Consider the following 72,089-nt stretch of genomic DNA (forward strand, 5'->3'; position numbering starts at 1 on the left):
ATGTCGAAGAGATCATCTTCATCGGCAAAGCCGCCGGTTGATCTCTTCGCAGGTGAAGCTCTGGCCCCTTCCGCAGCTGCATCAACAAAAGTATCACGATCAGTGTCGTCATTACGCACTGATCCATTTGCGACACAAGTGTTATCGGCTGAGGAGGGAAGGTCAGTGTGGGCAACTTCGAGATCCATCGGACCATTATATTCATCCTCTAGACCTGTTTGCTCGGTGGTGTGAAAATCTACGGGGATTGAGGAGCCTCTCCCCTCAGAAGTATCATCCGGTGAATCACGTGTATTTTCAGAAGCCATGGGGATCTGGCGAAGAAAAATGACAAGTAAGAACAAAGGTAATTATGTCGGCTAAGAAAAAAGGCATAGTAGAGATGTGAAGAAAGAAAAATACCCCTGATGCTGGATGATCGACGTCAAGGGGAGCATAAGAAGAGATCAACGGAATCGAATCTTCCTGGTTAAAGGAAGTAAGGCGACGGACTTCATCAAGCAACTCCTTTTCTGATAGATCGGCAGCATTAATCCTGGTTTCATCCTTTGGACCTGAGTACAACCACATCGGGTGAACTCTGGCCATGACTGGCTGGACTCGGCGCTTCAGGAATACTGCTGCCACCTCTGTACCAATCATAGTTTGGCCGTCGGCCTCTTTGATTCGAAGGAATTTGGCGAATAATTCTTCGGCTGAAGCCCTCTCGTCGGCTGAGAGAATATTCTTCCAAGAGTTCTTGGGCTTGGCTTCAGAAACATCGGCATAGCAAGGGAGTCGACACTCGGGTGACGAGGAGTCCTTGACGTAAAACCATTTCAGCCTCCATCCTTGCACGGACTCTCTCATTGGGAAGTTAAAGTAATTGACCTCTGAGCGAGCGACAAAACCTACTCCTCCGGTAACAAAGTACCCATTACTACTGCTGTATCTCTTCACATAGAAGATCTTCTTCCACAGCCCGAAATGAGGTTCAATACCCAGAAACGCCTCGCAAAGGGTGATGAACACAGCAACATGGAGGATTGAGTTGGGGGTAAGTTGCCATAATTGGATTTCGTACGTCCGCGAGAGATGGAGGAGGAATCCGTGAGTGGGGAGCGAAAGGCCTCGGTGAAGGAAAGATAAGAACATCACAGTAAATCCAGCAGGAGGATCAGGCCGAGAAATCGCACCTGGAAGGATCACATCTCCCGCATCGAAGGATATCAATCCCAGGCTTCGGGATCTCTTCTCGTCACGCTTGGTGACGGTTGATGCTACCCAGTCCCCAGGTTTGACCATTGAGCTTGGCGGCGCTGGCGGCGCCGGAGCTGGGGGAGGGGCGCCCGGAGCGCTCCCCTTCGGAAGAGAAGAGGAGGACTTGGCGGCGGCACCTCCGCTAGTGGAGCTAGCGGCGGCGGCATTCGAAGGAAACATGAAAAATCATCGGATAAAGGACTTGAGTCTACGCACGGATTACAAGCATCCGAACCTAGACTCGGGGGCTACTCCCATCGGGAGCACTGACGTGCACCCGATAAAAGAAGACTCGACAGAATAAGCAGTCGAAGGAAGAAGGTTTGAGTCTGTACCCAGACTCGATAAATACTCCCATCGGGAGGACGTGGTGCACACCCGTTAAAAGTTTTTTGCACTCCAGGATCATGCCCGGGGACTTGATTCTGTGTAGGGTAACGTTGTTTTGCCATTGGCAGTTAACCAACAAAGGTTGGGCACGTTACTCATTATCCTTTGCGTAAAGAAAGTATATCGGATGATCTATGAAGATCTGCGAAAAAATCGGGAGAGGAAAGTATTCGAGTAGAACAACTTGAGTCTACGCACGGATTGCAAGCATCCGTACCTAGACTCGGGGGCTACTCCCATCGGGAGCGCTGACGCGCACCCGATAAAAGAAGGTGAAGCAGACTCAAGATGAACAAGGACAATGAAGGAGAAGAATATCAGGAGAAGACATGCATTAAGTCTCTACCCGAACAATCTTCGGCTAGACACTCGGGGGCTACTGACGTGGGCATTACCCTTCGAGTAACCAGTGTTGCCCTATCCGGTATTGACTAATTGGAGGCCCATGAAGATACCTGAAGGCGTGATGGGCCGTTAGGTCGGCGTACCAGAAGATTCCTTGACGAGCAAGACAAGGAAGTGAACAAACAAGGAAAGATTGGATCTAAACTACTGTAAATCTAGTCGTATTCGGTTAGACCTCTTGAGACCCGGCCTCCTATATAAAGGCCAGGAGAGGGGCTACCGAGGGACACAATCAATCTTAGCAATCTTAGCCAGAAAAAGCTTAGAGCTAGGTAACCCTAGCACTAGCAATCTCGACTAGATCTCAGCCGAACTATTCGGCACCCCATTGTAACCCATTGTCTTCATAATCAAAGAACAGACAGGCAGGACGTAAGGGTTTTACCTCATCGAGGGCCCCGAACCTGGGTAAATCGCTCTCCCCGCTTGCCTGTGAACCGATGTCTCGTGTCAGCCTACAGGATTCCATCAACCCTAAGCCCATATCGGAGGGCATTGGCGAGGAGTACCCTCGACATCTGTGCCCTACAGGTTTCTTTCCTTCTACAGGCTCCCATTGTTGCCCAATGCTATCCTCCCTCACCCGAGAGTGGCATGGTATTGGAGGATGACGATGATGATTCTGAGGGAACCGAGGACGTTCAGCACGTTCTTGAGGACAGCGATGTCCAGGAGGAGGAAGCTGCCGCAGATGACACCTTCCTCAGGAGCAGGCGTCGTAAGCAGGTACACGACGACCTTATCACTTCGGCTGAATCAAGTCCTAGAGGAGGAGATAATGATGCCGACGAAGCTTCTTCGCCTCCTCCTGCTAAGAAGAGTTCAACAAGTTTCTTCGTGGATGAAGATGACCTGGATCTGTGAGCATATATACTCTTTTTGTTTTAATCTATTTCCCGTCATCCTGCATGCTAACTGTGCACACTTAAGTAGCTCCGATGACGATGTTCCTCTCGCGAAGAGGGCCAAGCTTGCCCCTGTGAAAGCAGCATCGGCTAAGGAGTCAAACCCTTCTCCCGCCAAGTCGACACCTCCTTCACGAACGGGTGTGGAGAAGGTCCCAGTATCGAGAGTTATCCCTCCTGATGATGCTCCCACCCCGTCAGCTGGTCGTGATCATGTAAGTACTTAATCTACCTGGTTTTGCCAAGTTTCTATCGTATGGCTCCTCTTGATTTTTCCTGGCTGCAGCCGATTTACGCTACAGTCGACGCCGTGGCGGACTTTGCTGAGCAATTTACTCGCCTTGAGGCCGAAAACTCCCAACTTCGAAAGGCCGTCAAATCTTCGGCTGATCAGGTGGTTGAAGCCAACAGGCTTGCTACTGATGCCAAGAATGAGAACGCCTTGTTGAAGGAAGAAGTGAAGAGGCTGAAGCGTCAGATGAAGGATGATCAAGATGCCAGGCGTGCAGCGGCGGCTGCAATCGATGAGAAGGAAGGTGTCCTCCATGAATCCGTCAAGAATTTATTAGGTAAAAACCCTCATGGTATTCCGCTTCTTTCTTGATGTTTCTTTATTGACTGCTGATATGTCTCTCTTTCAGAGGCCACCAACATAACTGTCAGCCGACGCCATCAACTCCGGGAGGATTCCACAACCGACGCGTTGTCACTTGCCGCCGAGTCCAATGCCCAAATCCTTAAACTGCTGCAAAAGTCTAAGGGAGCACTGTCGAAGCTATACTCGATGATCTTCCCGAAGATGACGTTGGACAAGACTCTCGACGAGATGGCGGAAGCTTTCCTTGTCGATCCTTCCGAGCCTGTGGAGGTACTGAAACGCCGCAGCCGCTTGATTGGGGCGGTTCTTCCTTTTCAGTTGCTTATGGGTCATGGGATGGGGTCGGAATTGGAGGAGTTTTCTAAGGCACTGCCTGTTGATGATGAAAACCATCTGGTCGATCTTGAGCCTTTCAAGAGATCGGCAATAACTTGCGCCAACCGACTTCTGAAGCTGGTGGATGAAGCACAAGCCGGACCTGTTCCTGAATCTGCCCCTGGTTCATCGTCGGCAATTCCTTAAACTGTTTATTTGACTTGTTGTACATAAGATCATCCATAACTCCAAAAATTCGGCTCTGTTGCCAATTTAAACATCCTTTTGTCTGTATGATGTGTGCTCAATGCTCCCGATGGGAGTTTTTATATTAATGCTTAGTCTGAACTGAAGACCGTACTGCAGATTCCTTCATCTTCTTCCCGTGCCGAGCTCTTTCCGAACCCTTCGAGTAACGACAAATCAGACCTTGTTCGTCGTTTACGTGATCAGGTGTCCTGTCTGAATAAAGACATCACCTCTCTTCGTGCGATGGCTGCCTTGGTGAAGAAAAAGGGAGAGATAGCGACTGCTATCGAACAATACGCTCTCGATGGTCTTCATGTTGCTACCGAAAGTTTGAGCTGTAAGTATTAGCCTGTCTTCTGGCATAGCTTGAATGTTCTTTTACTTGACATTCGTTCCTTTTCTAGTTGTAGCTTCGGATGCGGCTGAGGAGGACAAAAAGATCCATGAAGAAGTTGAGGCGATGACAGATGTCGCACATCCAACGCATGGTCTGTGGCTGCATCGTCCGAAGGCTGTCGTTATGGCGAAGTTTAAGTACCGGGTGATGAAGGCGCATTATTACTTTGATAAGTACTATGCCCATCTCACGATAGTTTGGAACACCTTGTTTCCTCTGGACCAAGCACCCGAAACCTTGTCTGGCTTGTTCACCCGATTCAAGTCTCCTGAGAGAATTCGACAGCTGGTACGGAAAGAGCTTCTAGCTGGTGCTGAGCTTGCCTTTGCTTCAATATTGGCGTGCCATCCATCTTTAGACTTGACAGCCGTAGCGAATACTGAGACGGATTTAGGCCAGTATTATGATGTTGCTAGAGGTCCTGCTTACACCGTCGTTTCTCGGATGGAATCGTGCCTTGAAAAGGAACTGAAGGCCCACTGGGACCGGGGAACCCGATTATGAATGTAATAACCTTGTATCTGCATAAGATTGTTTACTGCGTACGCTGCACGCTATGTTAGTTTGATTGATATTTTATTGTCGAGTGCGGCTGAGTGATCAGTTCAACCTGCTTTCTCGACGACTTCGTTGAATTTTATGCAATGTTATTGCGAAGTCGATATGCAATTTATTCGAGAGCTTGGCTTCGTCACGCGGTGCACCGGTTTGAGCCTTATCTTGTGATAATGTAACCATCGACTGCAGCTCTCGCATATTTTTCGAGGCTTGGATTGGTTGTTTTCGCGTGTCATTAATCTTAGCTCTCGCTGAGAGTATTTAATTAAGGACACTATATAAGCACATTTCTTTTGGGCCAACGCTCCCGATGGGAGTTAGAGCCGATGGTAAGGACTCCAAACGTTATGTTCTGGTGCCAAAGCCTGAAGCAAGAAAAAGGTAGAAAATCTGATTAGATCTTTATTCATAATGTAAAGCGACTTTATAGGACGTTAATTAAAAACAATCGTGTCCTATGTATAGAACCATCGCAACTGCGCGATGTTCCACGGATTCTCGACGTCTTTTCCTGAGGCTGGATTTTTGAGCCGATAGGCTCCTCCTGGTATCACTTCAGTGATGATGTATGGTCCTTCCCATGGAGATTCTAGCTTCAGGGGTCTTTTTTGCTTCAGCCGAAGTACCATATCCCCAACAGTGAAGCTTCGACTGCGTATTCGTCGGCTGTGGTAGTTTCTCAGCGCCTGCTGGTATGCCGTTGTTCTTGCCAAGGCGATGTCCCGTGCTTCGTCGAGGAGGTCGACAGCATCTTACAGCGCGATATTGGAGGAAGACTCTGTGTATGCTGTCACTCGAGGAGCTTCAAATCGGACGTCGGCTGGTAGGACTGCTTCGGCTCCGTACACCAAGAAGAATGGAGTGTATTGAGTCGACCTGTTGGGCGTGGTACGCAAACTCCAGAGTACGGATGGTAACTCTTCGACCCAGGCTCCGGCTGCGCCTTTAAGGCGTTTCTTGAGGCCATCTCCTATTAGACCATTGATCCTTTCCACCTGGCCGTTGGTCTGGGGTTGAGAAACTGATGCGAATTTCAATTTGATTCCTCCGTCATCACAAAATTTCCTGAACTCCTCGGAATCAAAGTTGGAGCCGTTGTCTGTGACGATGCTGTGGGGCATACCAAATCGACAAGTTATTCCCTTGAAGAATTGAACCGCTGTTTCAGCTTTTTGGTTTCGCACAGGTACTGCCTCGATCCACTTAGTGAATTTGTCGACTGCGACCAATAAGTACGTATGTCCTCCGGGTGACGATCTTGGCAGCGGTCCAACTTGATCGAGTCCCCATTGAGCGAAAGGCCATGCCAATGGTATTGTCATTAAGTCCGTTGCAGGAGCGTGTGGTTTTGATGAAAAACGTTGGCAGGGATCGCACTTCATGACTAGGTCCCTAGCATCCGACGCTGCCGTTGGCCAGTAAAATCCTGCCCTAAAGGCTTTGGCCACAAGGGCCCTGCTCCCTGCATGGTGCCCGCAGGTTCCTTCGTGTATCTCACGCAACAGTGCTTTTCCATCGTCAATGGCGATGCACCTTTGGAAGATTCCCGAGATGCTACGTTTGTAAAGCTCACCATTTATCACGGTGAAAGCTTTTGAACGTCTGACGATTCGCCTAGCTTCTACAGAGTCCTCTGGCAGCTCTTGTTTTGTCAGATATGCTAGGAATGGTTTGGTCCATAATGGCTCGAGGAGGAGGACTTGTTCGGCAGGAGGGGCTGGAGATTCTTCAGCCGAAGGAGTTTGCTGTGAGCTTGCCTTTAATTCATCAGCCGATGATTTTGGAGGTGCCGACGTCTTTTCTTTTATTGATCGTTGAGCGATCACTTCGTAAAACACTCCGTCTGGGATGGGGGAGCATGTAGACCCGATGTTTGCCAAAGTGTCGGCTTCCTCATTACTGGCTCTGCCAATATGTTTGAGCTCGCATCCTTCGAATTTAGCCTACATATTCTGATACAGCTGCCGATAAGCGATCATGTTGTCACTAACTGCGTCGCACAAGTTCATCGACTGCTGCACCACCAAGTTCGAGTCTCCATAAATTTCTAGGCGAGTAGCACCACACGCTTTTGCCATTTTCATTCCGTGCAACAGCGCTTCGTATTCTGCTTCGTTGTTTGTCGGCAGAGAGAAATTCATGCGTAGTATATACTTCATCTTATCTCCCTGCGGTGATATCAGCACCACTCCTGCCCCTGCACCTGTACTCCGTTTTGACCCATCGAAGTACATTGTCCATGACCCTGACATGTCGGGTGTTGCCGGTGTCTGTGATTGGATCCAATCTGCCACAAAATCTGGAAGGATTTGGGATTTTATCGCCGTTCGATTAACGTAAGTTATGTCGTGTGGCGCTAGTTTGATAGCCCATTGGGACACCCGACCTGTGGCTTCCGGATTGGTCATTATGCTCTTCAGGGGCGCTTCACTTACAACTTTAATCGGGTGCTCCGTGAAGTAGTGCCGCAACTTGCGAGCTGACCTCCATACTGCATATGCCAGTTTCTGGTGATGGGGATACCTCTGCCTTGCGGGCGTGAGTACTTCACTGAGATAATAAACGGGCCTCTGCACACCATGGACTCTTCCTGCTTCCTCTCGTTCGACGACTAGAACGCTGCTGAAGACTTGTGCCGTTGCAGCTATGTACATGAGCAACGTCTCCTTCTCGCGTGTAGTCACAAGTACTGGGGAGGTTGATAAGATTTTCTTCAAGTTGTCGAAGGATTCCTGTGCCTCCTTTGTCCACTCGAACTTTTCCGATTTTTTCATCAAGTTGTAGAAGGGCAAGGCTTTCTCCCCCAGCTTTGCGATAAACCTACTGAGCGCTGCTAGTCGTCCTGCCAGCTGCTGCACTTGGTGCAGATTCTTTGGCGGCTCCATATCGAGAATGGCTTTGATCTTTAAGGGATTGGCTTCGATTCCCCTGGCTGATATGAAGTACCCGAGTACTTGTCCTCCTGGCACTCCGAAGAAGCACTTTTTGGGATTCAACTTGATTTTGTATCTGTCCAGATTGTCGAAGGTTTCCCGTAAGTCATCGATGAGTGTGGCTGCGTGCTTTGTTTTCACCACAATGTTGTCGATGTAAACTTCGATGTTTCTTCCAATCTGCTCCGCAAGGCACGCTTGCATGCAGCGTTGGTAAGTAGCTCCTGCATTTTTCAACCCGAAGGTCATGACGTTGTAACAGAAAACGCCGTGTGGGGTGATGAACGCGGTTAGCTCCTGGTCTTCTTTCTTCAGTTTAATCTGATTGTACCCGGAGTATGCATCGAGAAAAGAGAGACGGTCGCATCTGGCTGTGGAATCGACTATTTGGTCTATTCGAGGCAGCGGGAAATGATCCTTCGGGCAATGCTTGTTAAGGCTGGTGTAGTCGATGCACATGCGGAGGGCGGTTGTGTCCTTCTTCGGCACCATGACGGGATTGGCCACCCACTCAGATTCTTTAAGTTCTCGAATAAATCCTGCCTTGCGGAGCAGATTAACTTCTTCGCCAATTGCTCTTCTCTTTGGTTCAGAAAATCGTCGCATTGATTGATGTACTGGTTTGGCCGTTGGGTCAACATTCAGGGCGTGCTCAGCGAGTTCCCTGGGGATACCTGGCATGTCGGATGGTTCCCATGCAAATATCTCCCAGCGCTCACGGAGGAACTCGATGAGCGTGCCTTCCTATGCGACAGTGAGATCAGCCGAGGTATTGACCGTCTTCTTCGGGTCAGTAGGGTGCACCTGCAGCTTCTTAGTTTCCTTCGTAGTGTCGAACTCATCGGATCTTACGTTTCGATTGTTGGCTGGTGGTTGTGTATGGTCTGTAACGGTATCGATCGTGTTGAGTTCTTCCTTGGCTCCAAACTTCGAGGCGATCTTCTGGAACTCCCTGTCGCAGTTGTCTGATCGAGCGAAGCTGCCGTGAATGGTTATTGGGGTCCCGTTGTTGCCTGGCATCTTCAGTTTCAGGTATGCGTAATGAGGCACGGCCATGAATTTAGCGAACGTAGGCCTGCCGAGGATGGCGTGGTACTGAGATTCCCAGTCGACTACCTCGAACTCGATCTTTTCTTTCCTGAAATTACTGGGTGTGCCGAAGACCACGTCCAATGACGTTTTGCCTAGCGAGTAAGCGGGTCGAGTCGGTATAATGCCGTGGAACCCTGTGTCAGATTCTCTTAGCATGTCGACTGTAAAACCCATTGCTCTCATTGTGCTGGCGAATAGCAAGTTCAATCCACTTCCTCCATCCATGAATACTTTCCCCATGTTGTACCCTCCAATCTGCGCTTCAAGGACAAGGGCCGCGTGACCGGGCCTTGGGACAGCTTTCTGGTGATCCGCCCTGCTGAAGGTGATGCTTTGCTCTGACCAGTTGATGAAATCCGGCGTATCAACCATGGCGACTTCCGCATATTTTACTTCTCGAGAGAACTTCTTGATTTCTCTCTTCGAAAAGCTGGTTTTATGGATCATGTTGATTTGTCCACGTAGCGCTGGGAATACTTCGGCTGGTACATATTCACCTTTTTCCATTGGCTCATAAGGTACCGGTACATATGGTTCTGGCGGATGGTCGTAGGACCTTGCTTTCTCCTCCATCATACGTACTCTTGATACAGCTTCGGATCTAAGATCATCGCAGAACTGTCGAATCTCTAGGAAGTGTCGGCAGTTCCTCAACGGATGGCTGGACTTCTCCCGACCATCTTTTGGATCATAGTAGGAGTGGAGGTAACATGGCGCCTCAAGTTGCTCCGTGGCCGAGAGGTATGGAGAACGGGTGCGACCCCTGATTGTCGATGTGTCGTGGCATCCTTGCTCAAACTGCCGAGGATGAACTACTGTTCTGCCTTCCTCCGCACGATGTGAACTTCTTCGCCTCTTTCTTTGCCCAGCCGCGGTGTCGAGATTGCCTCGGTCGCTCTCCTGCGTGCTTCTGGGCGAAATTTTTAGGGTTGTCACTGAAGGGACACCCTCCAGGGGTACGGCCTTTGAGTCGGATGTGCCGACCCTAGGGAGGCGAAGGAAACCTCCGGAATCGATGACGAAGTGGACGCCACCGAAAACAGCCTCCGTGTCATGAGATGACGCCATAGAGTTTGGATGAAGTGTTTCGCGGCGCGGCAAGAACTCGAAGGACCCGCAGCGGACCGGATCTCTTGACTCCGCTGGCGTCGGTGATTCGAGTAAAATTGCCACGGACGTAACTGGTGCTGCCGATGCCTTGCCCTGTGCCGACAGGCTTCCCACAGACGGCGCCAATTGTCGAGGGTACTCCTCACCAATGCCCTCCGATAGGGTCTTAGGGTTGATGGAATCCTGCAAGCTGACATGAGACATCGGTTCACAGACAAGCGGGGAGAGCGATTTACCCAGGTTCGGGGCCCTCGATGAGGTAAAACCCTTACGTCCTGCCTGTCTGTTCTTGATTATGATGATAATGGGTTACAATGGGGTGCCGAATAGTTCGGCTGAGATCTCGGCGAGATTGCTATCGCTAGGGTTACCTAGCTCTAAGCTTTTGCTGGCTATGATCGCTAAGATTGTTCGTGTTCCTCGGCAGCCCCTCTCCTGACCTTTATATAGGAGGCCAGGTCTCAAGGGTCCTAACCGAGTACGACTAGGTTTACAGTACTTTTAGATCTAATATTTCCTTGTTGGCTGCTTCCTTGTCTTGCCTGCCAAGGTTTCCTCCGGTGCGCTATCCAGATGGCCCATCCAGCCTTCGGGTGTCTTCATGGGCCTCCAATTAGTCAATACAGGATAGGGCAACGTTGATTACTCGAAGGGTAGTGCCCACGTCAACATGCGGGTCCCATTTAGCAGCAGCGGTATCACCGTTTGAGAGGCAGCAGGGGATCGAAAGTAAAAGGTAAGTGACCAAATATGAGGTGCCAAAAAAATCCAAGAAAAAAAAAGTTGTGTAGTACATAGAGAATGACATGTGGGTCCCATTTAGCAGCAGCGGTATCACCGTTTGAGAGGCGGCAGGGGATCGAAAGAAAAAGGCAAGTGACCAAAATTGAGGTGCCAAAAATAACTCCTAGAAAAGAAAGTTGATTTCTCATAGAGGATGACACGCGGGTCCCATTTAGCAGCAGCGGTCTCAACGTTTCCAAGGCGGCAAGGGATCAAAAGAAAAAGGAAGTAGCCAAAAATAGGGGGTCAAAAAATCCAAGAATAGAAAGAATTTTGGTTCATAGAGGATGACATGCGGGACCCATGATCCTGCATCGTAAACGGCTCGATCGGAGACCGTTGAACGAGATGGCGCGATCGAGAAAAAAAAAACAATACCAGAGAGGCTTCCATCTGGGCCCTACATCCCTGGGCGGTGCGGATTTGCGTTGACTCGGACGGCGAACCCGAGAATTCGAGATGCACCACGTCCCGGGCCACCATACGCGACGTTTTGGCCGTTTTCGTCGGGCTAGGTGGCCTCAAAAACGAGAAAAAAAAATTTGACATGCACCACGGAGAGACCAAAAATCGTCGGCCATGGTGCACCAGCAACCACGGCGCGACTTCAACTTCGTCGGCCATGGCAACTTTTCGTGTAGTGCAACATAGCTGAAGATGATGAACCTCTCAGAGAACTGCGCCATAATGACCTTGTCGCCCTCGCGACACAAAGTCGATGTCCTCAACACTGTCAAGATGACCAACATTCGGAGTCGCCGCTCTGACATACCGCTGCTCCGTCGCGTCCTGCACGTTCACCAATACCACCACCTTCCGGGGCCGCCGCCCGACGTACCACCGCTCGCTCTCGAGCTGCAACGCCACACGAACCGTCCACCCGCGACCCAAGGTACACAGGGCAAACGGCCGCAGACCACGAGCATCACACCAACTCATCTGGGGCCGCCACCCCGACATAACGTCCCACCGTCCCCACCAGAATGCATCCGGCCGAGCCGACTGCCCTGCCGCCCACACGGCTAGGATCGCCACCCAAGCCATGGAAAGCCACATCCCCGCACCATAGAGATGTTGCCGCACAGCCTTCCGGGGCCGCCGCCCCGGCTCACAGCCACCTACCTGAGGCCGCCGCCTCGGCATCCGCCAACGCAGACGACAAGGCAATGCAACCTGGCAAACAAGCCACCCTCGCCGAGTGATGGTCATGCGCTCCAAAGACGACGCCTCCAAGAAGGGAAGCGATGAGATCGTCGCCATCGCCCGCTCCGGCCGAGGCAAGAGCTTGGGTTTTCACCCGGAGAGCACGAAGCCTTGAAGCTAGGAGAGGTAGGAGCTCCACAACGATGCCTTCAAGAAGGGGAACGGCATCCCGGGGCATCGCCATCGCCAGCACCGACCTAGTCGGGCTGAGCTTTCACCCGGAGCAAGCCCCCTCCCGTCGAGGCCTCCTACACCGGCAGGACAGCCATATGCCAGCCCGCAAACCAATGCCATCGACCACCTCGCCCACCAACGCTCCGCCGCTGCCCGGGGCAGCCGCCCCGGCACCACCAGAACCCATCCGCAGCAGCCAGCAACACCTCGCCCGTGACGACATGCCGCAGAAGCGCCACGACGCCTGGACCACGCACTCCCCAGCACCACCGCGCCACACAGGGCCGCACAGTGCCCGCCCAGACCACCAGAGCAGCAGCGCGCCTCCAGCCGGCAATAGCAACTGCCACCACGCCCACCCTCCGCCGCACCACGTCCTAGCTCCCCGCTAGCCGGACAACCCACCACGGCCCAGATCGGGCCCGGGTCGGCCCGTCCGCCGCCACCTGCTGCCGCGCCACGGCCACGCCGCCGCGGCCCACAGCGCCCAGCCGCACCACCCGCCGCCGCAGCAGACGGGCCCTAGGGTCGCCGCCCTAGCTTCCTTCCTCCCAGTCGGCGGTGCCCCACACGGGTCGGCCACCCCGACGGAGAAGATCTCGGACCCCCCTTACCCCCTTTGAAGATGAGGCCCACCGCCACCGCGTCAAGGGCCGGCGGCAGCAGCGGCAGGGGGCGGCGTAGGCCGGCTGCTGGCGGTGCGGCGAGGGTGGGCTACCCGGCGGCGCGTGGGGTGCGATGCGAGGAGCAGGGGTCTACTTGTGCACATTCAGTCTGAATACCATATGATGATTGTTTGAAAGATCTGATATTTGATTTTTAAATAATGTGTTGTTGTGTTAATTCTAGTTCCATTTGAGCTATCTCATAGATCAAATCACCTTTACCCAAAATAAGGTTTTAGCAAAGGTCACATCAAAATTTATAGCACTTAATTTGATGATCTACTTCAATTCCAACAACTTAATTGAAACTCCAATCAGTTTGACATGTTTTATTTTAAAATTGCAAAAATTTCTCATATTTTCTATGCATGAATGCAATGCACATATCCATTTCTCTCTTTTTGTAACCTCTAATCCTAGGCTGATACACCCCTACCCCATGTCTTCGATCAAGCGGGAGCTGAAGGAGGAGTTTGCGACGCCAGCGTCGAGGCCTAACTCCTTGCGCGCCGTCGTCATTCGCGATGTGTGTCGGTTGGCACCTCTGCACTGCCTGCAGCAGCTGGAGCCGAAGGCGAAGGAGGATGCCAATGGTGGCGTGGCCATGTACCTCTGCAGGCAAAGGCTCGTCGCTAGGAGAGACGACCACGAGGACACGCCGTGATACAACATGGCGTGGATGGAGTCGTTGAACGACCACAAGGCGTGGGAGGGGAACATCGATGATGTCATTGCAGCGTCGATCCGCGATTCCAACTCACCCCTGGTCGACCTCAAGAGCGTCAGGCGACTATGATGACATTGGACCTAGCGGCGTCGTGAAGGACAAGCTCGTCGTCGACACCTTCGACCTGCGTGGAAAGAACGAGCTCTCCGACACCGACTACCGTTACTTTGACCAATACTACCACGGCGGTGGCTGTAGCTAGATGTTATTTTGTTTTAGATAAATTCTGCTCAAAACATTGTAAAATATATCAAATTTTAAGTTTTTATTCAAATTCTATTTTTTGATAAGTTTGTTTGCGGGACGCATCCCTCAATCGCGGCACCACAGTGGCATCCCCCAAACGACCTATCCAGTTTGCCGGATATTGCTTGGGAGACGGCGGTTGAAGGTGTTGTCATGTCCATTAAATTGGGTGTCACATCTAATGAATTTCAAAACAGAAGTACTCCGCCGAATGTCATCACCCATGTATATTGGTCCAACTTTTATATCATCCGAAGCTCCTTTATATTTGGCGCTCTAGCTGTCTTAGGGTATCTCGAACGGGGCGACCCATCCCGCGCCCGCGCGTCCGGATGGGTCCAGTCGGACAAAAACGCGGCCCAACGCGGCGACGCATCACAAATGCGGATGGCCGCGGCGTCCAGAACGACGCAAACCCGGCCCAAATCTGGGCTTGGTTTGCGTGGCCACGGATGGCACGCGGCGTCCGGTCGCGTCCTGCTGCTTGGCTGCTCGTCTCCCTTGGGTCCACCTGTTGGTGACCGGGGAGGCTTATTAAATGTGGACTGGAGGGATCTGTCCCTCCAGTCCACTCCCCTTTCCACTGTCCACTCCCCGAGCGCAACAGCCGCCATGGCCCCGAAACGACGGTTCACTCCGGGAGCCAACGACGAGGAGGCGAGCAGCAGCCGCCGTCCTCCGCCGGTGCTGCGGGCCGGAGGAAACCGCGGCGGCCTCCACATCGGAGAGGCCGCCTGCGGCGGCGCGGCATTGGCGCAACCGTTGCCGCTGCTGCTCGAGCCGAAGCCGGAGTCCTCAGAGGAGGACCCCGAGCTCCGCGCCGCTCTGCTCATCTCGGCGACATAGGAGGAAGCGAAATGGCCGCACCTCCAAGCGGCCATTCGCACCTCCGTGATGGAGGAAGAGGCCCGGCAGGCGGTGTAGGAAGCCGAGGCCTGGGAGTTGTACGCCCAGGCCCGCCAGGCGCGACGGGAGGAGGAGGAAGCGGCGCGGCGGGAGGAGGCCAGGCGCCGCGCGGAGGAGGAGCGGCGCGAGGAGCAGCGGCGGCAGGAGAGGGAGCAGCGCCTCAGGGAGGAGGCGCAGCTCCGTGCTGCCGCGCCGCCGCTTCCTCGGGTGGCTCCGGACCCCCATTCCGCATGGGAGGAGGCCCTATGGTCTCCGTGGCCGGAGTCCCCGGCGCGGTCGAGCCACAACAGTGCCTCGCCGCACGAGGACGTCGTCGAGGCCGACGCTGAAGACGCCCACATGAACTAGGCGGCGCACCGGCGGCCACCGCGCCGTCGACCAAACCCTAGCTTAGGGTTTTTTATTTTGTTTTAAATTTTAAAGCCCATATAGACGGCTTCTTTTGTTAGTTTATTTGACCAAAATAGGGCTATGTACAAATGTGCCCAAAATAGGGCATATGCTTAACGAAATTTAGTTCGAATTAACGTTTTAAATTTTGTTTTTGTTTTTTTTCGAATTTGCACTGCGTCCGCGCGTTGGGCGCAGCGTGCGACCCAAACGGACACGCGGACGCGGAACGCTGTCAAAGTGTCCGTGCGGCCACCCAAACGGCCCAAACCAGCGCGTCCGTTTGGGTCGCATGATTGGAGATGCCCTTGGAGCATCTCATTAGAGCATCTCCAGTCGCATTCCCAAACCGTCCTTCAAACAGCGTCGGATTGAGTGTTTAGGGGACGTGTTTTGTTCGTGCCGCGTTTGGGGGATGTCACTCCCCAATCGCGTTCCCAAATAAAATTCCGGAAATTTAAAACTTGAGAGAGATTCGATTAAATTCATCCAAACTTGGCATATATTCGTAGATTCGAACCAGATTCGACTAAATTTATATTAAACCTAATCTAGAAGTACTTGCACCGGCCGAAGGCGTCGTAGTACTGGTGGAAGTTGTACATGTCGTCGGTGACGACCTCCTGCTTGACACGCTTGCCGGGCTCGTCGACGGGCTCATCCTTCACCAGGCCGCTTGGTCCTGCCACGCCGTACTCGGTGAGGTCCACGAGCGGCTTGCCGGTGTCGTAGATGGACATGGCGATCGCCGTGTCGAGGTCGCCCCTCTAGGCATCCTTGTCGTTCAGCGACGCCAAGTACGCCGCTCGCAGCCCTAGGCAGTCCTCGGGGTCATCGTTGCTGGCGATGAGCCGCTGCTACCGCTCGTACTCCGCCAGCAGCACCGCCTTCGACGCTTCCTCCGGCTCCTCCTTCACCTCCAGCTTCGGGATGAGGAGGGCACAACCGCGCCTCGGATTGATGGGCGTCGCCGGCTCCTCCTTCACCACGCGATTGGGGACGATGTAGGGCACGGAGCGGTACGACGAGGACGGCGTCGATCGGGCCGGTCCTGATGACGAAGAGTTGGAGGAGGACGATTACGTCCTCCTCGGCTGCCATTGCGCTACGGGAGACGGTGGCGGTGAGGACGGCACCTCCAACCTTGGAGCGCCGTTGTGGATGCCGTGGATGACGCTCTGCAGGGTGCGCCCCGGAACGCCCCAGAACAGGGCGCGCCCGTCCCTGTTCCATCTGTTCGGCCCGCCGACGAGGTCGGTGGTGTTGTGCATCTCCATGTCGTACTTCGCCTGGAAGTAGGTGCCCCACCAGGCGTTGTTGTTTTTGGCCGCCCAGGTCGGATCGGCCCGCTCCTCGGCGTCGAGTTCAGCCTGTCGGGCCCTGATGGTGTCCTTCCAGCGCTCGGTGCCCGGCGTCTGGAAGTAGGTGCCCCACCAGGCGTCGTTGTTTTTGGCCGCCCAGGTCGGATCGACCCGCTCCTCGGCGTCGAGTTCAGCCCGCTGGGCCCTGATGGAATCCTTCCAGCGCTCGGTGCCCGACGTCGGCGGCGGGACGCCTATGCCGTTCACGACCATCTTCCAGTCGCCGCTGCTTGGCAGGCGCATGTCCGGCGGGATGGGATATCCCACATGGTACAACGCCCACGCCTCCTTCACGGTGAGGCTGCCGCGGCCGAAGCCGTTCGCCACGGTGATCTTGCGGGAGGACGATGGCATTGCTTGGAACGGCGAGGAGAAGATCTGGGGATGGCGAGGAGAAGATTTGGGAGCGGCGAGAGATTGGGATGAACCACAGAGCCTCTTAATGTACAGCGGCTGCAGCGGGTGGTTGTACGCAATAGCGTGGCGCGGACGGCCACGAGGCCATGCACGACGAGACGCGTCCCTGCATCGCCTCGAAAAACTGGAACTAAAGGTAGGCGACGGGGTTTTAGCCTTCCGAGCCACTGATGCGTCTGGCCCACATCTCTTCGCCTCGCTTTTCGTTGTGTCTGGCGTGCCCCAAAACGTCCCCTGTGGGCGGGGACGGGCTCGGGGCGCCGGATACCGTATCGGGCCACGCATGACAAAAAACGGCTTTGGAGGACGTGGTTGGGAACGTTTTTTTGTCCGACGCACCTCAAATCGCTTTGGGGATGGTTTAGGGACGCGACTGGAGATGGAGATGCTCTTACTTTCTATGACAGTGGGCGGCAGCAGCGGTTACTAACACTAGATGACCCGTTGCGCTATCGCGCAAATGGCAGAATCAAATCCGAATTTAATTCATAAGTTTTTAGCTTATTTTAATATTAAGATTTAGCAAGACTAGTACAAATGCCCATGCGTTGCACCGGGAGAAAAAATAAATTTTTATATGAAAATTGTTTATATACGACCAATTTTTGCCACAAAATCAACCCACACAACTCTAGCCTCAGTTTGAACTTTTATCTTAATCATTAATTTTTTATCTTTTTATTTGATCTATTTCTTCCAGTTTAAAATAATTGCTCAAAAATAGATGTGTATCTACACAGGAAAATATGTCTATACACGTCTACTTACGGACAATTATTTTGAATTGAGGTAGTACCTTTTTTGGACTGGTCTTTGGCTAAAGTTGATTAAGGCGAAGTACCTGCGTGGCCGGCCACTCCTCGCTTGTGACCGTCGTGAGGGATCTCAGTTTTGGAGATCCCTCCAGTATATTAAGCACGAGATTAGAGCAAGACTATCCCTCTCCATAGGCGATGGTAGAGGGACCATGTTCTGGCTCGACCCATGGCTTGGCGGCCTAGACTTCCCGGATCTCTTTGCCATTTGCGCAGAACCCTCTATTTTTGTTGCGGATGCTACCCAGGGGCTGGGATATCCTGTTCCATCGCGGCCTGACCCAGGGAGACGCCCTGAGTCTGGCTTCGTTGCGGGACCTCCTCCCGGACGATATGCGAGGGGTAGACTCTCCCTCATGGCGCTTAACGCCATCTGGCTCGTTCTCCGTGAGATTAGCCTATAGGGCCCTGTTTAGGGGGCCTCTTCTTCCCTGGACGTCCCCTCTTTTTAAAGCGCCTATCTCGCTTAAGACGAAGATTTTCTTGTGGCAGTTGCTTAGGGTTCACCTTCCCTCTTGGGTGGAGGTTGCGAAGAGGCACGGGTCGGGCAATGGTCTTTGCCCATTATGTGCGGTACCGGAGACGACGACACACATCATGTTCTCTTGCCCCGCGGCTCAATTTCTGTGGAGCTTCCTTCATGAGGCGCTGGGCCTGAGTGGCGTACCGGAGACGACGACACACATCATGTTCTCTTGCCCCGCGGCTCAATTTCTGTGGAGCTTCCTTCATGAGGCGCTGGGCCTGAGTGGCAGGCCTCAGCCCTCGGTGAGTTCATCGAAGTCCATGCAAACAACACCGGTAAGAGGAGGCGCCTCTTCTGGTTATTGTTCACGGCCTTGACCTGGACCCTTTGGATTGTGCGCAATAAGATGGTGATAGAGCGTATCTTGCCTCGACGCGACTTCTGACTCTATCTATACTTTTTTGGCTTTGTTGCAGCAGTGGTACCCGCTCTGTAGACAGCGTGATAGGGAGCGCCTGGACGACATGTTGGAGGATCTTCTTGCGGCAGCCCGTCGTATTTCTACGTCGTCCAGCATCATCTGAGTGGCCCTTTTCTTTGGGGTTTATCGCTTATTTTTCTTTCCTTTGGGCATGTTGTGCTGTGGTCCCAGCAGGCCGTTGGTGCTCGGTACTTTCTGGTTGTGTTTTATTTGAACTATGTACGGATGTGGTTGCTTTATTTATAAAGCTGGGTGAAAGCCTATTTCGAGGAGGGTAAACAAATACCCAAACGCTCCAGCAAACCATGTGTGTATTGATGGTGGGTGCCATCGTTAAATTTTATTGAGATATGAAACAAAATTATAGTTAGTGGGCAAATAATATTCTGCTAACTGTTCCAAAATTTAGCACTAAAAATGGCTAGTTCACTAAAAAACACAACTTTTACTAAAATGTTGAGGGCAAAAATATTGAGATTAGAGCTAAATTAACACAATACAATGGCCTTACTCATGCTACATTCCAGAAAGCGCTGATAATAATTGATGAACTCTAGTATTTCTGTATTTTAGTCATGGTAAACTGCAGTTCAAAATTCCCTTGAAAGATCTTTCTGAATCCACCGACTAATAGTAAATCAGGAACCCAACCACACTTTGTATATATACACCTCTCTTCTTAAGACTTCCACAATGACAATGAGCCAGATTATTCAAAAGAGGTGCCACATGACCATCGATACCAAACGAACCAAGTATTATCCAAAAGAGGCCTCCGCTGATAAATAAATTTAGCCAAACCGCCTCGGCGCCTCCCTTCACAAGAGACTAAAAAATGCGTGATTGCCTTCAGCAAGTTTGTGAAAATTCATTCCCTACTATACCTCAGAATAGTACCACAAAGCGTAAATTCCCCATAAACTCACACATGTCAAGTAGTGAGCCCAAGTTTTCCAAAGGAGTCAAAATCCACTTGCACATCCAGCTCGCTCTTTTCCTATCGAGAGGATGCAACCGCTCAAGGATGTTGTCCCTCTTCGTTGGGCATCTCACTTGACCAGCCATTAGCCGAGCATCGTCGAGGCCAAGCTGCGGAGGTAACGACACATGTTCATCAGGGTCGAGAGCACCGCCAAGCCGGCCGGGGAGAGGCGGATCACCTGCCGCGCTCTGATATCCTAGCTTAGGGAGATCAACAGCGCGTACCGTAGGCGGTACCTTCTAAACCTCCTCAACATGATATCGAGCAGGAAGACCTCGAGGAATAATTTCCCGGCCTCGCGAGGGCGAGCAGACGCGGCCGGATGGTGCCGGAGGATGGAGAACACGTGAGAGCCATATCTCACCAACGGATGTGAGCTGCAGTTCGACGACAACAGCGTGCGTACCGGAGGCGCTATACTCCTCAACGTGTCTTGATTGAGCAGGAAGACCTCGAGACTTAATTTCCCAGCCAAACACGCTCTCGAGTGGAAAGACCTCGAGGCATAATTTGCCGGCGTCGGGAGACCACGCTGCTGGAGGGTGGAGAACACGTATAGCCACATCTCACCAACGCCCGCGAGCTGCTGTTTGACAGCAGCACCGTACAGCCAATGATCCTGTCGGCGGGATCTATGGAGTACAGCAGCTGATCGATCGTCCGCAGGTATATTGCGTACTGTTGGTCGTGGTCTCAGTACCAATCTGGTCAATTTCACCTGTATACATAGAGAGAGAAACAAGGGGACAAGGAAACGGAAACGGAAACACCCGTGCCAGAAAAGGGGAAAAGGGTAAACGTGATCGACCTGGAGTTGCTTTCTTTCATCGAGCGGTCGGGATCATGTACTCTTCGTGCTGGAGAACGGACGTATACGAGCGGGACAGGGATTGGCATACCCTTTCCATGAGCGGGGATGTGTTTGACGTATGAAACGTGGCGTTAGATAGGACGTACGAAAGCGCACTCGTGGACGGACGAAACGTATTTAGGCGGACCAAACCAAGGAAACACTTCTCTCTTTATTATTAGGTATATAGATATGACAATTTAGTACGTTTTCGCACTATTTTTCCAGCTTTTATGTTTTTTAATAAGCTTCCCACCATATTATGGTTATTGTACTCTAAAAAGAAAAGAAGCATAAAATGACAATTACTATTGCAAGAAGAATATTTCTACTTATTGTGAGTAGCAAGACAAAAAAGTTTGGTTTGAGATTTTGAGAGCATGGCCGTACCCGCGACGGCGCCGGTGAGCGCATGGCGCGGCCGAGGTCCTTGGCCCAGCTCCTCCCGATGTAAGGCAAGCTGCTGAGGCGCGACGGCGGACGCTCGAGGGCGCCGTCCGCTAGTGGCGCGAGAACTCAGCGGCGGCGGCGACGCAGCGGCTAGCAGAGTCGAGCGGCGGAGAGAGGAGGCGTGGGTCTGAGAATGGGGCAGATATTTTTACGATCTAGGTTTTCACCCCGGTCGGGCGTGCGTGACTCGAACGAGAAGGATGTGCACGACTGCACCAGCCAGAGGAGTTGGTTCGCTGGCTGACCAAGTGTCCCCGCATGTTTATGGGCCTAATTGTCATAGACTCGTTCGAAGAAACAAGAAGTGTGAAAAGTAATTACTTCATCCAACGGTTCAGGTGAGAAGCGGGAGTGAAACATGTACCACATCATTGCATCCAACGACCAACGAGCGTTTGCCCCTTTTGGTGCCCTGGTTGGCCGGGTAGAGCAGCAGCCTTTTAGAATAGAAATTGAACTGAGCAAGCACTATTTATCCCCTAGATTTTTTCACTTTCGGGGTCTTAGCAAAGCCAAATGAGAATCAACATAAAAGAACAAATCCTTCGGACGGTGTACGTGGAGATAGGAATACTGACCAGGAGGAACGTGCTCAGTTCAGCCCTGGTCGCGTGCTCCTTTCCGCAGTTTCACTAGTTTGTGCAAATTAGTAGCGTGGTCAGTGGTCACTGCTCAGCTGCACCTCTAGCTTAAAATGGTAACCGGAATTATTACTGCTTCTTAAACTTGTCTCTGACTCTGGCATGAGCACATGGCTTTGGCCATCTAGCGCGACATGAGGGAAAACTTTTGACTGTCTACGTGTCGTCTCCCCAGGAGGCAGCCCTTTTGTCTAAGGGTCTCTAGCGGCCGACCCAAATCGGCGGCGACCTAAATGATTTGCTTCTGTTCGTTGCCCGCGAATAGAATTTGGAAGGTGGTCCGACCTGCCATTCGATCCGTGCTTCTTTTTTTTTTTTTTTTTTGACCTGGACTACGGCGGGCTTACGCCAGCCTGAACTTTCATATCATCAAGGCAAAGTTGTACAGGGGAACATTACAAGCAAGCAAAGGAGGTATGGGGTGGGGAGGGAGCAAGAGAGGGGGGAGATGGAGGATCTCAGGGAGGATCATAGCCGTTACACCAAGAATTAAGAAGATGAGAGGAAGCAGGGGTAGTGCATCTAAAAGCCCAGAGCCGGATGTCCTCGAGGCAGCGCTGGGCAACCATGGAGATGTCCTCAATGACGCCGTTGAAGGTGAGGGCGTTTCTCCGCTTCCAAATGCTCCAAGCGATGGCGGTGTTGATGGTCGTCTCCTCGTAAGTGCGGCAGCGTAGAAGCCAGAAGTCAGGGAAGGTGGCATAGTCATGGTCGTCGAAGTCGCGGTGGAAGAACCTCCAGATTTCACTGGCCCTAGGGCAGTGAAGCAAGAGGTGGTCAGTGTCTTCATCTCCGGGGCACGAGAGGCAGGTAGCAGAGGTGCCAAGGTGGTGGCGGAAGCGCCGTTCATTGGTGGGGAGACGCTTTTTCCTAGCAAGCCAGCAGAAGATCTTGCACTTTAGGGGTGCTGCACTCCTCCAAACCTTCGTCGCAATGTCGTCCAACTGCAGGTTGCTGAAAAAACTGGAATAGAAATTCTTGTTTGTAAGCAAGTTGTTAGTGAGGCGGCTAACACGTAAATCCGGGACGTCGAGGCGAAGCACCACAGAGCCTAGGGCGGTGGTGAGGGTACGAAGCTCGGTCATAGCGACCTCAGTGAGGCGAGGCACGAGGGAGAGACTAAGGCTAGAGGAGAGAGCGGTAGCTACACTAATATTGGGACGGGTGGTGTGGGAGAAGAGGTGGGGGAAACGAAGGTTGAGGGGGGATGACTCGAACCAAAGATCAGACCAGAAGGCCGTATCACACCCGTTGCCAATAGTGACAGATGAAATATCTCTGAAGGTGTTGAGGCCAGCAACGATGTCTTTCCAGATGGGGGTGTCGAGGTAGTGATGGTCTCCAAGGTCTCTAGAGGCGCTCCATCCATAATTACGCCGGAACCAGGAGGCCCAAGGCGCAGAGGAGGTTGAGTGCATCTTAGTCAGGAACTTGGACAGAAGCGCGGCATTCTGAGCCTGCAGGGAGAGCACTCCAAGGCCCCCGAATTTTTTGGGGGTGCAGACTTCGGTCCAAGCCACCTTGCATTGCCCTCCATTGCAAGTCTCCTCACCCGTCCAGAGGAAGGAGCGACGCCGCTTGTCGATGGCTTCCACCACCCCAGCAGGCAGAATGCCGGCGCTCATAGCATGAGCAAGCATAGATGTCAGAACCGAGTTGACTAAAAGCAGGCGACCGCCAATGGGGAGGCAGCGACCTCGCCATCCAGACAGTCGCATGTCACTTTTAGTCATAATGGGAGCGAAGTCAGCAAGGCGAAGCTTGTGAGTAGACAGCGGAAGGCCGAGGTAGGTCTGGGGGAAGGAGGAGACAGCGCAGCCGAAGGTGGAAGCCATGTGAGAGGCAGATTGATCGTCGGTCTTAATGGGGACAAAGGTGCTCTTGTGGAAGTTGATGACCAAACCCGTAGCGGCCGAAAAGGAATCCAACACCGCCTTGAGGTGGGCCACATGTTCAGGAATGGCCCTGATGATGATAAGGGTGTCGTCAGCGTACTGAAGCACCGGGCACAGCAGATCATCAACGAGGGGATGAAGGAGCAAGCCTTCCCGAGAGGCTTGGAGGAGCATTTGCTGAAGAACATCCGCGACAATGTTGAAGAGGAAGGGGGAGAGGGGGTCACCTTGTCGCAGCCCCCTGCGGCATTGGATCCAGCGTCCAGGAATGCCGTTGAGAAGCACAAATGTTTGGCTGGATTCATTGAGCATCCGGATCCAGGAGCGCCAGATTTCAGGGAATCCTTTTGCCAGAAGGATTTTGTCCAAAGCATCCCAGCAGATAGAGTCGAAGGCCTTACGGAAGTCCAGCTTAAAGACAGCAGCAGGGGCGTTGCGCTTATGGCAAGCTTGGACGATGTCAGCAGCGTAGACAAAGTTTTCAGCAATAGAGCGTCCGGAAATAAAGCCCGTCTGGTCTGGGTGAACCAAGAAGGGGATAAGCTCCCGAAGGCGAAGAGTGAGGCACTTGGTGTGGACCTTGAGGCAACAGTTTTGAAGAGATATGGGACGGAAGTTGTCAGGTTTGTTAGCGCCCTCTTTTTTAGGGAGAAGGACAATGTGGGACTTGTTGATGGGCCTGAGATCAGTGGATAGAGAGTGGAAGGCAGTGAGAGACTCAAGCAGATCATGCTTCACCAAGTCCCAATGGCGCTTGTAAAAGGCCGGACCAAGGCCATCCGGACCAGGGCTGGAGGTATCGTTCATAGAGAAAAGAGCGACCCTAATTTCGTCAAGAGAGAAAGGCCGGACCAAAGAGGCAGCTTGGGCCGAGGTGAGGGAAGAAGACGTCACAAGGGCGAAAAGGTTGAGGGAGCTGGAAGTGTGAATAGGCTGACCAAGAAGGTTTTTGAAAAAATCATGAAGGATCGAGGACTTAGCAGGGTGGGAGAAGATCTGGTTGCCATCTTCATCCTCAAGGTTTTTAATTTGGTTCTTCCGCAGGCGGCCGGATGCGCAAAGGTGGAAGTACCGAGAGTTTTCATCCCCGAGGGTGCAGTGCTTAATTTTTGCACGCTGCCGCCAGTAGGTGGCCCGGTCAAAGTTCTTTTGGCTCAGATGGAGCTTGACCATCGAACGAAGCCGTTGCTCGAGCGAGGAGAGGGGCCTAGATTCTTCCAGCCGGTCCAGGAAAGAGATGACCGTGCGGCAATTGCTCAGATAAATTGAAGGGAGCTTGCGTGCCCGCGCCCATGCACGCACAGCGGCCCTGACGCGTTTGATCTTTAAACAGAGGCGACTGACCGGGGAGAGATGAGAGTGGTTTTGTCCAACACTGTCCCAGTTGGAGGTCACAAGAGGGGGAAAATCCGGGTGGGAGAGCCAGATGTTCTCCATCCGGAAAATGGTGCTTCTGGGGGCCTTTGTAGAAGCCTCAAGACGGAGGGGGATGTGATCAGAAGTGGGACGAGAGGAGGAGGTGAGAGTAGTGTCTGGCAACGCGAGGCTCCAATCCGAATTAACGAGAACCCTATCTAAGCGAGCAAGGATAGGGGGATCCTGCATATTTGACCACGTAAATTGCCGATCAAGGAGCGGGATCTCAATCAAGCCAAGCAAATTGATGAAGTCATTGAAACAGGCAGCCTCAGAGGAGTTGAAATTGTCGTTGGACTCGATCCGTGCTTCCATTTTGGCGCCAGCCAAATCCATGGCAAAACAATGAAAACACGGCATAAATTGATATTTTCATTTAAATTTTGTTATAGTTACACAATTCAAATGAAAAACAACTAATTTAAAATATAAATAGCCCTCCTACTCGACGTGTGTAGGCGGGCGCGATGTCCCAGCTTCTCGCCATCATTCTTCCCGCGAACGGGGGCGGCTCGTTGGATCATCGCAAACCGCCGCCTCATGGTGAACTCCGCGTTCATGGCGATTCGCTCCTCTTCGCAACGGGCTTGCTTGGCGGCGGTCTGATCGTTTACCTCAAGGATCCTTTGTCGCTCGGCCTCCATGAAGAGCCGTCCAGCCTCCTCCGTAGGCAACCGCTGCGGGAGACCGATATGACGCGTTGGAGGAGCTGCTGGTCAGCCTGCTCTAGGATGCGGACGGTATTCCTCTGCGCCAGCTGGTAAGACTCGAGTATCATCACCTGCTGCAGATCGGCCATAGGCTGCTGCTCCCCTTCAGCTGCTTCGCACTCCACGTCAACCTTGTATTGCGCGTTTAGGAGGATAGTGACATAGGCATCCCCAATGGGCCTGCCAAAGATGGTACCCGGGGTTTACCGAAGGCCCACGAGTCGGAGAATATGAAGTTTAGAAGCCCAAGTTATATTAAGGAAAGTTAGAGTTGTATTAGGAAATATAGACTTGTAATTTTACGGGACGGGTTAGAAACCCTCCCGGACTCTGCAACTTGTGTATTATGAATCCCTCGGCTCCGCCTCCTATATAAGGGGGAGTCGAGGGACAAAGAGAGCATCGATTCACTGTTTCACCCAACCCTAGTTTTCGTATCGTCGAGCACTTTTCGGCTGAAACCTTCGAGATCTACTTGCTCTCTACTTCCGACTAAAACCCTAGTTTACAATCTGTAGGTATTGATAAGTTAATCCCTTGTCAGATAGAGTCCGCTATGTTTTCTTCGTTGCATGCGTTGAAGATGTTTGACGGGCTCCAACTATGCTCCGGCTCCGAAGGCGGAGGCAGAGGCGAAGGTGCAGATGTCGTGCGCCCATTACATCTCAACATAGAGTAGGTGATGGCCTTGCAATAAGACGATGTTGGTTACGAGTTTGGTGGTGATGAGCACGGCCCTTAAAAAGGCAGAGGGCATTGGATGCCGGTGTGAATCTCGATCAGTTGGCATTCATAGTGGCACTGACCATGGCTGCAGCGGCCGGTCAGCCTTCTACCGTCGAATCCCGTCCAACGATGCGCAGGTCAGCCTTCTTCCGTCGGGTCGCGTCCAAAGCTAACACCGGTCAACTTTCTGTCTTGGAGTCGTTTTCAAGTGGGCTCGTGGCACGCGCAGCCGGACACGCGATCTATCCGCGCAGCGCCTGCACCGGTGCATCGGTTTCTCGAATTTGGTGCATCAATGGGTCACGCCAGACGGGTTAGCCGTTTAGGTAATTGAGTCGTCCCGCTGAAACAGACCAATTCAAAGGCACATCTGTCCACGACTTCACGCGACCAATCTAAACGCGCTAAGGGCATCTCCAACCATGCTACCCAAACAGACGCGCTGGACCGTCCGTTTTGGGCCGTTTGGGTGGCCGCGCGGACAGCGCCCCGCGTCCGCGTGTCCGTTTGGGTCGCACACTGCGCCCAATGCAGCGGCCATCCATTTGCCCATTTGGCTTATTTCTTTGGGAAATAGGCCATCTGGCCACACATAGTTATAAATAATATCTTAAAAATATAAAATAATATCTAACAAATATAGAATAATATCGAATACCATAAAATAATATCAAATGTAGCATGATAAAGAAATTAAAATGTGCCATAGTTTGAGAAAAATATAAAAATTACAATTGAGATTGTCAACTCAATTTGGACGCTCTAGGATCTCCTTCTATCTCTTCTCAAACCAAGCTCTCTTCGCCTCGCTCATGGTGGTCAAGTCGGCGTTCATAATGAGGTTGTCCTCGGCTTGCCGTTTGAGCTCAACTTTCTTCGCATTCAACTCCACCTCTTTGGCCCTTGCCATTGCTATGAGCTCAATTTCTTTCTCTTTGATCTCAATTTCTCTAGCTTTGGTCTTGGCCTTGACCTCTTCAATCTCAAGCTTCTTCTTTTGGACATCAAAGTAGTTCTCCTGTCCTCTTGTTTCTCCCGGCGCCTCCTCTCATCCCTCTTGTTCGTGGACACCTCTCTGTCTGCATGCATCTCCTTCAAAGTGCCAAACAATAGCATGGACGAAGCATCACGCTTCATGTCGGCTTTGGTTGACTTGTGGCCGCGTGGACGACTTGCACGAGAAGCGGAGGTACCGCAAGGCTGCCCACCATCAAGGTCAAGGACCGTGGCATCTTTGGCGGTCTTGTTGCCAGTCAAGGTCGCCATGTACCCCTCGTGAAGGAGATATGCCCTAGAGGCAATAATAAAGTGGTTATTATTTATATCTTTATGTTTATGATAAATGTTTATATATCATGCTAGAATTGTATTAACCGAAACATTAGTACATGTGTGATATGTAGACAAACAAGAAGTCCCTAGTATGCCTCTTAAACTAGCTTGTTGATTAATGGATGATTAGTTTCATAATCATGAACATTGGATGTTATTAATAACAAGGTTATGTCATTGTGTGAATGATGTAATGGACACACCCAATTAAGCGTAGCATAAGATCTCGTCATTAAGTTATTTGCTATAAGCTTTCGATACATAGTTACCTAGTCCTTATGACCATGAGATCATGTAAATCACTTATACCGGAAAGGTACTTTGATTACACCAAACACCACTGCGTAAATGGGTGGCTATAAAGGTGGGATTAAGTATCCGGAAAGTATGAGTTGAGGCATATGGATCAACAGTGGGATTTGTCCATCCCGATGACGGATAGATATACTCTGGGCCCTCTCGGTGGAATGTCGTCTAATGTCTTGCAAGCATATGAATGAGTTCATAAGAGACCACATACCACGGCATTTAGTAAAGAGTACTTGTCAGAGACGAGGTTGAACAAGGTATAGAGTGATACCGAAGATCAAACCTCGGACAAGTAAAATATCGCGAGACAAAGGGAATTGGTAATATATGTGTATGGTTCATTCGATCACTAAAGTCATCGTTGAATATGTGGGAGCCATTATGGATCTCCGTATCCCGCTATTGGTTATTGGTCTGAGTGTGTACTCAACCATGTGCTGATATTTCTCGAACCTTTGGGTGACACACTTAAAGTTTGATTTTGTTATGGTATTTCTTGAATTATGTAATGAAGTTCGAATATTTGTTCGGAGTCCAGGATGAGATCCCGGACATCACGAGGAGTTCCGGAATGGTCCGGAGAATAAGATTCATATATAGGATGTCATTTTATGTGAAATAAAATGTCGCGGAAGGTTCTATGGAAGGTTCTAGAAGGTTCTAGAAAAGTCCGGAAGAAACCACCAAGGAAGGTGGAGTCCACAAGGGACTCCACCTCCATGGCCGGCCAGCCCGAGTGGGGGTGGAGTCCCAAGTGGACTCCACCATAGGGGGCCGGCCACCCCCCCACATGGGAGGTGGGAATCCCACCTTTGGGTGGGAGTCCTAGTTGGGCTAGGTTTGCCCCCTCCTATGGAAGGTTTTGGTTTCGGGTCTTATTCGAAGACTTGGACACCAACACTTGGGATCCACCTATATAATGAGGGGCCAAGGGAGGGGGCCGGCCACCCCAAGACCATAGCTTGGCCGCCCCTTGAGTGGCCGGCCACCCCCTCCCAAACCCTAGCTTTGCTCCTCCACTTCATATTGTCCGGTTTGCTTAGCGAAGCTCCGCCGGACTTCTACACCGCCACCGACACCACGCCGTCGTGCTGTCGGATTCAAGAGGAGCTACTACTTCCGCTGCCCGCTGGAACGGGGAGGTGGACGTCGTCTTCATCAACAACCGAACGTGTGACCGAGTACGGAGGTGCTGCCCGTTCGTGGCGCCGGAACCGATCGTGATCAAGATCTTCTACGCGCTTTTGCAAGCGGCAAGTGATCGTCTACCGCAGCAACAAGAGCCTCATCTTGTAGGCTTTGGAATCTCTTCAAGGGTGAGACTCGATACCCCCTCGTTGCTACCGTCTTCTAGATTGCATCTTGGCTTGGATTGCGTGTTCGCGGTAGGAAAATTTTTGTTTTCTATGCAACGTTATCCTACAGTGGTATCAGAGCCGTGTCTATGCATAGATGGTTGCACGAGTAGAACACAATGGTTTGTGGGCGTTGATGCTCTTGTTATCTTTAGTTTGAGTACTTTGCATCTTTATGGCATAGTGGGATGAAGCGGCTCGGACTAACTTTACATGACCGCGTTCATGAGACTTGTTCCTCGTTCGACATGCAACTTGTATTGCATAAGAGGCTTTATGGTGTCTGTCTCTCCTACTATAGTAAAGATTCAATTTACTCTTCTATTGAAAACATTAGTATCAACGTTGTGGTTCATGTTCGTAGGTAGATTAGATCTCTCTCGAAAACCCTAAACCACGTAAAATATGCAAACCAAATTAGAGACGTCTAACTTGTTTTTGCAGGGTTTGGTGATGTGATATGGCCATGATATGATGATGAATATGTATGAGATGATCATTATTGTATTGTGGCAACCGGCAGGAGCCTTATGGTTGTCTTTAAATTTCATGTTGAGTATTATTTCAAAGTAGTTGTAATAGTTGCTACATGGAGGACAAACATGAAGACGGTGCCATTGACCTTGGTGCTACGCCGACGATGATGGAGATCATGCCCGAAGATGATGGAGATCATATCCGTGCTTTGGAGATGAAGATCAAAGGCACAAGAACAAAAGGGCCATATCATATCACATATGAACTGCATGTGATGTTAATCCTTTTTATGCATCTTATTTTGCTTAGATCGCGACGGTAGCATTATAAGATGATCCCTCACTAAAATCTCAAGATAATAAAGTGTTCATCCTTAGTAGCACCGTTATTAAGTCTTATCGTTTCAAGCATCTCGTGATGATCGGGTGTGATAGATTCGATAAGTACATACAACGGGTGCAAGACAGTTTTGCACATGCGGATACTAAGGTTGCATTGACGAGCCTAGCATGTACAGACATGGTCTCGTAACAAGTGATACCGAAAGGTAGAGCATGAATCATATGGTTGATATGATGAACACTATGAGTGTTCGCCATTGAAATCACACCTTTTCTCGTGATGATCGGGTTTAGGTGCGGTGGATTTGGTTCGTGTGATCACTAAGACAATGCGAGGGATATTGTTTTGAGTGGGAGTTCACCTAGGGTTTTAATTATGTTGAATTAAAATTTGAACTCAATTTGTCATAAACTTAGTCTAAACTATTGCAAATATATGTTGTAGAGATGGCGTCCTCAATCAATTTTAATCAGTTCCTAGAGAAAGAGAAACTTAAGAGCAACGGTAGCAACTTCACCGATTGGTTCCGTCATGTGAGGATCTTCCTCTCGGCGGAAATCTGCAATTTGTGCTTGATGCACCGCTAGGTGACCCTCCCGCAGAAGATGAATCCGATGAAGTAAAAGCTGTTTACGCAACTCGGAAAACTCGGTACTCTCAAGTTCGGTGTGCCATCCCGTGCAGCCTGGAATCCGATCTTCAAAAACGTTTTGAGCACCATGATCCTCATGAGTTGATGAATGAGCTGAAAGCTATATTCGAGACTCATGCGGCAGATGGAATGCTATGAAGCATCGAAACATTTCTTGGTGTATGATGGAAGAAGGCAGCTCCGTTAGTGAGCACATGCTCGCCATGACCGGCATGCGAAGAAACTCGATGACTTGGGAATAGTGATTCCTAACAGATCGGGATTAATCGTGTCCTTCAATCACCGCCACCAAGTTACAAGAACTTTGTGATGAACTACAATATGCGAGAACATGAACAAGGAGTTACCTGAACTCTTTGGCATGCTAAAAGCTGCTGAGATTGAGATCAAGAAAGAGCACCAAGTGTTGATGGTCAACAAGACCACCAGTTTCAAGAAACAGGGCAAGTCTAAGGGAAAATTCAAGAAGGGTGGCAAGAAAGCTGCCACGCCTCCTATGAAACCTAAGAACGGCCCTAAGCCCGATGCCGAGTGCTATTATCGCAAGGAGAAGGGACACTGGAAGCGTAATTGCTCCAAGTATCGGCTGATCTAAAGAGCGGCCTTGTCAAGAAGAAGAAAGAAGGTATATCTGATATACATGTTATAGATGTTTCTCTCACTAGTTCTCGTTCTAGTACACAGGTATTTGATACCGGTTCGGTTGCTCATATTTGTAACTCAAACAGAACTAAAGAATAAACGACAACCGCTGAAAGATGAAGTGACGATGCGCGTTGGAAACGGATCCAAGGTCAATGTGATCGCAGTCGGGACACTTCCTCTACATCTACCTTCGGGATTAGTTTTAAGCCTAAATAATTGTTATTATGTACTGCGTTGAGCATGAACATTATATCTGGATCTTGTTTAATGCAAGACGGTTATTCATTCAAGTCTGAGAATAATGGTTGTTCTATTTTTATGAATAATATCTTTTATGGTCGAGCACCACAAAAGAATGGCTTATTTCTCGTTAGATCTCGATAGTAGTGATACACATATACATAACATTGATGCTAAGCGAATTAAACTAAATGATAATTCTACTTATATGTGGCACTGCTGCCTTGGTCATATTGGAGTGAAACGCATGAAGAAACTCCACGATGGATTACTTGAATCACTTGACTTTGAGTCACTTGATAGATGCGAAGCATGTCTAATGGGAAAAATGACAAATACTCCATTCTCTGGTATGATGGAGCGAGCTACGGACTTATTGGAAATCATACATACCGATGTATGTGGACCAATGAGCGTAGCATCGCGCGGTGGTTATCGTTATGTTCTAACCTTCACAGATGATCTGAGTAGATATGGGTATATCTATTTCATGAAACATAAATCCGAAACTTTCGAGAAGTTTAAGGAATTTCAAAGTGAAGTAGAAAATCAACGTAACAAGAAGATCAAATTTCTACGATCTGATCGTGGAGGTGAATATCTGAGTTATGAGTTTGGCATGCATTTAAAGAAATGCGGAATACTTTCACAATTGACACCGCCGGGAACACCTCAACGAAACGGTGTGTCCGAACGTCGTAATCGAACTCTCTTAGATATGGTTCGTAGTATGATGTCTCTTACTGATTTGCCGTTATCATTTTGGAGTTATGCATTAGAGACAGCCGCATTCACTTTAAATAGAGCACCATCAAAATCCGTAGAAACGACACCGTATGAATTATGGTTTAATAAGAAACCTAAGTGTCGTTCCTGAAAGTTTGGGGTTGCGAAGCCTATGTAAAGAAGTTACAACCGGACAAGCTAGAACCCAAAGCGGAGAAATGCGTCTTCATAGGTTATCCTAAGGAAACTATAGGATACACTTTCTATCACAGATCCGAAGGCAAAATCTTTGTTGCTAAGAACGGAACCTTTCTTGAGAAAGAATTTCTCACTAAAGAAGTGACTGGAAGAAAAGTAGAACTCGATGAGATTGATGAATCTATACTCGTTGATCAGAGTAGCGCAAGATCGAAGTTGTACTGTACCGCCTACACCGGCAACAGAGGAAGCTAATGATAATGATCATGAAACTTCGAACGAGGAAACTACTGAACCTCGCAGATCGACAAGGGAACGTGCCACTCCTGATTGGTATGATCCTTGTCTAAATGTCATGATTGTGGATAACAATGATGAGGACCCTGCGACGTATGAAGAAGCGATGATGAGCCCAGATTCCAACAAATGGCAAGAAGCCATGAAATCCGAAATGGGATCCATGTATGATAACAAAGTATGGACTTTGGTAGACTTACCTGATAGCCGAAAGGCTGTCGAAAATAAATGGATCTTCAAGAGAAAAACAGATGCCGATGGTAATATTATCGTCTATAAAGCTCGACTTGTCGCAAAGGGTTTCCGACAAATTCAAGGAGTTGACTACGATGAGACTTTCTCACCTGTAGCGAAGCTGAAATCTGTGAGGATTTTGTTAGCAATAGCTGCATTTTTCGATTATGAGATTTGGCAATGGATGTCAAAACGGCGTTCCTTAATGGAGACATTGAGGAAGAGTTGTATATGGTACAACCCAAAGGTTTTGTCGATCCTAAAAATGCTGACAAAGTATGCAAACTTCAGCGTTCAATCTATGGACTGAAGCAAGCATCGAGAAGTTGGAACCGACGCTTTGATAAGGTGATCAAAGACTTCGGGTATATACAGTGTCATGGAGAGGCCTGTATTTACAAGAAAGTGAGTGGGAGCTCTGTAGCATTCCTGATATTATATGTAGATGACATATTATTGATCGGGAATGATATAGAACTATTAAGCAGTTTTAAGGGTTATTTGAATAATAGTTTTTCAATGAAAGACCTTGGTGAAGCATCGTATATATTAGGCATCAAGATTTATAGAGATAGATCAAGACGTCTAATAGGGCTATCACAGAGTACATATCTGGACAAGATTCTAAAGAAGTTTAGAATGGACGAAAGTAAGAAAGGGTTCTTACCTATGTTACTGTGCAAGGTATTGAGTAAAACTCAAGGACCGGCTACGGCAGAAGAAAGAGAAAGGATGTGTAACATCCCCTATGCCTCGGCAGTAGGATCTATCATGTATGCCATGCTATGTACTAGACCGGATATAGCACATGTTGTTAGTTTGACTAGCAGATATCAAAGTGATCCAGGAATGGAACACTGGACAGCGGTCAAGAATATCCTGAAGTACTTGAAAAGAACTAAGGATATGTTTCTTTGTTATGGAGGTGACCAAGAGCTCGTTGTAAACGGTTACACCGATGCAAGTTGGAACACTGATCCTGATGACTCTAAGTCACAATCTGGGTACGTGTTTATATTGTATGGTGCTGCAGTAAGCTGGGCAAGCTCGAAGCAGTGCACGGTGGCAAAGTCTTCAACAGAATCAGAGTACATAGCGGCTTCAGAGGCTTCATCAGAAGCGGTATGGATGAAGAGGTTCATTGTAGAGCTCGGTGTGGTTCCGAGTGCATTGGACCCATTAATCATTTACTGTGATAACATGGGTGCCATCGCCAATGCACAAGAGCCAAGGTCACACAAGAGGCTGAAGCATATCAAGCTGCGTTACCACTCGATTCGCGAGTACATCGAAGATGGAGAAGTAAAGATTTGCAAAGTACACACTGATCTGAATGTAGCAGATCCGTTGACTAAAGCTCTCCCTAGGGCAAAGCATGACCAACACCAGAATGCCATGGGTGTTAGGTATATTACAATGTAATCTAGATTATTGACTCTAGTGCAAGTGGGAGACTGAAGGAGATATGCCCTAGAGGCAATAATAAAGTGGTTATTATTTATATCTTTATGTTTATGATAAATGTTTATATATCATGCTAGAATTGTATTAACCGAAACATTAGTACATGTGTGATATGTAGACAAACAAGAAGTCCCTAGTATGCCTCTTAAACTAGCTTGTTGATTAATGGATGATTAGTTTCATAATCATGAACATTGGATGTTATTAATAACAAGGTTATGTCATTGTGTGAATGATGTAATGGACACACCCAATTAAGCGTAGCATAAGATCTCGTCATTAAGTTATTTGCTATAAGCTTTCGATACATAGTTACCTAGTCCTTATGACCATGAGATCATGTAAATCACTTATACCGGAAAGGTACTTTGATTACACCAAACACCACTGCGTAAAATGGGTGGCTATAAAGGTGGGATTAAGTATCCGGAAAGTATGAGTTGAGGCATATGGATCAACAGTGGGATTTGTCCATCCCGATGACGGATAGATATACTCTGGGCCCTCTCGGTGGAATGTCGTCTAATGTCTTGCAAGCATATGAATGAGTTCATAAGAGACCACATACCACGGTACGAGTAAAGAGTACTTGTCAGGAGACGAGGTTGATCAAGGTCTAGAGTGATACCGAAGAGCAAACCTCGGACAAGTAAAATATCGCGAGACAAAGGGAATTGGTAATATATGTGTATGGTTCATTCGATCACTAAAGTCATCGTTGAATATGTGGGAGCCATTATGGATCTCCAGATCCCGCTATTGGTTATTGGTCGGAGTGAGTACTCAACCATGTCCGCATAGTTCTCAACCGTAGGGTGACACACTTAAAGTTGGATGTTGAAATGGTAGTTCTTGAATTATGGAATGAAGTTCGAATATTTGTTCGGAGTCCCGGATGAGATCCCGGACATCACGAGGAGTTCCGGAATGGTCCGGAGAATAAGATTCATATATAGGATGTCATTTTATGTGAAATAAAATGTCGCGGAAGGTTCTATGGAAGGTTCTAGAAGGTTCTAGAAAAGTCCGGAAGAAACCACCAAGGAAGGTGGAGTCCACAAGGGACTCCACCTCCATGGCCGGCCAGCCCTAGTGGGGGTGGAGTCCCAAGTGGACTCCACCATAGGGGGCCGGCCACCCCCCCACATGGGAGGTGGGAATCCCACCTTTGGGTGGGAGTCCTAGTTGGGCTAGGTTTGCCCCCTCCTATGGAAGGTTTTGGTTTCGGGTCTTATTCGAAGACTTGGACACCAACACTTGGGATCCACCTATATAATGAGGGGCCAAGGGAGGGGGCCGGCCACCCCAAGACCATAGCTTGGCCGCCCCCCTTGAGTGGCCGGCCACCCCCTCCCAAACCCTAGCTTTGCTCCTCCACTTCATATTGTCCGGTTTGCTTAGCGAAGCTCCGCCGGACTTCTACACCGCCACCGACACCACGCCGTCGTGCTGTCGGATTCAAGAGGAGCTACTACTTCCGCTGCCCGCTGGAACGGGGAGGTGGACGTCGTCTTCATCAACAACCGAACGTGTGACCGAGTACGGAGGTGCTGCCCGTTCGTGGCGCCGGAACCGATCGTGATCAAGATCTTCTACGCGCTTTTGCAAGCGGCAAGTGATCGTCTACCGCAGCAACAAGAGCCTCATCTTGTAGGCTTTGGAATCTCTTCAAGGGTGAGACTCGATACCCCCTCGTTGCTACCGTCTTCTAGATTGCATCTTGGCTTGGATTGCGTGTTCGCGGTAGGAAAATTTTTGTTTTCTATGCAACGTTATCCTACACCTCGTACCCCTCCTGGAACTTGGGGGTGCCTTGAAGTTCCTTCCAACAATGAGGGAAGGCAAAGGTCTTTTCTCCATTGTTGGTTTTGTAGAATTCCAAAGCTTCCCACACCTAGAGCAAAGCGAGACAACAACGATAAACATATGTGCAAACATCGGATGAATAAGTTGAGGTTAAGAATCATACCAAGTCCTTCACAACCATGCCAGTAACGGGGATCCGCTTCACGTGATCATACGCCGCCTGGAACTTGTTGCATTCCGTTTGAATTGGTCCCCACCTCTTTTGGAGCGATATCTCACTGCGGTCGCTCTCAAATGGCTCCACTCCGTATTTGCGATGTTCATGGAAATAATCATAGATTCGGCGCCAGAATGCGGTCCCCTTCTGCTCGGCACCCGTCAATGCATCTTGCCCGATGGTCAACCATCCTTCGACGAGCACCTTGTCCTCCTTCTTCGTGTAGTTGGTGGTTCTTTTGCTTACCCGGCAACCTCGAGCTTGTGCAGTTGCGGCTTGTGTGAGCTCCTGAGCGAACAACGGCTCCTCCTCGATGTTAATGCTGCCGGGACAGGCAGTGGTGTCCTCCTGTGTGTCAATGGGAGGTGGCTGGGGAGCCTGCTGTGTCGAAGGATATGGCACGGTCGTCGGCATTGTCTGCGGGAAAGACGGAGGGGCCTGCACGGTGGACGGTGGCTGCAACGGTGGTTGCGCGCTCGGTCGACAAATCGTCGAGCAGGTTGCGTGCACCGGCCATCGCTGCTACTCTCAGGTGCTTGGGGCCTTTGGAGTTCGTCGGCGCACGGTTGAGGTCAATGGACGAAGGTGACGGCCCCGTCATAGAGTCGCCCACCTCCGGTGACCCATCCCGTGATGGGTACGCGTACCGCCCTGACTGCACCCCCATTTCGTGCGCGCCGGGCGTGTATGCAAACGGGGCAGTCGGCGGGGCAGTTGACCTTGGAGGAAGGGGCCGGGTCACGGACGAGGCCGAGCTCCCGCCCGAGGCCGTGCTGGTGCCCGGGATGATCATGTGCTGGCCGAGCGCTGTGTGGCCGTAAAAGAGCATGCCCTGCGCCTGCTCTTGAATGACACGAGCATTCGCCTGCGTTTGGAGTTCGAGGAGCTGCTCTGCCGCCCGCTGGCGCTCCTCCTCAGCGGCGGCGTCCCTCTTCCGTTGCTCGAGCGCTCTGCGCCGGTCCCCCCGCTTCTTGGTCTCCATCGCCCTCTGCTCCGCGGTGGCCTCGGGCTTCGCCTTCTTCGTCGGCGGCCCGGGTTCCACGACCACCAGAGCGTCCAGTTGAGGAGCCGCCTCCACGGGAGGAGCGGCCGCGAGCTATGCCTCGTCTCCGATGGTGGCGGTGGCGGCGGCAGTCGCTTCGTTGGCCATCTCTAGGTTTTGGGAGTGGAGTGGAGTGTTTGTGTTTTGGGAGACAGACAGGCGGGCCAGGGGCGGACAAGGGAACGACGCGAGCGACCAGCCTTCGGCGTCCGCGACCACGCAAACTCGTCCCAGATTTGGGCCGAATTTGGGTCGTCCCGGAGCCGCGGCCATCCGTTTTTGGGATAGGTCCGCACGCTGGGCCGCGTTTTTTCCGGTTGAATCCATCCGGACGCGCGGGCGCGGAATGGATCGCTCGGTTGGAGATGCCCTAAGACCGGATGAATTGGCCCGCTGAAGATGCCAAAGGGAGCATCTAGGACGTGATCGAATCCTAGCCCCGCGACTGATCCTACCTACTCGCATCTTCGAACCCCCATCAAGGCTGATGTTCTTTGTGCCTTCGACCACTTCTGTCGCGTCGATTTGATAGGGGTTGGCCCAAGTTAAACTAGGGCACTAGGCTGTGCTATCGCTCCTGGCCAAGAAAGAGGCGCAGTGGTGATTCGCAATTCCAGGCCGATCAGTGTAACAGCTATCTAGACTGCCCCCTTCGTAAACTTAAGCACATAAGTGTTACGTAACGTCACATTTTTAGACCTCCAAGGCATACAGCAGCACAAACTAAAAAAACACAAAATGTTAATGCCAGCTACAAGAGGAAGCTCCGCTCTCATTCCCCCCCCCCCCCCCCCCCCAACCCGCTATCGTCTCGCTACAGCTGCTCTTCTTCCCCTCCTCACCGGGCTGCTCCTTCCTCCTCTCCGCCGGAATAGCCGGCCGGAGATGGAGAGGAGAAGGCGCTGGAGTATATATTAGTAGTATTAGGTCTAGATTATGGTCCTGCGTGGCGTATGGCGTTGATGCCGGGGGAGAAGTGGTGGATCCCAACAGCCGGATCTGGCGATGCATCGTCTTCTTCCTCGACCTCATGGAGCTCCGGCGGTCAGAGCCGAAGGTGTGGTGTGTTAGAATAAGTGTTGTATACGTATTCGTATACAATTGTAATATGTACAATATACATCATATATATAGTTGAGATCCCTACCCGGTGAGGTACACCGGGATAGGCCACGCATACACAGTTTCCTGTCTCGTTTATCATGGTATCACAGCCCCGATCTTGACCTAGGTCATCGCCGCCGTCGTCTTCCGCTGCCGCCATCGTTCTCCGCGCCGTGCTCTCCTCCGCCGCGATGGCGTCTTCTTTAGAGTCCACGACTCTGCTGCCGGTGCCGGTGGTTACCGATCCCACCGCGACACCAACCCTCGGCGCGTCGTCGCCCATCATCCCCGCGTCGCCCACGGCCTCGGATGCGCCGTCGCCCGTCTCCTCCGCGTCGCCTGTGGCCGCACCACCGCCTCTCATCCCTGCGCTGCCGGTGGACGGAACCGCACCTCCGGGGTCATTCAACGCCCCTGCAACTTACACCGATGCAGATCGCGTCGCTGCCTCCTTGGATCATGCGGCCGCTGCAGGTTTTGGAGGCACTATGGCCGGCTACCCTGGATACGGGGCCATGCCTGGTGGTTTCCCTGGGTATGGATACTACCCAGGCTACCCTGGATATCCCATGCCGACGCAGATGCTTGGATCGCCGAGTGCGCCGATTCCATCGCTACCGCTGTTAGGGTATGGCTCTTCACCGACACCGCCACCCTCACCCTACAGCTCCATGCCAAGGCCCCTGCCCGTACCCGCACCGACGCTGCAGCATGGAGCTTTCCCAGTCCATGGGCTGCCACCTGTCGTCAACATTGCCTCATCGATCTCTATTAAATTGACGAGCGATAATTACCTCTTTTGGCGCGCGCAAGTTGGTCCTCTCCTTCGCAGTCATCTATTGATGGGATATGTTGATGGCACGATCACGTGTCCTAGTCCTCACATCGTTGTTCCTCATGCCGGCAGTATGCATCATGTTCCTAATCTGGCACATCAACATTGGACTCAATAGGATCAGGCCATTCTCTCGGGGTTTGTCTCATCGATGACAGAAGGTGTTCTTGGCATGATTATGTTTGCGGGCACCTCCCGCGAAGCCTGGGAGACCTTAAGTGGAGCTTTTGCCTCCACCTCTATTGCCAGATCCTCGGCGATTCGACAGGAGATGGCTGAACTGAAAAGGGGCACCAAGACTGTCAATGTCTATTTTCACCAGATGAAGGCTCTCTCAGACTCTCACACTAGCATCGGTGAACCTCTTCGTGATGCGAATTTTGTCTCTTATGTACTCGCTGGACTTGATGAAGATTACGATGGCCTCTACCAAGTGGTGACGAATCGTACCACTCATATACTGATTCGCGACTTGTTCTCGCAGCTTCAGGCCACAGAACAGCGCAAGTTGGCTCAGCGCCGCTCCAGTGGTGCCTCTTCACACTATCCGGCTGCACATGTGGCCGCCCCTCTACCTGCTGCCTATGCCGCCCGTGGTGGCCCGAGGTCGCCGTCAGTCGCGCCCTACTCCGCCAAGCCTTCTCCTACCACGCCAAAGACCACCACCGGACGTGCTCCTATTGTATGCCAGCTTTGCGGTGTTCCAAGACATGTGGCGTCTAGGTGCTACAAGCGCTTCAACCATGATTTTCTGGGCATTGGCAATGATGGTTCGAATACTGAGAAGCAGTTGGCTATGGCAATGACGGCCTCTCATGGCTCTCCGGGGTCTTCATCGGTAGACCCCACATGGTATGCAGACTCTGGCGCGACGCACCACATCACTCATGAGCTGGACAAGCTCACCACACACGAGCCCTATCATGGCACTGACCAGGTTCACACAGCCAATGGCACAGGTATGCGCATTCATAATGTTGGTCAAGCTGTTTTATCCACTCCGTCTTCTAGGTCTCTAGCTCTTCATAATGTCATTCATGTTCCTAAAGCCACTCGTAACTTCTTGTCTATGAGTAAACTTTCCAATGATAATAATGTCTGTATTGAACTTCATCCTCATGATCTTTTTGTTAAGTACCTGGACACGAGAGCACCCATTCTTAGAGGTCGTTGCAGTGGAGGTCTCTATGAGATCAAAGCACCTGTCATCAAGCAAGCCCTTTCCAGTGTCAAGGTGTCGCATGATATGTGGCATCGTCGCTTAGGTCATCCAGCTTTATAAATCGTTCAGCATGTTCTTCGTAGTCATGAGTTACCATCTACACATGAGTCCAATAAGATTGAGTCTATTTGTGATGCTTGTCAGCAAGGGAAGAGCCATCAGTTGCCATTTTCCTTGTCTACTCGTGTAACAAAAGTTGCTCTAGAGATTATTTATTCAGATGTATGGGGTCCTGCCCAAACCTATGTTAGTGGACATCGTTTTTATGTGAGTTTTGTTGATGCTTACAGTCGCTTTACTTGGCTTTACTTGCTTAAGAACAAATCTGATGTCTATGATGTGTTTCTCTAATTTCAAAAACATGTTGAACGTCTCTTAAATCGCAAGATTATCCATGTACAAACGGATTGGGGTGGTGAGTATGAAAAACTCCATCCTTTCTTTCATAACTTGGGTGTCTCCCACCGTGTGTCATGTCCTCACACCCATCAACAAAATGGTACCGTTGAACGTAAGCACCGTCACATTGTTGAAACTGGTCTTACTCTTCTTGCACATGCATATGTTCCGTTATGTTATTGGAATGATGCCTTTTCCACTGCCTTCAGGCTTCCTAGTCGCACAAATGACATGAAAACTCCTCTTCAGAAACTTCTCAATGAATCACCTGACTACACCTTTTTTAAGGTTTTTGGTTGTGTTTGTTGGCCTCATCTTCGACCCTACAATAATCATAAGCTTGATTTTCGTTTGAAGAAGTGTGTGTTTCTAGGCTATAGCTCTCTTTATAAGGGATATAAGTGTCTTCATGTTCCATCTAATCGTGTCTATATTTCTAGGGACGTCATTTTTTATGAGAACGTGTTCCCTTTTGTCAACATGCCAAACTCACATAATCTACCACCTGTGTCGGAGTCTTCCTTACTGTCAGCTGATCACTTTATGGATGTTGCACATTCTTTGCCTTTGCTCGCTGACCATGGAGGTATCGGACGTGGGAGTCGTCTCGAGGTTTTGCCTCCGTCTTCCTAGCCAATTTACGTCGATCATGGACTCTTGCATGGCCCTGCCTTGGGCTGCGGGGAGCCATGCAGCAGCTTATCCAACCAGCCATGCAGCAGCAGCACGGAGCCGACTTCTCCCACCTTGGGCTTGCTGCCCACTGAGCCATGCAGCAGCAGCACTCCTGCGTCAGCTCGCCCCGCCTTGGGCTTGCAGCCGGCCGAGCCCAAGCCTTTCCACCTCGGTCCCCACGCCCATGCATGGCACGCTCGAGCAAGAGCGTCCAGCGCTCGACCGCACGACATCGCCTGCTCACGCTGCGCCTGTTTCTGCGTCAGAGGATGCCCCATCCACGCCCGCATGTTCTGCGTCAAATTATGACAGCGCACGGACGGACGTTCCTGCCTCCCCAACAATAGCATCTCCGGTTCCCCCAGAAGCAACATCATCTCCTTCATCGGTACAACCACCACCACCGCCGCCGCCACCGCCAACTAGTCCTATTACTCGCCGTCGTCTTGGCATTCATCAGCCGAAAAAGCGTACTGACGGTACTGTTGCCTGGAATTGTGTTCTCACTGCTCATGCCAACCTCAAGCATACTCGTGAACCTCGGGATTATCAAGAAGCTCTTCGTACTCCTTACTGGCATGATGCTATGGAGACCGAGTTCTCTACTCTTCAGGCTAATGGCACTTGGCGACTTATTCCTCCTGTACCAGGGGTCAATTTAATTGATTCTTGTTGGGTGTTCAAGGTGAAGCTTCATGCGGATGGATCTATTGACAGATACAAGGCGCGTCTTGTTGCTAAGGGGTAAGCAGCGTTTTGGTCTGGACTATGATGAAACTTTCAATCATGTTGTTAAGCCTGCTACTATTCGCTTGTTGCTCTCTATGGCGCTCTCTCACAGGTGGCATCTTCGTCAGCTTGATATTCAGAATGCGTTTCTCAACGATTATCTGGATGAGGAGTTATATATGCGACAACCTCCTGGTTTTGTTGATTCTGATAAACCTGGTCATTATTGCAAACTTGTTAGATCGCTCTATGGACTGAAGCAGGCTCCTCGTGCCTGGCATGCTCGTCTCAGTCAAGTTCTTGGTTCTTTGGGATTCTCTCCATCCGTGGTTGATACGTCGTTGTTTATTCTTCGGCGCCCAAGGATTCTTGTTTATCTTCTGGTCTATGTTGATGACATCATTGTTCTCAGTTCTACAGCCACTGCTATTCCCAGACTGATTAATCAGCTTAGGTCTAAGTTCTCTGTGAAGGATCTGGGTGTTCTGCATTATTTTCTGGGTATTGAGGTCTCCTCTCCTTCATCAGGTAGTCTACTTCTTCGACAGCGAAAGTATGCTTTAGATCTTCTTGCTCGTGCTGGTATGTTGAAGTGCACGCCTGTTACCACACCCATGGCATCTTCTGAGCGGCTCTGTAGTGTTGATGGTGATCCTCTCTCTTCTGAAGATGCTACCCAGTATCGGAGTATTGTTGGTGGTCTTCAGTACCTCACTGTTACTCATCCTGACTTATCCTTTGTGGTGAACAAGGTCTATCAGTATCTTCATGAGCCCCGTACACCTCATTGGTCTGCTGTGAAGCGCATCTTACGCTATGTTCGCCAAACAGTGGATACTGGGTTACATTTTCGGTCGTCCTCCTCTACACTCCTCTCTGCTTTTTCTGATGCAGACTGGGCTGGAAATATTGATGACAGGCGATCCACGGGGGGCTATGCTATCTTTTATGGAGGAAATTTGATCGCCTGGAGTGCTCGTAAGAGGTCTACAGTTTCTCGGTCAAGTACTGAGTCTGAGTATAAGGCTCTTGGTAATGCTACAGCTGAGCTTATTTGGATACAGTCATTACTGAAGGAGCTTGGTGTTTCTCAAGTTCGGCCTCCGGGTTTCTGGTGTGACAATATTGGTGCTACATATTTATCATCTAATCCAGTTTTTCATGCAAGGACAAAGCACATTGAAGTTGACTTCCACTTTGTCCGTGAGCGTGTGCTCGAAAGCAACTCCAGATTCGGTTCATCTCGTCAAAGGATCAAGTTGCTGATATTTTTACTAAACCTCTCCCCTTACCTGATATAGCCCCGCTCACCGACGACGCTACACCAAGACCAACAAGTTCCCCAAGTGGACCAATGACGCGAGCTCGAGTTAAAGCTCTACATGATGAGGTGAACTCGCTCCTCACCACCCTTGATCTTAGCACCCCTTTGGATGGAATACTACCTCATGCCGATGTGCTATGTGTCATTAGGTACAAGGCGCATCAAGACCCCGGAGAGGAGGACACGCCATGGTCAAGGGAAGGAGAGGAGCAGCGGGACATGGAGATGATTGATGTCTACTTCCCCCTCCTTTTCCTGTAGACAGTGTTGGGCCTCCAAGAGCAGAGGTTTGTAGAACAGCAGCAAGTTTTCCCTTAAGTGGATCACCCAAGGTTTATCGAACTCAGGGAGGAAGAGGTCAAAGATATCCCTCTCATGCAACCCTGCAACCACAAAGCAAGAAGTCTCTTGTGTCCCCAACACACCTAATAGGTGCACTAGTTCGGCGAAGAGATAGTGAAATACAGGTGGTATGAATAAGTATGAGCAGTAGCAACGGTGCGTAAAAATAGCTTGCCGGCGTGTAGTTGATGGTGGTAGTATTGCAGCAGTAGTAACACAAGAAACAAAGAAACAAGCAGCGATAGCAGTATTTAGGAACAAGGCCTAGGGATTACACTTTCACTAGTGGACACTCTCAACATTGATCACATAACAGAATAGATAAATGCATACTCTACACTTTTGTTGGATGATGAACACATTGGGTAGGATTACACGAACCCTCAATGCCGGAGTTAACAAGCTCCACAATAATGCTCATGTTTAATTAACCTTATAGTGTAAGATAGATCAATAGACTAAACCAAGTACTAACATAGCATGCACACTGTCACCTTCATGCATATGTAGGAGGAATAGATCACATCAATATTATCATAGCAATAGTTAACTTCGCAATCTACAAGAGATCATGATCATAGCATAAACCAAGTACTAACACGGTGCACACACTGTCACCTTTACACACGTGCAGGAGGAATAGAACTACTTTAATAACTTTGCTAGAGTAGCACATAGATAAATTGTGATACAAACTCATATGAATCTCAATCATGTAAAGCAGCTCATGAGATCATTGTATTGAGGTACATGGAAGAGAGATGAACCACATAGCTACCGGTACAGCCCCGAGCCTCGATGGAGAACTACTCCCTCCTCATGGGAGCAGCAGCGGTGATGAAGATGGCGGTGGAGATGGCAGCGGTGTCGATGGAGGAGCCTTCCGGGGGCACTTCCCCGCTCCGGCAGCGTGCCGGAACAGAGACTCCTGTCCCCCAGATCTTGGCCTCGCGATGGCGGCGGCTCTGGAAGGTTTCTGTGGATTTCGTCGAACGTATCAGGGTTTTCGATCCAGGGGCTTTATATAGGCGAAGAGGCGGCGCCAGAGGGTCGAAGGGCTGGCCAAACCATAGGGGGGCGCGGGCCCCCCCTAGGCCGTGCCAGGGTATGGTGTGGTGGGCCTGTGCCCCCCCTCTGGTCCCTCTCGTGTGTTCTGGATGCTTCCGGGGATTCTAAGATCTTTGGCGTTGATTTCGTCCGATTCCGAGAATATTTCGTTACTAGGATTTCTGAAACCAAAAACAGCAGAAAACAGGAACTGGCACTTCGGCATCTTGTTAATAGGTTAGTTCCAGAAAATGCACGAATATGACATAAAGTGTGCATAAAACATGTAGATAACATCAATAATGTGGCATGGAACATAAGAAATTATCGATACGTCGGAGACGTATCAGCATCCCCAAGCTTAGTTCTGCTCGTCCCGAGCAGGTAAAACGATAACAAAGATAATTTCTGGAGTGACATGCCATCATAACCTTGATCATACTATTTGTAAAGCATATGTAGTGAATGCAGCGATCAAAACAATGTATATGACATGAGTAAACAAGTGAACCATATAGCAAAGACTTTTCATGAATAGCACTTCAAGACAAGCATCAATAAGTCTTGCATAAGAGTTAACTCATAAAGCAATAATTCAAAGTAAAGGTATTGAAGCAACATAATGGAAGATTAAGTTTCAGCGGTTGCTTTCAACTTGTAACATGTATATCCCATGGATAGTTGTCAATGCAAAGCAATATAACAAATGCAATAAGCAAGTATGTAAGAATCAATGCACAGTTCACACAAGTGTTTGCTTCTTGAGGTGGAGAGAGATAGGTGAACTGACTCAACAATAAAAGTAAAAGAATGGTCCTTCAAAGAGGAAAGCATCGATTGCTATATTTGTGCTAGAGCTTTTATTTTGAAAACATGAAACAATTTTGTCAACGGTAGTAATAAAGCATATGTATCATGTAAATTATATCTTACAAGTTGCAAGCCTCATGCATAGTATACTAATAGTGCCCGCACCTTGTCCTAATTAGCTTGGACTACCGGATCATCACAATGCACATGTTTTAACCAAGTGTCACAAAGGGGTACCTCTATGCCGCCTGTACAAAGGTCTAAGGAGAAAGCTCGCATTGGATTTCTCGCTATTGATTATTCTCAACTTAGACATCCATACCGGGACAACATAGACAAATGTGATAATGGACTCCTCTTTTATGCATAAGCATGTAACAACAATTAATAATTTTCTCATTTGAGATTGAGGATATATGTCCAAAACTGAAACTTCCACCATGGATCATGGCTTTAGTTAGCGGCCCAATGTTCTTCTCTAACAATATGCATGCTTAACCATAAGGTGGTAGATCGCTCTTACTTCAGACAAGACGAACATGCATAGCAACTCACATGAAATTCAACAAAGAGTAGTTGATGGCGTCCCCAGTGAACATGGTTATCGCCCAACAAGCAACTTAATAAGAGATAAAGTGCATAATTACATATTCAATACCACAATAGTTTTTTAAGCTATTTGTCCCATGAGCTATATATTGCAAAGGTGAATGATGGAATTTTAAAGGTAGCACTCAAGCAATTTACTTTGGAATGGCGGAAAATACCATGTAGTAGGTAGGTATGGTGGACACAAATGGCATAGTGTTGTTTGGCTCAAGGATTTGGATGCATAGAAGTATTCCCTCTCGATACAAGGTTTAGGCTAGCAAGGTTGTTTGAAGCAAACACAAGCATGAACTAGTACAGAAAAACTCACATAAAAGACATATTACAAGCATTATAAAACTATACATCGTCTTCCTTGTTGTTCAAACATCTTACTAGAAAATATCTAGACTCTAGAGAAACCACTCATGCAAACCAAATTTTAACAAGCTCTATGTATTTCTTCACTAATGGGTGCAAGGTATATGATGCAAGAGCTTAAACAAGAGCACAACAATTGCCAAATATCAAGTTATTCAAGACATCATACCAATTACTACATGTAGCATTTTCTGTTTCCAACCATATAATAATTAACGAAGCAGTTTCAACCTTCGCCATGAAAATTAAAAGCTAAGAACACATGTGTTCATACGAACCAGCGGAGCGTGTCTCTCTCCCACACAAGCATTTATTCAAACAAGAACAGAAACAAAAGCACACAGACGCTCCAAGTAAAGTACATAAGATGTGACCGAATAAAAATATAGTTTCAAGAGAAGGAACCTGATAATTTGTCGATGAAGAAGGGGATGCCTTGGGCATCCCCAAGCTTAGACGCTTGAGTCTTATTGATATATGCAGGGGTGAACCACCGGGGCATCCCCAAGCTTAGAGCTTTCACTCTTCTTGATCATGTTGCATCATACTCCTCTCTTGATCCTTGAAAACTTCCTCCACACCAAACTCGAAACAACTCATTAGAGGGTTAGTGCACAATAAAAATTAACATATTCAGAGGTGACACAATCATTCTTAACACTTCTGGACATTGCATAATGCTACTGGACATTAGTGGATCAAAGAAATTAATCCAACATAGCAAAAGAGGCAATGCGAAATAAAAGGCAGAATCTGTCAAAACAGAACAGTTCGTATTGACGAATTTTAAAATGGCACCAGACTTGCTCAAATGAAAATGCTCAAATTGAATTAAAGTTGCGTACATATCTGAGGATCATGCACGTAAATTGGCTTAATTTTCTGAGTTACCTACAGGGAGGTGGACCCAGATTCGTGACAGCAAAGAAATCTGGAACTGCGCAGTAATCCAAATCTAGTACTTACTTTTCTATCAACGGCTTTACTTGGCACAACAAAACACAAAACTAAGATAAGGAGAGGTTGCTACAGTAGTAAACAACTTCCAAGACACAAAATAAAAACAAATTACTGTAGCAAAATAACACATGGGTTATCTCCCAAGAAGTTCTTTCTTTATAGCCATTAAGATGGGCTCAGCAGTTTTAATAATCCATTCGCGGGAAATAGTATTTCAAGCAAAAGAGAGCTTCAAGAGGTAAATTCAAAACAAATTTAAGTCTAACATGCTTCCTATGAAGGGGAATCTTGTACACAAATGAATTCATGAAGAACAAAGTGACAAGCATAAGAGGATAAAACACGAGTAACTTCAAGATTCTCAACATAAAGAGGGGAAACTTAATATTATTAAGATGCATATAACCATATTTCCCTCTCTCATAATAACTTTCAGTAGCATCATTGATGAAATCCACAATATACCCATCACTTAAAACATGCTTATCATGGTTCATATGCATAGAAGTATCATTAATTTTGGCATAAGAAGAGTTATTCTCATTAATAGTAATTGGAGCAAGATTATTATCAAGAATTTGAACATGGTAAACAAGTTGCATATTAAAAGAATTGTTTTTGGTAATCCAATCATGACTATGACAAGTTTCATAAGGATAATTATAACCTATATCATAGCATTCTTTATAATAATCATCAAAGATCGGAGGCACAGTGTCATCATAAGAAATAGAATAGTTATCTTTCACAGTCGGTTTATCTATGACCATACCATCATTGTTATTAGAAGGAGATGTATCAAACACATAATGATCAGTAGCAAAAGGATTTTCAAACACCTCTTCCCCAAGCTTACAGCTTTCTATATTATTATGGGAGGAAGCATGGATAGCACTGACACTATGGCAATTATTATCATCATTTTCAGAATTAGTTTCCCAGAGATTTGCAATATCAAAAGTAGTGTGCTCATTCAAATCATGATCGCTAATGTATGTAAAGGGCATAGGAAGATCATCATATTTAGATTCATTATCACAATAATCATTAGGAGCAACATACTTACGGTTACTTAGCGTTATCTCATTCACGCGGGGATACGCCGTTACCTCTTTCTTTTTATTCTTCTTCTTCTTCTTCTTCATTCCCTTCTTCTTCTTCTTCTTCTCTTCCTTCTCCTCATTTCCTTCTTTAGGAGGAAGAGGCTTGAAGGGTAGCTTGTCCGCATAACCTGATTTACTTCCAGAAACAATAGAAGAAACTTGGAAGGATTCCTCCTTTTCATTAATTAGTTCAAAACACATGGCGGTCCTATCATATTTTGGCAAGGTGTCGTCTTCTAAAATATTTTGTATGTAAGTATTTGTATGGCTATTATCAATGCAATAAGAAAAACACCCATGCAGGACATCATCAATATCAAGATCACTCATATATAACAAAGAGATTTTTCTCGACAGTTCTTCACACCCTAAAAATAAAGTAAGTTCATCATGCTGATTAGGAGTAATTTCATCATCACAATACAAATTTGTAGCACTCATTGGGTTCAAATTATCATTGGAGATTGAAAATTAAAATGACCCACTTCATGGCAAACTTCACAAATAAAAGGATAGAGGGCACAAACTTTTTTACCAAGATCATCTAGAGCCCTAAGCCACTTCCTAGTTTTTTCATTAATATGATGGATGCAATATTCATCTTTGACTTGATTAATTCCACAAGGTCTATGCATTCCACAAAAATTAACATGCTTATAAGAAATAGCATTTTTAGGAGTTTGAGCATGCTTATTGCAATAATTAACAACAATTTCATTCTTCATGCAAGCCTCTTTAAAAGGTTCATGATACTTATCAAAATTATTTTTAGGCAATTCAAAATGAGAAGCAAAGGCTTTATAAAGATTTGCAGCAACTTGAGAGTCAAGACCATAAGTAGCACTCATATTTCGAAATTTATCGGTATCCATAAAAGCTTCAATGCATTCATAATCATAATTTATACCTGACTCTTTACCTTCATTGTTCTCCCATCCTTTAGCGTTGTCCTCAATCCGATCAAGAAGATCCCACCTAGCTTCAACCTCTTTGCTTGTGAAAGATCCTTCCGAACACGCGTCCAGATAGTCCTTGTGTTGTCCTGAAAGCCTCGCATAAAAATTATTAACAATAACATTACGGGGGAGCTCATGAATGGGACATTTGAGCATTAGAGATTTCAATCTCCCCCACGCTTGAGAAATACTCTCTCCATCACGAGGATAAAAGTTATAAATATAATTCCTATCAATATGCACTTCATGCGGAGGATAAAATTTAGAATAAAAGAGAGATGCAATTTCCTCCCAACCAAGAGAATGCCTATTCTCCAACAATTTATACCAATGCGCCGCTTTACTGCACAAATAAACGGAGAATAGCTTCTTCTTCACTTCATCCATAGAGATACCTGCACACTTGAATAACCCGCATAATTCGTGCAAAAACAAGAAATGATCTCTAGGATGGACAGTTCCATCCCCTTTATAGTGATTGTCCATAACACGTTCAATAATTTTCATAGGTATTTTATACGGAATACTTTCAGCAGGTGGATTCAAAATATCAGAAGCATCATTAGAGTTATCGCATATGGGAGATAAAGCATTATCAGAACAAATTTTCTCCCCTAAAGATGGGAAGCTAAAAAGATCACAAAAACTAGCTTCCCCAAGCTTAGACTTCTTCATAGCATTAGCAGTAATTGCGTTCATACTAATAACATCGCTACTAGCATGCAAATAAGGTTCCATAGGTTTTTTAATTTTCGCATCAAACAATTCTAAATCAGGAAAAAGACTAAAAAGCTCACCAATTTTTTTGTTGTTTTCCATTATGCCTAACTAGTGTAAACAAGAAACAAAAAGTTGCAATTGCAGGATCTAAAGGAAATAGCTTCGAGTACTTACAATGGCGGAAAATAGCTGGGTAGCCGAGGTCCGGAGTGTGAGTACCTTTTACCTTTCCTCCCCGGCAACGGCGCCAGAAAATAGCTTGATGTCTACTTCCCCCTCCTTTTCCTGTAGACAGTGTTGGGCCTCCAAGAGCAGAGGTTTGTAGAACAGCAGCAAGTTTTCCCTTAAGTGGATCACCCAAGGTTTATCGAACTCAGGGAGGAAGAGGTCAAAGATATCCCTCTCATGCAACCCTGCAACCACAAAGCAAGAAGTCTCTTGTGTCCCCAACACACCTAATAGGTGCACTAGTTCGGCGAAGAGATAGTGAAATACAGGTGGTATGAATAAGTATGAGCAAGAGCAACGGTGCCGTAAAATAGCTTGCTGGCGTGTAGTTGATGGTGGTAGTATTGCAGCAGTAGTAACGTAGTAAAACAAGAAACAAGCGTGATAGCGTATTTAGGAACAAGGCCTAGGGATTACACTTTCACTAGTGGACACTCTCAACATTGATCACATAACAGAATAGATAAATGCATACTCTACACTTTTGTTGGATGATGAACACATTGCGTAGGATTACACGAACCCTCAATGCCGGAGTTAACAAGCTCCACAATAATGCTCATGTTTAATTAACCTTATAGTGTAAGATAGATCAATAGACTAAACCAAGTACTAACATAGCATGCACACTGTCACCTTCATGCATATGTAGGAGGAATAGATCACATCAATATTATCATAGCAATAGTTAACTTCGCAATCTACAAGAGATCATGATCATAGCATAAACCAAGTACTAACACGGTGCACACACTGTCACCTTTACACACGTGCAGGAGGAATAGAACTACTTTAATAACTTTGCTAGAGTAGCACATAGATAAATTGTGATACAAACTCATATGAATCTCAATCATGTAAAGCAGCTCATGAGATCATTGTATTGAGGTACATGGAAGAGAGATGAACCACATAGCTACCAGTACAGCCCCGAGCCTCGATGGAGAACTACTCCCTCCTCATGGGAGCAGCAGCGGTGATGAAGATGGCGGTGGAGATGGCAGCGGTGTCGATGGAGGAGCCTTCCGGGGGCACTTCCCCGCTCCGGCAGCGTGCCGGAACAGAGACTCCTGTACCCCAGATCTTGGCCTCGCGATGGCGGCGGCTCTGGAAGGTTTCTGTGGATTTCGTCGAACGTATCAGGGTTTTCGATCCAGGGGCTTTATATAGGCGAAGAGGCGGCGCCAGAGGGTCGAAGGGCTGGCCAAACCATAGGGGGGCGTGGGCCCCCCTAGGCCGCGCCAGGGTATGGTGTGGTGGGCCTGTGCCCCCCCTCTGGTCCCTCTCGTGTGTTCTGGATGCTTCCGGGGATTCTAAGATCTTTGGCGTTGATTTCGTCCGATTCCGAGAATATTTCGTTACTAGGATTTCTGAAACCAAAAACAGCAGAAAACAGGAACTGGCACTTCGGCATCTTGTTAATAGGTTAGTTCCAGAAAATGCACGAATATGACATAAAGTGTGCATAAAACATGTAGATAACATCAATAATGTGGCATGGAACATAAGAAATTATCGATACGTCGGAGACGTATCAATGATCACGAAGCTGGACACGACGTCGCTCGAAGCGCTCAAAGGAAGGGAAGAACGCTGGCCGGTCCAGGACCCGGTCAGACCGGCCCCACAACCGGACCATCCGGTCCCAGGCCCGGTCAACCGGGCGCCCGACCGAATTCCCCTGCATCGTACCGGAAGGCAGCCGGACGGGAACTTGCGAAGTTTCCGGTTGGCGCCCGGTCGACCGGACCCAGGACCGGACCACCCGGTCACAGGCCCGGTCTGACCGGCCCCAAACCGGATTTGACGGGAAAGACTCACCAAACTTCCTAAGTTATCCACTTACGTACCTTTTCGCCTTGCTGGCCATGTATGCCTATATAAGTAGCCTGGACCCCTCCTTTACCCCTTAGACTTGCATTGATCTTAAACACAACTTTGAGCTTAGTCTCCCTAGGGTTACCATCCCTCTGTAATCAAGGCATCCTGGTTGTTGATTTGGATATTGCTGAGTGAGATTCTAGTACAAGCTACTCTCTCTATCCCTCATCAATCTCTTCTTCTCCAACCCCAATCTCTCACCGGGAATTCTGCCGCGTGCGTCTTCCGGGTGATTCTATTGGCGTGGTCCATCGAGCCACGAGGGTAAGTATCGGGTGTATCGGGTTGGTGTGCGCGCGTGAGTACCGTCGTTCTTCGTGTTCTTCGTGTTCCTCGCATTCTCCCACCTCTTCCCTTGGTTTTTGGGGTCAAATCGCGAGATCGGGCCAATCCCGGGATCTTAGATCTCATCATATGGTATCAGCAGCTTTTGGTTACCGCGATTTTGACCCTCCACCCACCTGATTTCGTTTCTAGAAAATTTTCCACAAAATCCCCAAAAATAGCCCCAAAGTGCCTCTTGACCAATCTGTGATTTGGTTGCGTTTTGAGTGGTTTTGGTCCATGGATTCGGTGTTGTTGTGCTTGATCTACTATTTCCCTAACTTTTAGCCTCCAATTCCATCGTTTCCCGTCGATTTGCTCTTTTGGTTTTGGTTTGGGGAAGAACAGGAGAGAGAAACGCGAAACCCGGTTGAGAAACCCGGTCAACCGGACCCCAGACCGGACCAGCCTGCCCAGCACCCGGCCGACCGGGCGCCAACCGGATCTTCCGGTCCTCAGACCGGTCCAACCGGATCCAGACCGGGCGCAGCTCCGCGCCCTCATCCGAGCTCGATTTCGGCTACCACCATCATCGCAGGTATAACTTGCAGTTTTCCCTTGTAACCCTCTTCCTTTTGCGATCTATCCCATCGATCATTGCTTGTTTAGTGTTGCGAGACATTGCACGTGGCCCGGTTGTGAGGTGTGTGTGTCGTGTGGAGTAAAGCATACAAGCAAACACTAGTGTGGCAAGATAGCAAAAGCGAGGCTAACGCTAACATAGTGCATGAAAAAGCCCCAAAAACACAAAAAGAGTGCAAGTCGCACCATACATCCATACATACAAAAGTGTGAAAGTGCCACCATAGATACAAAAGAGTGCAAGTGCCACCGTGTACAAAAGAGTCATAAGCTTTTAAGCAAACGAGAGAAGAGAAGAGAGGCCGCGTGTGAATCTTGTTGTCTTTTCCATTGCAACCAAAGCTTTGGCTCTCCTTGTGTTAGTGTGACACCGAGCACCTTTACATACACTTTTCCGCTCACTTTTGGTTGCACTAACCCCGCTTATCCCGTGTGTGTGTTCCACAACTTTTCCGTGTTTATAGTGATCTTCACATTGACATTTGGATTTTTGGACCTCACCCACTTTTAACAACATACTCGATCTTGGATTTGTCTTTTGGTTTTCCACAACACTCACCTAACACCATATTTGCTAGCTTTTGCGTGTGGTTTTGTGTGTGTTCCCGATACACTTGATCTTTCTTTTGGCTTGGTTGATTGCCTCAATACTATCTTACCTTGGTAAGCGTGCGAGGTAGTCTCCTTCCACTAACATACACAACATAGTTCTTGTCTTGCCATCATGGATAGGAACGGAGATGACTCAAGGGATGGAGAAGTCCTCCGCAACACCGAGAGGTTGGCTACTCAACACAACCTATGGACACAACGCCAAGAGTTCAAGGAGCAACTCGCCCTCTTCGAGACGCGCATCGATGAGCAATACGATGAAGTGGCACACAAATTCTCCGCCGTGAACCAAGACTTGGCCCTTCTTCGTGAAGCTACGGACAACTTGAATGGCCAAATGGCGGCCAATGATGCGAACATGGAGCGGCACATGGATAGCCTCGAGCGCGCCATCACCAACTTGGGTTGCCATCGCCGACACCGCTCTACTTCATCATCCTCAAGCTCGCCACAAGGTTACTACTCTCATGGTGGCCTTTCGTCCTCAAGCTCTTCCTCAAGGCATGAAGACCATCATCGACCTCATCGCCCACATGCTCGTCATGAAGACTCTCGCTCCAACTCTAGGCGCAGAGAAATCCATCGCCATGCTCGCCCACATGAGCGTCCTCCACAAGACCAAGTCCTACAACAAGATCGTCACCAAGCGGATCGCCATGCCCACCATGGGCGTGACGACCAACCCCAAGACCAAGGTCCTCAAGATCCACCTCGGCGAGATCTCCGACGTCACCCTCGCCATGACCAACGTGGAAGTGGAGTGCCACAACAGATCAAGATGAGAGGGCCAACAATGAGCCTCGTCAACAACCTCGACAAGATCTTCAACAACATCATCACCGTGAACCAAGTGAAGCTAGTGTCCACCCTCAACGCCAACCCAATGCTATCGTTGGCCGTGGAAGACCTCATATCCCACCTCAAGCCGCAAGAGATGAAGGCATCCGTCCTCGCCGAAGAAACGTCGAGGCTGAAGAGAACATATTTGGAAGGCTCAAGTTCACCATGCCAAAGTTCAAGGGTGAAGAGGATGCCGAGGCCTACCTCTCATGGGCACTCAAGGTTGACAAGATATTCCGCATCCACAACTACTCCGGTGCCAAGAAAGTGGCTATGGCATCTCTTGAGTTTGAGGATTATGCCAACACTTGGTGGGAGCAAGTCCTCATTCTAAGGAAAGAAAAGGGTGAACCTCCTATTGACACTTGGGAAGAGATGAAGGAAGAGATACATGCTCGCTTTGTCCCAACGCACTACATGACCGACCTCTTCAACAAGCTCCAAAAGTTGAAGCAAGGCACCAAGACCGTTGAGGAGTTCTTCAAGGAGATGGAGCTCACTATGATGCGAGCCAACATCCAAGAATCCGAGAGCCAAACCATTGCTCGCTTCTTCAATGGCCTCAACTACCCCATCAAGAGAATTGTGGAGTTCCAACCATACTCCAACTTGGTTGAGTTGGTCCACCAATCATCCAAGGCCGAGCGCCAAGTGATTGAGGACATCAAGTACTCCAAGTCCAAGACATACTTCGCCTCCAAGCTCGCCACATCAACTCCTCCTACTACAAGTGTCAAGCCCGACGTGTCCTCTACACCATCCAAGAAACCGACTATCCAAATTCGCATGAAGCAAACGGTGTCCTCCACCGCCACCTCTAAGGCGTCTACGGGACCCTCTAATGTCACTTGCTTCAAGTGTGGCACCCAAGGCCACAAATCGTTTGAGTGCAAGAACACCAAGGTCATGATCACTATGGAGAACGGTGACGTAGAGACACTAAGTGAAGATCAATATGAAGCCCTTGTGCAAGCCGTCATGGCAAATGAAGAAGCTTATGAGGAAGAAAGTGGAGAAGACCCTCTCTTATGTGAGCATGACCCAAGTCCCTCACTTGTGGTCACAAGGGTGCTAACAACGCAACCTCAAGCTATGGAAGACCAACGGTGCAACATCTTCCAAACCCGTGCCGGTATTGGTGGCAAGTCGATCAAGGTCATCATCGATGGTGGAAGTTTCCATAACCTTGCAAGCACCGAGTTGTGTGAGAAGCTAAACCTCACTCTCCGCAAGCATCCTCACCCTTACCATATCCAATGGTTGAGTGACAAGGGCAACGTCAAGATACAACATACCGTCACCGTCACCTTCAAGATTGGACCTTATGAGGATACTATTGAGTGTGACGTGGTACCCATGACGGTGTGCCACATGTTGCTTGGCCGCCCTTGGCAATTTGACAAGAAGGCTATACATGATGGACTCTCCAATACATACACCTTCAAGGTCAAGGACAAGAAGTTCGAGTTGCGCCCGATGACTCCTAGCCAAATCATCGCGGATAATGCGAAGGCTTTAGCGAGGGCTCAACTCCGCACCCACCATAGTGAGATGAGAGGAGAGGGAGCGACCCACCACAAAGATAGTGAGCGCCACAAGCCATATATGAGTGAGACAAAGAGTGTCCTACTAGCCACCAAGAGTGAGTGGAGAGAGGTCCAAGAGAACCCAACCACCATATTGCACTACGTGCTCATATGCAAGGGACCATCGTCGGCGACTAACGACTTAACCAACATTCCTTCGTCTTTGTTGTCTCTTTTGAAGGAGTTTCAAGACGTCTTCCCCGACGAGCTCCCTCATGGACTACCACCACTTCGAGGCATAGAACACCGCATCGACCTCATACCTGGCGCTCCGCTTCCAAACCGTGCCGCCTACCGCACCAACCACGAAGACACAAAGGAGATCCAAAGACAAATACAAGATCTCCTCGCCAAAGGGTATGTCCGCGAAAGCCTTAGCCCTTGTGCGGTTCCCGTGATTCTTGTGCCTAAACTGGATGAGATGCAACGGATGTGTATGGATTGTCGCCCCATCAATGCCATTACCGTCCGTTACTGCCATCCCATTCCGCGTTTAGATGACATGCTTGATGAGTTAAGTGGTGCCACGATTTTCTCTAAAGTCGATTTGCGTAGTGGCTACCACCAAATCCGCATGGCCATTGGTGATGAATGGAAAACGGCATTCAAGACCAAGCTTGGTCTCTATGAATGGCTCGTTATGCCTTTTGGTCTTTCCAATGCTCCATCCACTTTTATGCGTCTTATGAATCACATCTTGCGTCCTCTCATTGGCAAGAGTGTGGTTGTCTATTTTGATGATATTCTCATTTATAGCAAAAATCTCGAGGACCATGTGCAACATGTGAGAGAGGTCTTATGCATCTTGCGTCATGAAAAGCTTTATGCTAACCTCCCCAAGTGCACCTTTGCTCAAAACAAGTTGGTTTTCCTTGGCTTTGTGATTTCCGCTAATGGGATTGAAATTGATTCTTCCAAGGTGGAGGCCATCCACAATTGGCCTACTCCTACAAATGTTGGTCAAGTCCGAAGTTTTCATGGACTTGCCGGTTTCTACCGTCGCTTTGTGAAAGATTTTAGCACCATTGCTTGCCCTTTGAATGAACTTACCAAGAAGAATGTTCCGTTTGTTTGGGGCAAGGCCCAACAAAATTCTTTTGATGAGTTGAAGAAACGCCTTACCGAAGCTCCCCTTCTTGTCCTTCCAAAATTTGCAAAAACTTTTGAGATTGAGTGTGATGCAAGTGGACTCGGTATTGGTGGCGTTCTTATGCAAGAGGGCAAACCCGTGGCATATTATAGTGAGAAGTTGGATGGCGCACGCCTCAACTATCCTATATATGACAAGGAGCTCTACGCTTTGGTTCGTGTTCTTGAAGTTTGGCAACACTATCTTTGGCCAAAAGAGTTTATCATTCATTCCGACCATGAGTCCTTGAAATATTTGAAAAGCCAACACAACTTGAAAAACGACATGCAAAATGGGTCGAGTTCATTGAGTCCTTCCCATATGTAATCAAATACAAGAAGGGCAAGAACAATGTTGTGGCGGATGCTCTTTCCCGCAAAACCACCCGTTTGCTTATTCGTTTGGATATTCATGTTTTGGGACTTGAAGAGATCAAAGAACTCTATCCTTCCGATTCTTTCTTTGCACCGATATTTGAAAAGTGCTCCGTTGAACGAGGAGTGGATGATTTCTATTTGCATGATGGCTACTTGTTTAAAGCTAACAAGATTTGCATACCCGAGTCTTCTCTTCGAAAGTTGCTTTTGCAAGAGTCACATGGAGGTGGTCTTATGGGACACTTTGGACGTGACAAGACACTCGCGATGTTATCCACTCATTACTATTGGCCAAAGATGAAGCGGGATGTGGAGCGTCTATGCAACCGTTGCACTACATGCCTTCAAGCTAAGTCCACCTCCAACCCTTATGGTCTTTACACACCATTGCCTATTCCATATGCACCATGGACCGATATTAGCATGGATTTCATCCTAGGATTGCCTTTCACTAAGCATGGTCATGATTCCATATTTGTGGTAGTGGATAGATTCTCTAAGATGGCTCATTTCATACCTTGCCATAAGAGCGACGATGCTTCACACATTGCTTCATTGTTTTTCAGGGAAATTGTTCGCCTACACGGAATACCGGCAAGCATTGTGTCGGATCGAGACGTCAAGTTCATGAGCTATCTATGGAAGTCGCTCATGGCAAAGTTTGGAGTGAAGCTCTTGTTCTCATCATCCTCGCACCCGCAAACGGACAGCCAAACGGAAGTGGTCAATCGAAGCCTCTCCACTCTCCTACGCATCCTCGTGAAGAAGAACTTGAAGTCATGGGAGTAGTGCCTTCCTCACGCGGAGTTCGCCTACAATCGAGCTAAGCACAAGACAACATCAAGGAGCCCCTTCATGGTCGTCTACGGCTTCGAACCTTCCACGGCACTCGACATACTTCCACTTCCCCTTCATGAGAGGACGAACATGGACTTCGACAAGCGCACAGCCGCCATGAAGAAACTACATGAAGAAACAAGAGCGACCATACAAGAACATGTGCTTCGTCAAGCCAACCGCCTCAACGCCAAGAAGAAGGAAAGAATATTTCAAGAAGGAGACCTCGTTTGGATCCACCTCCGGAAGGAAAGGTTCCCTCATGAGCGCAACTCCAAGCTCAAGCCAAGAGGAGATGGCCCCTTCAAGGTCCTCAAGCGCATCAACAACAACGCTTACGTCATCGACATCCCGACCTCCAAATACTTGGTGAGCAACACGTTCAACGTCTCGGACTTGTCACCCTATCATGGAGATGAGGAGGCGCACGAGTCGAGGACAACTCTTTCCCAAGGGGGGGGAGATGATGTAGCCCCGCTCACCGACGACGCTACACCAAGACCAACAAGTTCCCCAAGTGGACCAATGACGCGAGCTCGAGTTAAAGCTCTACATGATGAGGTGAACTCTCTCCTCACCACCCTTGATCTTAGCACCCCTTTGGATGGAATACTACCTCATGCCGATGTGCTATGTGTCATTAGGTACAAGGCGCATCAAGACCCCGGAGAGGAGGACACGCCATGGTCAAGGGAAGGAGAGGAGCAGCGGGACATGGAGATGATCACGAAGCTGGACACGACGTCGCTCGAAGCGCTCAAAGGAAGGGAAGAACGCTGGCCGGTCCAGGACCCGGTCAGACCGGCCTCACAACCGGACCATCCGGTCCCTGGCCCGGTCAACCGGGCGCCCGACCGGATTCCCCTGCATCGTACCGGAAGGCAACCGGACGGGAACTTGCGAAGTTTCCGGTTGGCGCCCGGTCGACCGGACCCAGGACCGGACCACCCGGTCACAGGCCCGGTCTGACCGGCCCCAAACCGGATTTGACGGGAAAGACTCACCAAACTGCCTAAGTTATCCACTTGCGTACCTTTTCGCCTTGCTGGCCATGTATGCCTATATAAGTAGCCTGGACCCCTCCTTTACCCCTTAGACTTGCATTGAGCTTAAACACAACTTTGAGCTTAGTCTCCCTAGGGTTACCATCCCTCTATAATCAAGGCATCCTGGTTGTTGATTTGGATATTGCTGAGTGAGATTCTAGTACAAGCTACTCTCTCTCCCTCATCAATCTCTTCTTCTCCAATCCCAATCTCTCACCGGGAATTCTGCCGCGTGCCTCTTCCGGGTGATTCTATTGGCGTGGTCCATCGAGCCACGGGGGTAAGTATCGGGTGTATCGGGTTGGTGTGCGTGCGTGAGTACCGGCGTTCTTTGTGTTCTTCGTGTTCCTCGCGTTCTCCCACCTCTTCCCTTGGTTTTCGGGGTCAAATCGCGAGATCGGGCCAATCCCGGGATCTTAGATCTCATCATTACCGTTGTATGAGCGTTGTAAGCGCAATCTCAACCTTTCTCTAGTTGAGATTGAGGGAGGGTGTTAGAATAAGTGTTGTATACGTATTCGTATACAATTGTAATATGTACAATATACATCATATATATAGTTGAGATCCCTACCCGGTGAGGTACACCAGGATAGGCCACGCATACACAGTTTCCTGTCTCGTTTATCATGGTGGCGGAGGGAGATGAAGATCTCCGTAAATAAGGCTGGTTCTAGCGGATCTGGTGGCCAGAGGTGCAGCGACAAGCGTCTTCTTCTTCCTCGCCGGGGTGGCAAGAGGGAGGAGTTGCTGCTTGCTGCCTACGGATGGTCGTTGCATCTGCAGCAGGGAAGCTCGTCGGCTTCTTCTCAGAGGTTCTCCACGGCGCCACAATCGCTGTATCCTATGGCTGAAAGGCAGCCCCTACATCGGAGGACTACCACGGCGCCTCTGTCGCCGTATTTTACGGCCGAAGGGCGGCCCCTCTACCCTAGTGTGACGGCGATAGGCCGTCCTCAAGGCAGCAACAACCTCTGCAAGGCGTTTATGCCAGCTCGGAGGCTCTCCAATTTCGTCGGAGTTGGCTCCCACCTCTACGCCCCAAGTGGTCTCGTCCCCGGCGACGTAGAGGTTGACTCCGGCGAGCTTCGACGCGGTGAAGAAGGAGCTGGACCTGATCACGTTTTCTCGTTTCTTTCTAAGGTCGAAATTGCTATTTGTAAGGACCAGTTTGTAATTTCCCACTTTCTTTTAGGCCTTATCTGTAAAATGTATTCCACCGCTGATGAATGAAGCCCTAGGTCCTTCGGGACCTTTCCTGTTCAAAAAAAAATGCCAGCTACAAGTCATTATCACAGAATAAGTTCAGTGATTATCCTGTTCCCCCATGGAACTGTAAATCATTTGGGATGGGTTACTAAAAAGGCAGGACCTTAACGCGAACATAAACTTTCTTTTAGAATCAACATTCCAACGTAGACTTTCATGATAGTCAAGAGAACACACATTCTAGCGACTGCCAACTAAACGCTAGGCATGGCTCACATTCTATGACTGGGCAACTTCTTGTTTTGACTCCCCAGGCACAAGTCCACGTATCTTCACATCATAAAATACCTCCTCTACGCTTCTTAAATCATACTTGAACCCTGCAAATAGATGTTCAAAAGGCAAGAACAAAACACAACTTACAAGAACAAAGCACGACAAAAAATATTAAAGTAAGCTGAAATAACACTGCCAAAGTTATCAATGTGGACTCATCATCAAATTTCTTACGCAAGAATCATTGCGCAGATTCAGCATCCTAAATGAAGCATGCAGATCAGGCAGGAAGATCGGAGCATCTCCAGCCGCGTCCCCAAATCATTCCCCAAACGGGCCGGATCATGTCTTTGGAGGACGCGTTTTTTTCGTGCCGCGTTTGGAGGACGTCTCTCCCCAGCCGTGTCTCCCAAACGCGCCCCCCAAATAAATAAAAGTGCATGAAAATAAAGGTTTTCATTCAAATTTGATTAGATTTTATAAGTTTGAATAAAAACTGCTAGATTATCTAACCCTAGCCTACTGGCCTCCCGGCGGTGCGTTCGACGGCCCCGCCCCATCGTCGCCTCCCCTCCGCCGCAGCTCCTGCGCCGCGTGCCGCCTCTCCCTACCGAGGGTGATGAGAAGACGTCAGTGCTCCATCAGCGAGTCCTCGCATGCCCTCCCCTGCTGCGCCGCCTGGAGGGAGAGTTCGACGGCGCGACGAAGCTGCTCGTCTTCATGGGCACGGGCGTCGTCATGCATCTTCTTCTGTGACTCGAACGACTCGACGAGCGCTCGTTGATCCGCTGCCTTGTCCAGGTGTGGCCCATCGTCGTCGGACCAGACGAAGTCAAATGTCATCCTCCTCCTCCTCCGCCGCCTCCGCCTCGTCGTTGTTGTCCTCCTCCTCCTCCATTTGCGCCGCCAACGCATCCACTCGCGCCCCCCAGGCCGCCTGCGCCGCCTCCCGCTGTTGACGCTCCTGCGCCTCCCGCCGCCGCTGCTCAATCACCTCCCGTCCCGCACGGTACTGGAGATCCCGCTCCATCTGTAGGCGATCCTTCTATGCACGCCACCGCTCGCCCATCTCCTCCGCCCGGCCGCGCCGCGCCTCTTCCGTCGTGGTAGCGTCGAACACCGCTATGGTGTCCGCCAGCGCCGCCTCCTCCCACGCCTCGTTCTCCGCAGCTTCCGGGTCGACATCGAACTGCGGTGTTGGAGGTGTTGGAGGTGGTGGTGGAGACGGTGGTGAAGGGAACTGGCCGTCGCCAGGGCGGTTTATCGTTGCGCAGGTGGTGTGTATGCGACGAGGGTTGTCCTTGCGGTGAAGAAAGGGGTGTTGGCGGCTGTGGTGGCTACCATTGAGCAGAGGCCTTTTATAGACACCGGCGTCGCCAGAAGAGGCGGGAAGATGCTAGAAGCGGCGGGAAGAAAGCGTGGGAACATGCGGTGGCATGCGACCGCCGGCGACGCGTGGAGGCTGCGCAGCGCCGACGAGATGTCTCGCCTGCCCCTCCGTCGCCATTAAGGCAATGCTGCGACACTTCGTTTGTGTGTCGCTGATTCGTCGGTCCCGCGACTCCCCGCCTCGCATTTCGTTGTTTCCGGCGTGCCCGGAGCTCCCTTGTGAAGCGGGGACAGGCTCAGGACGCCGGACACCGTATTGGACCGCGCCGGATGGAAAGAGCCTATAAGACACGTGGCTGGGAACGAAATTTTGTCCGACGTGTCTCAAATACTTTTGGGGGCCGCTTTGGGGACACGGGTGGAGATGCTCTTAGCACCTTCCTGGGGTAGTCATAGTTTCCAGAAGTGACCCGATTCAGTACATATATGGGTTGTACAAAATTCAGAAAGGAACCATTAATACCAGTCCTTCGCTATAAAGCATTCACTACACATTCGGGCTGTAGTAAACTCAGGCAGGCCTTCATGTCAGTATTGACTGTTGAACATCAGGATTATATGCATCACATATAAAGTATGTAGAAGATTCAACTAGTTGATAATACAACTCACTGGTTAAAGAGAACTGTAATTATATTCACTACATATCTATCTAGGTTACAGAAAACTCAGCAAGCAATCACTATACCACTCACTGGATGTAAATGACTGGAATTATTTCTGAATATTCATTGAAGGAAATAACCATATAGATCGTAAATTTAAAACTAGAAGCGAATCTAGTGTTTATTACATAAACTTTGTACTTTGCAGATATGCCCGGCTAGGGGTTTAAATGGATATGATAATTTCCGTACCGAAACTGACCCCAAATCCGTTTTAGGATGTATATATCCGATTTGAAAAGAATCTGGCGGATAAGGATATCTGATTCTGAAGTGATGCTCCGGATACGGTATAGGATATGGTATAACGAATAGCATGCAGATATGGATTGTCCAAAATTTAATTGTGATAATCTGAAGGTTTTTAACTGGATAATCCGATTTTGAGTCAAAAGCCAAGGCCAATCTCACAAGGTTAGTAGTTATTGAGTTACCGAATTCATTTGATGAACATGTTTAGCTCTAAATTCTATCAATGCTTGAGGTTTAGCGTTAATTGTGTCTATTTTTCTTAACTAAACAAGATTAAAAGTTGAAATATCTCTCAAGATTACCAAAAAATATATCTATCTACCGATGAGAGCATATATCCGATTATTTTTGTTTCCGGTCTGAGTCCGTCTCGTTTCCGTTTCGAATCCACAGTGCGGTATATCCGCACTCGAATCCAAAATTGGTCAATATCCGCTCCAGTTCAAATCCGACAAAAATATGTGGTAAAAGATATGGCACGAGTGAAATCCGATCCTATCCAATGCGTTTACACCCTATGCCCGGCACAGTCTAGTCCACCCATTAAGAAGTGTGCTACAAACTATAGTCCACCTCGGGTTCATATGCTTGACACTACTTGTACATGAATCATTCATGAGAGTGAGAGAGATTATGGTGGCCGGTAAGGGAATAAATACGGCTTGTCTCGGAAGAACCAAGGACGCACACATCACCGATAGGTGCACCGGCGACTACCAGCAATATCTCAATGACATGTGAGGTCTGGGTCTACACATCAATGGAAGCATGTACACTCTATACTGCATCTAGTGTTGGAACTTGGAAGACCAACACTAACTTTTTTAATCAAACAACTATCAGCTGGGCTGCCCGTGCACTCCGTCCCATTGGGTCTGCTACGGAGAGCCGAGGGCTCGATGAATCATGGTCTTGGCTTCCTAAAGGAATCACTAATGAAGTATGGCTCTCACCTCCAAGATTAAGTTCTTACTCAAGTAACTTGAGTGTAACCCTTAACTAGTACTCTCTTACATGAGCATGTCTACAGTTAGGGTTTATAACATGCTCACAAGGTTACTTTGATCATATATGCTTAGGTTCAACTTGACTAGCTTATTTTGGATTGGATTCTTCTTTAATTTTCAAAGTCAAGAATATGGTTTTATTTAATTTAATATTGGATTAACTCATAACTTCAAAGTGAAATGGATTATGTCCTAGGGTTCTAACTCTATGGATGATGATGATGATGATATCATCTGAACAGATGTATAGATGTCTCCCTTCCCTATGGTTTGATAAAGATATATTTGGAATAGACAAAAAAAAGATCGAGATTTGATAATAGAACTTGTGTTCATATCTTTGTCATAAGTTCAAAAAATGAGTTGAAGAAATACCATGAGGATAATGGTAAGAATAGATATTGAACAAATACATGGAAAAGATAAGTCAATATTTTGTTATGAGCTTTCTTCTTATTTGTGTTGTATTTGAGTATGTATCCATGAGTTGTTGCAAGGAATACCATATTATGATTGTTTGAAAGATATGATATTTGATTCTGAAATAATGTGTTATTGTGTTAACTCTAGCTCCATTTGATCTGGCCCATAGATCAAATCACATTTACCCAAATCAATGTTTTAGCAAAGGTCACATCGAAGTTCATAGCACTCAACTTGATGATCTACTTCAATTCCAACAACTTAAGTGAAACTCCAATTAGTTTGACAAGCTTTATTTTAAAAGCGCCAAAATTTCTCATATTTTCTGCGCATGAATTTAATGCACATATATGTTTCCTCTCTTTTTGTAGTCTCTAATCCTAGGCTGATACACCCCTACCCCACGTCGTTGATCAAGCGGGAGCTGAAGGAGGAGTTCGGGATGCCAGCGGTGATGCGTAAATCCTCGTGCGGCGTCGTGATTCGCGATATGTGTCGGTTGCGACCTCTGCACTGCCTGCAGCTGGAGCCGAAGGCGAAGGAGGATGACGATGGTGGTGTGGCCATGTACCTCTGCAGGCAAAGGCTCATCGCTAGCAGCGATGACCACGAGGACACACCGTGATACAACATGGCGTGGATGGAGTCGTTGAACGACCACAAGGCGTGGGAGGGGAACATCGAGAACATCATTGTGGCGTCGATCCGCGATTCCAACGCACCCTTGGTCAACCTCACGGGCTAATATGATGGCGTTGGACCTAGCGGCGGCGTGAAGGATGAGCCCACCGACGACACCTCCGACCCGCGCGGAAACAACGAGCTCTCCGAAACCAACTACCGTTAACTTTAACCTCTACTACCACGGCGGTGGCCGTCGCTAGATTTTCTTTTTTTTTTAGATAAATTTCGTTCAAAACCTTATAAAATGTATCAAGTTTTAATGAAATTTTAAGTTTTCGTTTAAATTCAATTTTTTCACTAGTTTGTTTGGGGGACGCGTCCCTCAATCGTAGCACCACCAAGCGGCATCCCCAAACGATCTATCTGGCTTGCCGGATATTGTTTGCGGGACGACGGTTGAAGGTGATATCAGGTCCAATAAATTGGGTGTCACATCTAATGAATCTCAAAAAAGTACTCCGCCGAATGTCACCACCCATGTATATTGGTCCAACTTTTATCATCCGAAGCTCCTTTATATTTGGCGCTCTAGCTGCATCTTCTTACTTTCTTTGACAGTGGGCGGCAGCAACAGTTAGTAACATTTAACTGAGCAAGCACTATTTATCCCCTAGCAACAAAAAAGAACAAATCCTTTGGACGATGTTGGTGGCGATACGAATACTGACCAGGAGGAACGTGCTCAGAGCATCTTCACCGGCAGCCCCTAAATAGTCGCTGGCAGGGGCGCTGGCACTGCCATTTGGGGGCGTCGGTACAGCACCCTCCATATGGGGACGCTGCTCCCACACTGGCGTCCCCATACGTCCGTCCCGATAGATTTTGAAATTTAAAATGATATTTAAAAACTCAAATTCATACAAAATTCATACGAAATTTATACAAAAGTAGCTTGAATTTAAACATAACTAAAACTTAAACTTAATCCTAATCTACTAGCGGTCGGTTGGGGCGCTCGACGGCCCTGCCTCGTCGTCGTCTTCACCATTGCCGCCTGCGTCCGTGCCCGCTTCTCCTCCCTTGCTTCACGCATCTGGCGGTGGAGCATGGCGGCCGGCGGCGCTGTCCCCGCGCTTCCAGCCTTTCTCGAGAAGCTTCGATCTCGGCGCACCACGCCTGCTGGCGGGCGAACGCCTCGTAGTGGCGATGAACGTTGAGCTCTGCGAGCTTCTGTCGCTCCGCCTCCATGAGGCGGCGTTCCCCTCCTCCGTGGCCGCTCGCTGACGCGAGATCTCGAGGACGTGCTCGAGGTTCGCGTCGTTGACGAACTCGTGTTGCTCGAGGATCGCCGCCTGCTCCGGGTGGGCGGGGGCCTACGGCGGCTCGCCCGACTGCGCTGCCTCCTCCTCCACCTCCTCCGCCACCTCTGCTTCCGCGTCTGCGACGTATGCCTCGTGCCACGCCGCGTACCGTGGGTCCGCGTCCTCGTTGGAGCTATACTCCGCGTCGGCATGCAGCTCCGGCTCCGGTTGCGGCTGCGGTGGTGGCCGCGCAGAGCGGCGGTGGTGGACGGCGTACCTAGTATATAGCGGTGGCAACTACCCACATTTACGGCGGCTGGACGCCGCGTGGCCAGTCGGTGCCCTCGTGGCCGCCTCGGTTTCCGCGTGGGAGACCATTAAACGCCGACGACCAACCTACCAGTGTCGCGCCCGATGCGAACCCTCGCGTCATCTCGCTGACAAGGCGCCCCCACCAGCGAAATCGTCGTTCCGCGAGGCGCCGACGCGCCCGATTCATGCTCTTAGCCAAGGGGCCGGCACGGGAATGCCGGCGATTCTATTAGGCTCGAAAAATGGCCAGCGCCTTTGAGACGCGAGCCTAAAATCGACACCGGTCCCCAAATCACTATCGGAACCGCTATCAGACCCGCCAGTGGAGATGCTCTCAGTTCAGCCGTGGTTGCGTACTTGCGTGCCCCTTTCCGCAGTTTCACTAGTTTGTGCAAATGAGTAGCGTGATCAGTGGTCACTGCTCAGCTGCACCTCTAGCTTAAAATGGTAACCGGAATTATTACAACTTGTCTGTGACTCTGGCATGAGCACATGGCTTTGGCCATCTAGCGCGACTTGAGGGAAAACTTTTGACTGTCTACGTGTCGTCTCCTCAGGAGGCAGCCCTCTTGTTTAAGGGTCTCCACCGGGTTGATCTAAATCGACGATCTAAGAGCATCAGCAGTAGTAGTACCCTCAAACTTTCAAATCCTTAAACCAGTTTAAGGGTTAAGAATTGACTTTTTTTAGCACTTATAAGGGTTGAAAAATAGGGGCAAATACTAGAACCCTCAAACCCGTAAAAAACGGTTATTTCCCACAGTGGAGGAATAGGGGTTGGGGTTGTTTCCCTCTCCAACCCTCACTTTTAAAGGTTGGGAGGGCAACCTGGGGTCTAGCCCTCAAAATTATTTAGGGGTTTAGGGGTTTAGGGGTTCTAATCTTTGCGTTTTTTCATTCTAACCAGTAGAAAAACGGTTATTTATGAGGATTTGAAGGTTTAAGGGTACTACTAGTGATGCTTTAACCGGTCCATTTTTGTTCGTTTGAATTAGCCTACAGACAATATTTAGGAGGTGGTCCGGCCTGTCTAGGAGCGCCACTCACTCGATCCGCGCTTCCATTTTGGCATAAATTGACATTTTCATTTGAATTTCATTATACGTTACACGATTTGAATGAAAACAACTAATTTAAAATACAAATAGCCCTCCTACTCGACGTCGGTAGGCATGCGCGATGTCCCAGCTTCCAGCTTCGCCATCGTTCTCCCCGCGAACGGAGGCGGCTTGTTGGATCATCGCGAACCGCCACCTCATGGTGAACTCCGCATTCATGGCAATTCGCTCCTCTTCGAAGCAGGCTTCCTTGGCGAGGGTCCCAACGTTTAGCTCAAGAATCCTTTGTTGCTCGGCCTCCATGAGGTGCCGCCCAGCCTCCTCCGTAGGCAACCGCCGGCAGGAGACTGCCATTGCGCTTTGGATGAGATGCTGGTCAGCCTACTCTAGGATGCATGCGGTGTTCCTCTGGTCGTGCGCCAGCCGGTAAGACTCAAGTATCGTCGCCTAATGCGGATCGGCCACGGGTTGCTGTCCTCCTCGCCCGCTTAGCGCTCCACGTTGACCTCGTACTGCATGTTTAGGAGGATAGACTCCGCTATGTTTTTTTCGCTAAGGCCTGTGTTGAAGATGTCTGACGGGCTCCAGTTACGCTACGGCTTCGGAGGCGGAGGCGAAGGTGCAGATGTCGTGCGCCTGTGGCCTTGCGACGAGGCATGCTGGCTACATGTCGGTGATGCTAGGTGGGTGACAAGTTTGGTGGTAAGGAGCACGGCGGGGGCTGTTCTTAAAAAGCCAGAAGTCATTGGATGTCGATGCGGAGCTCGAGCAGTCGGCATTGATGGTGGCACTGGCCATGGCTGCAGCGGCCGGTCAACCTTCTACCGTCGGGTCGCGTCCAATGCTGCCGGCGGTTAGCCTCCTTTTGTCGGGTCGCGGCCAACATTGCCATCGGCCAACATTTTGTGTTAGAGCCACTTCCAAGCAGGCTCGTGGCAGGTGCGGCCGGATGCGCGATCTGTCCACGCAGCGTCCGCACCGACGCATCGGTTTCCCAAATTTGATGCGTCGATGGGTGGTGGCAGACATGTTGGTCCGTTTGGATCGCCTCGTTGAAACGTGCGTGGGCAGACGTACCTAGTCCACACAATGTTTGCACCGACGCATCGGTTCCCCAAATTTGATGCGTCGATGGGTCGTGACGGAGTCCGTTTGGATCGCCCCGCTGGAACGTGCGACCAGTATATCTATTCGCGCTACTGATTTGAACGTGCCAAGATCGGGTAGCCCACTAGAGATGTCCTAAGAGCATGTCTAACAGGCCCCCTAAAATGCCAAAACCCGTAAAATAACCGTCGGAATACGGGTTTCGGTGCTTCCACGGCATTTATCATGCCCCGTAAAACAGCCGGCCCGTATCGAAAATTTCGAGTTCCGGCCTTGGTCGGCTCCTCGACCCTTACTAGTGGGGGTTGGAAGGCCGAACGGTTCCGCGGTGGACCTGGACGCTGGCATCGATCCGTTCGATGAAGAGGTTCATGTCGATGAGATTGATGATGATGGCGACGAAGAGGCTGATGATGGCGACGAAGAGGTCGACGATGAAGTGACTGAGGTCGAGCCGGCTGTTGCCGAGCCAGGTGCGGCCGCCCCACCGAAGCGCGCACGTCCACCCAGGCGGCAGTGCCGGCCTGTGTAGGGCGGCAGTGCCGGCCCTGGAGCTTCCAGCTCCTCTTCCTCCTTCTCTTCCAAGGTTCCGTGACATCGGCCTTGCGTCCTCGGGTCTCCGTGGCGTCCTCTCTTCCCTCCGTACTTGTCGTCGAGTTCCTATCATCAAGATGTGACGGAGTATGAAGTAGTATGTCGTCCCAAATAGGCGATTCGAGGCACGCGTAAAGGAGAAGATTCACCTTAGCGTGACGTCTTGTCGATGAAGCATATGATGTGGCGAAGACCGAAGGTCGGGCTACATCACCGCAGGTCCAGCCAGAAGTATGAACTGCCCCTGAAACATTTCCACTAATATCTCGAACAAATTGCACTGATGTGATGTCCAAGTTCCATTACATTATTGAACACGATTGTAGGCAAAACTTTTGGTGTCGTTCCAAGAGAAAAAAACACACACACAGGACAACGAAACATCCAGTACAAAAAAGATGAACAAGAACAGCATGCGCCGGCATGTGCAGTAGTGATCATTGCGGTTCCATACCTTATGAGTTGGGGACAGCGTGGAGTATCCAAGAGAGAGGTCGACGGAGCCATGGGCGGCGTTCTGCTTTCCTTTCTCCGTGCATGCCGTCCTCCTCCGGCCACCTCCTCGAGCGTCTTCTCCTCGTCCTGTTGGTCCTCCTCAGCTATCCCGCCCATCCGGTCGAGCAGAAGCGACGCCCCGCTCAACTCCCCAGCTGGCTAATCTCCTACCTTGGTCCCATCTCGCCGGCGCAGGGAGCCGACGACTGGACGCCACGGCCGCGCGGCACCTCGCCCACCTTCCCGGACTGCTAATCTCCTATCTTTTCCCCAACTCACCGCCGCAGGGAGCCGACGGCTGGACACCATGGCCGTGCGGCGCCTCGCCCATCTCCCCGGCCGGCTAATCCTGCGCGCATCCATCGGGGCCCTAGACGCCACGCCTGGGCAGCATCTCGTCTCCCAACCCGGTCGCCTCCTCCTGCGCGCATCCGTCGGCGGGATGCACGCCACGGCCGCGCGGCGCTTCACCCCCTCTCCAGTCGGCTCCTCCTCCATTACGCCGCCATGATTCGATTGGGACGAAAGAAGTCCACATAACCCCCCTAAGTACTCCCTCCGTCCCGAATTACCTGTCGGACGGCCAGTGCAAAATCAATTTTCCATTTTGACCCTTTGTAGTTCGAAGTGTAACCATCTCGTCCCCGATCAAATCTCGCAGCTTCGCGTGCGCCGGCGGACTCCCGCGCTCGCGGTGGCAGCCTCCCGCCGGCGGACTCGCGCGCCCCTCACGGCCTCCCACCGGGGGATTACCACACCCCTCGCAGCCTGGCGCCGGAGGACTCCCGCGCCCCTCGCAGCCTGGCGCCGGTGGAGCTCGCAGCCTCGCGCCGGTGGGCGGGCGGCCTCCCGCCCTCCGCGCCGGCGACCTCTCGCGCTTCGCGCCGCAGGGTCAGCGGCCTCCCGCGC

The 72,089-nt window shown here is 49.4% G+C and overlaps 1 protein-coding gene across 4 annotated transcripts in view; it reads right to left on the reverse strand.

The window, feature by feature from the left end:
• Positions 1–70,120: 70,120 nt before the first annotated feature.
• The window catches only part of LOC127297681 (chlorophyllide a oxygenase, chloroplastic), a 4,905-nt gene continuing 2,936 nt past the window's right edge, over positions 70,121–72,089 (reverse strand). For 3 of the 4 annotated variants that reach the window (XR_007849396.2, XR_007849391.2, XR_007849378.2), the window contains exons 5-6: positions 71,140–72,089; positions 70,121–70,929 (exon numbers count right to left, since the gene is read on the reverse strand). The exon at positions 71,140–72,089 is cut by the window's right edge and continues 225 nt beyond it. The gene's annotated coding sequence lies outside the window, so the exon portion shown is untranslated. The other variant, XM_051327995.2, reaches the window with a different exon arrangement.

Source organism: Lolium perenne, chromosome 1 (assembly GCF_019359855.2).
Source record: "Lolium perenne isolate Kyuss_39 chromosome 1, Kyuss_2.0, whole genome shotgun sequence".
NCBI classification, from domain to species: domain Eukaryota; kingdom Viridiplantae; phylum Streptophyta; class Magnoliopsida; order Poales; family Poaceae; genus Lolium; species Lolium perenne.